This window comes from Quercus lobata, chromosome 1 (assembly GCF_001633185.2).
Source record: "Quercus lobata isolate SW786 chromosome 1, ValleyOak3.0 Primary Assembly, whole genome shotgun sequence".
Lineage (NCBI taxonomy): Eukaryota > Viridiplantae > Streptophyta > Magnoliopsida > Fagales > Fagaceae > Quercus > Quercus lobata.
Genome location: NC_044904.1, coordinates 8,751,509 through 8,823,597, shown reverse-complemented (window position 1 = coordinate 8,823,597; position 72,089 = coordinate 8,751,509). Strand labels below are relative to the sequence as shown.

Genomic DNA, 72,089 nt, shown 5'->3' with positions numbered 1-72,089 from the left:
CATAGTGAACGCTATATTAATAGTAATATAGTTCAACTAATATTTTTTTATATTTTCAACTAAAAGTCCAAAATTCAGATGCCCCTACCTTTATCTCTCAAATTATCTTGAAGAAATTATTTGACTTTCTGAGGACGTCTCATGTCCCAAACAAATAGGATTTGGCGGTACTGTCAATTTCCCTCTCCCAAAAACTAAAAACAAATATATATATATATATATAAAATAATAATAATAATAATAATTTTTTAAAAAAAGAAAAAGTAAAGAGCACTACCGGCTTTGTTGTACGTATCAGTATTTATTTAAGTTACGCATCATCAAGTTCATACCAAGGAAAAGCCTAAATAACCTTCTCGAGAATGGGTGATAGAATTCAAAGGTTGAATCAAGTTGCTCAAGATGGAGATATTGTTGCGAAAATTCAGAGGTTGAATGGGATTGCTCAACAGGGAGATATTGATGCCTTTTACAATATAATTCGGGAGGATGTAAAACTTTTGGAGCACATCGATGAGTTCCCATTTATTGATACTCCTTTACACATATCTGCATCTGCTGGACATTTCCCATTTTCCCGTGAGATGATGATATTAAAGCCCTCTTTTGTCAGCAAGCGAAATCTAGACGGGTATACCCCTATTTACCTTGCTCTATTGAATGGGCATACAGAGATGGTGCGTCAACTTCTACAACACAATGCAGACCTCGTTCGTGTCAAAGGGAGGGAGTGTATGACTCCTTTGCATTACACAGCAACAACAAATGATAACCTTGCTTTATTAGAAAATTTTTTATCAGTCTGTCCTGATTCTATTACAGATGTGACAACACGAAATGAAACCGCTCTTCATATTGCCCTCAAATACGACAATTTGGAGGCTTTTAAATTCTTGGTGGGATGGCTCCTAAGGAAGTGGCCTTATTGGAGGAAAATCCTGGAGCAGAAGGATGTGGAAGGCAATACTGTATTGCACATTGCAGTATCTAGAAATCAAACACAGGCAAGCTCTCTCATTTCCTTAGTTATGATTTTTAATTCCAAACCAACATCTACTTCAAATAGAAAAACCAACAAACATCTACTTTGTATTAAAAATATATGAATAAATAAATAAATAAAATACAAAATAACAATTTCTTAATACATTTCAACTCAACTTTTTGTTAAAAGTCTTGTAACTCAATTATTGGTTGGCACCTTTTTATGTTTTATACTAAGATATTCAAGGTTGAAAATATCTTTCTTCCAACCATTGAAGAAAAAAAAAAAAACCAAAACAAAACAAGACCTCAATTTTCTATTACACTAAAATGCATAATAATTTCCTTCTTAGTGTACAAGATCAGAGTCTGGAAAAAAAACCATCTTTCATTTTATTATGAAACCTGTTTTGACAACATTTATGGTTAGAATACACAAATATTGTCATTCAAAAATCAAATAAAAATTTTATTTATTATCTTAATATATTTTATAAATTATTTTAACTAAAAAACTAATTAGTGTTACAAATTTTTAATAATAAAATAAAAATAAAAATAAAAAGAGAGAGAAAAAAGAAGAACTTCCAAATGAATTGGTTAGATGGAGTCAAACAGCAACATAACAGCAAATGGTAAAGTATCAAACATAGTCATTTATAAAATAAAAAAGGCCAAGCACAAAAATTTAAATATTAAAAAAATGATACAGTTTTGATACTAACAACATATTTAGATTTGTCACATAATATTTTTTACGGGGATCATCTACCATAAGAATTAGCTAGATGACCTTTTTTTTTTTTTTTTGAATATTTTGGAGGCCAAGATTTTTTTTTTCAAAATTTTAAATCTAAATATAGTATTTAATTTTTAAAAAAATAATTAGAGGGTCATGGCCTCCCTAGCGAGCTCCCTTGGTCTAAATATAATTCCGTCTATGGGAACATATAAAAAAGTTATCTTATCTTTTAAAGATTTATTGGCTTTGCAAATTAGAAGTAATAAAACATGATTTAAGAGAGAGGTCTTATGAATTTGGAATAAGAAAAGGGAAGACGGACGACCTTACTTAAACAGGATCTATTCTATGGTTCATACGTCAATGTCCTTGATCTCAAAGAAAAGGGATGGCGGTTGAGACTGTTCATGAGTAATAATTTACATAGATGATGAGATTTGTGACAGTATTGTATCACTACATTATGCGTGCAGGCTGTGTCTCACTTACTAGATTGGGGTGGGAGATTTGTGAACATAAACGAGAAGAATTTAGAGGGTAAAACAGCGTTGGACATCTTGGAAGGACAACGAAGACAAGGAGTAGACAACAGCGAGATGAGGGTTATACTAGAGAGTGCTGGAGCTTTAATAGCTTCATCTCTTCCTACTGTTACTTCTTCTTATGCACATTATCTAAGGATGCCCGGAATTTCTGAGGTACTAAAAATAACATTTATTGGTAATCAAGTGTCGAAGAGCATATCAGACGAAAAGCGCAATGCGTTGCTGGTTGTTGCGGCACTGCTTGTAACAGTGACCTTTCAAGCGGCAATCACCCCTCCTGGGGGACTTTGGCAAGATGATCTGTTCAAACCCAATACCACAGATGTACTCCGACGTAGCCCAGATGATCTGTACAAATTGAATATCACAGCACCACATAGAGCAGGGTCAGCCATTGCTTGGAACACAAAACGTTTTGCGATTTTCGTGGCTTGTAATTCTGCTATATTTTATTCCTCAATCGTAGTAATGGTTGTCCTCGTTCCACCAGCCGAATTCGTTGGCATCATTTTAGCCCTATTCTCTCTATTCCTCATTCTCAGCTATTCTTGTTCAATGGGGACCATAACCCAGGGTTCAGACCAGTCCGCAATAATTTTTTTTTTTTTACCAATTATTTACTTCATATTATTAGTCATTATAATCATTGCAATTATGGGGTCAAATTATTTACTGAATCTTATAAGGAAGGAAAAACTAAAAAAAAAATATAGCCGAGCTTAGAGCTATTGCATCTAGAATGTGTATCAGTTTGTATTTTTGTTTACTAAGAAATTTCGAGAATAAAATTTAGCTTATATAGGCATGGTTGGAAGTACCCAACGCCATCTATGAATATAATGTATGTATGTATGTATAATATTATTGCAATAAAGCAGTCTGATTGGATTATCATCGCTTTTTTTTTTCTTTTTTTGAGTTTGCAATGAAATTCCTCACTCTGTCACACATCCAAATGGCAAAATCCACTTGCGTTCAAAATTTATCATCTTTCAGCTAATATATAATTTTTTATAATCCTTATTTTCCTCTAGTTAAGAGTTATTTGCTTTGTAAATTTCACTAGTTAAAACGACTTTTATCAAAACAGAAAACACAGGCCACAAATCTTCACAAAAACTACTAATAATTTCGGTCTACCAATTAAGTCCATTCAAATTCAACGTACAAACATTCTCCACCCAAAAAAAAAAAAAAAACCAACGTACAATTGCCCATTACATAAACACTCATGGATGAAATATTAAAGAATTTTAGTTCTAGGTGCAGGGTGTGACGACCTCCACCTTAAATGTACACTCTAAAAAGAAAGCAAGATTTGGTTGGTTATCACAATGGATTTTGAGTAACCTTAATCAGACCAACTGGGCTTTGGCTAGGGGCCGGGCTTACACGTTACAACTGGGTGGACCTTCTTGCTTTCCCTCATCAGGGTTTGATCCCATCAAAAGAGTCAATTACATACTCTACCAACCAATATTTTTCATGCCGGTACTTAAATTAGTACAAAAACACTTCAATTTCGCTTTTATTTTTTTAATGAATTCAATTCCATGCTAGTTTAAAATACTAGCTAGCTGTTCAGGATGTCATATAGGAGAAAATATCAAATTTCGGCCAAAAAATAAAAATTCATTGATAAAATAATTTAGACTAAAATGCAAATTCTATCTTCTAAATCTGACTGAAATTCATTTCAATCCTCTAATTTTATTTTTGTTCAATTGTGTCCTCTAAGTTTCAAATTAAATAGCATTTTTTTGATGAAATTGAACAGAATGACTAAATTAATTAAATAAGAAACTTAGAGGACTCAATTGAATAAAAGCAAAATTAGAGAACTAAAAGAAATTTCAGTCAAACTTATAAAATGCAATTTGCATTTTAACCAATAACCTATCTAAAACAAATAGCTCACATCATCACTCACTTTTCTCTAATGTTAACCACCATCTTCTAATTTTGTTGTCCAAAACATCCTCAAATCTATTTCTTTTTGATTTTGCTAAGTGTGCCCCTGCATGACAAATTGACAATCCGCCACTACACCCACGTGTTCAATTGAGTGCACAATTTGTCTATTCAATTTTTTCTATTATTTCCATTTATCAAAGATAAAAAACAACATGCTGTGATTGTTATATCATCCAAGTATATCAATTTATTATTATTAATGAGCTAATATGTTAGATAGAAAATAGCATATTAAGTGAGATATGTGCTAATTAATTTTGAATATTTTTACCAAATTATATGAATTTTAACCAATAAACACACATACATATATGACATAAATAGAAATAGACAAATAGTTGTATTTTTTTAAAAAAATGCTAACGGATGCCCTTAGGACATTGGTTAATAATCTATTTAAAAAAAAATTATGGGAAAGAAAAAAAAAAAGTAATTAATGTTTAGACAATTTTGACAGCTTTTTTGAAAATTTTCCTAAAATAAATTGTTAATCAATGCCCTAAAGATACTCATTAGCATGACCTATTTTTTTATTATAATATATATAGTTGGATGTTAAAGTGGAATTGGTGTAGTAACTTTTGGTAGTAGATTGTCTTACTTTATTTTATTGTTTTGGGTGACAGTACATGGTGCCTTTTAAAATGGAATTGGTTTGAACTTTGAATGGTTAGTTGCTAAAATTTCATAAAGTCAGTTGATTGTAGTGTGAAATGTAGTGCTGAGCTATCTACATAGTATGTATTTTGTCTGAATTGCCTCTTTTTGTTCGTTCAAGTATTTGTTTATTTGTTGATAATACAAACATAATAATTGATGATTTTCGAGATTTAAAAGCAGGTTGTGTTTTCTTTAATAGATAAATTGTATTGTAATGTATTAAGAAATAATTATTTTGTGCTTATTTTATGTATTGTAATATATATATATATATATATATATTCAAATACATTTACCAAACACGCCTTTAATTTATATGAGATCTAACACTTAAAAATAGTCAACGGCCAATTTACCAAACACGCCTTTAATTTATATGAGATCTAACACTTAAAAATAGTCAACGGCCACATATATATATATATATATATATATATATTCAAATACATTTACCAAACACGCCTTTAATTTATATGAGATCTAACACTTAAAAATAGTCAACGGCCACACCAGGAAAATTTAATTAAGGGCATTTTTTCTCTCACCTCATTTATTACAACCTTTTTAAATGTTATTTATTTTTTTGATAGATCTCTTTCAACGTTTAAAAATTCTACCAAAATGATCCAAGGAAATTTTTCTCATTTTGACTTCTGGAATGAATAAGTAAAGTGAGAGAAATCAATGGTTGAAATAAATAAGGTGAAAAAAAAAAAAAAAAAACCACCCTTAAATAAATTTTGTTGATGTGACCGTTGACTATTTTTAACTATTAAATCTCATTTAACCCATCTTTTATTTTTAACAGTGGTTTTAGGGTAATTATTTGTGGGGATCATTCGGTTGATAGGCCCATAGGATTCAGAACTGGTTGAGGATTGTTGGGCCAGTGGCCCATCCGAGGTCGTGCACCCTTCCGAGGACGCCATGCTCCTCGGCAGTATGCGTCCGAGGACGATCGCGCCCGAAGACGATCAGGACGTGGTCTCACCACGATCAGATCTCAGAAGTAGGTCATCTCAAGGGATAGAGTAGCCGACTAAAGATGAAAGAGATAAGGCAAACAAATATCTGAAACTATAGCTGCCTCCGCATTAATGACCTTTCAACCAACTCTCTGGCCGCATTAATGTGGAGGTGATACCTGAGCAGTAGGGAAGCAGCCTTACAGCTGCCCGTAGGAAGTTCCAGAAGGCACCAGATGGGACAGAAAGAAATCCCCCAGACACAATCTACACGTGTTCGGTGAAGATGGATCGCGAAGGGGAGTATATAAACTAAAAGAGGAACATGAAGAAGGGGATCGGAAAGAAAAAAAAGAAGAACACACATAAAACTGAAGAGAAAGAAGTAAGAAGGAGAGGGAGAGAGAGTAACACTAGGGACTTAAGAAAAGACGTTGATTATACCAACCAAAAAAGAAGGAATACATTGTATGGGCTTGAGAGAAAATCTTGGAGGTAGATACCACAGTTAACCTAGCTCTTTACACCAACGCTCTACAAATCATATTGTCTGGGCCTTTTACGTACGAATCCAATACTGTTTAGGTTCGTCACCAAATTGTGTCCTTACATTATTAATAAACTATTTTAAGAAAGTTTTGATACTACTCGCATGTGAAATATAAAAAATTGCTTTATCATTTTTCCACAAAATATTTCTAAAAATAGTTCATAAACTAATGCTCTTGAGAATTTGGTAACTTTTCCTATTTTATATACGGAAATGTTAACAAATGCCCTAAGAGCATTGGTTTAAGTACTTTTAGAAAATTTTACAGAAAAAAAATAATAATAATGGATTTTTTTGACAATTTTTTATATTTCTAATAAAAGTGATATTAAAATTTTCTTAAAATAATCTATTAACAAATGTCCAAGATGCCATTAGGAATCATTATTGGATTCTAATAAATGTATGGTATTATTGCACATTTATTGATTACTAAATTATTTAATTCTAGAGCATTTTTCTCTCTCTTATTCATTACAATTATCTAAGAAAGAAAAAAAAATTATGCAAAAAGAAAAGCCTTTAAAGAACCTAAACTTAAACAATAGTCCAACCATAGAAATAGTAGCCATTATATTCTCAAATCTCACACCATCTCCATCTAAATAGTCCCCCCTTGTTCAAGCCAACATGCAACCTCACATACTTGCGTAGTTTTTTTAACACACAATAGTTTTTCCTACATCACCAAACAAAAAACATTAATCTGTTCTTTCTCTCATTACATTGGGTTCCAACCATCTTTCTTGTACTCATTCTCATCCTCTCGTTGTCATTTCTTTTGAAACAAAGGAAAGTGAAGAAAGCAGCCAACCTTCCCCCAGGCCCTTCAAAGCTTCCCATCATTGGCAACCTCCATCAAATTGGAAACGGCAATCACCATTCCCTATGGAATCTCTCTAAAAAATACGGACCTGCCATGCACTTACAACTAGGTCAAAACCAAGTTCTTGTCGATTGTCATCTCATCCCCACAAATGGCCAAAGAGGTGTTAAAGAACCATGATGTTGAGTGTTGCACGAGCCTAAATTACACGCCCAAAAGAAGCTCACTTACAATTTTTTAACCATTGCATTTTCTGCCTACAAAGATTCATGGAGACAAATGCGTAAACTTTTCATGATGGAGCTTTTCGCTAAAAGTCTAAAAGTAAGATGCAATCCTTTGAGTGCACAAGAAAAGTCAATGTCACTCGATTGACTCCATCGCTCAGAATTCGCCAAACTTAATTGATCTCAGTGAGAAAGCACTTACTTTAACATACTCCATCATATATCACACAGCATTCAGTAGAGAACTAGAGATTATGAAGAAATTGAGGGAGGTAAGCTTAAAGAGCTCAATGAAGAAGCCATGCAAATATTAGCCACGATTTCGACTGTGGACATTCTTCCATGGCTCGGGGGGGATTGTAGATGCAATAATGGGACTTCCACGGCGGATTGAAAAATGTTATCATAGATTTGATTCATTATACGAAAGGTTGCTTGATAAACAGAGACGGAACTAGTAAGGAGCAGAGGGGGGCCATTGCCCCACACCCCCCCCCCCTTTTTTTTTAATAGTAATAATATACACATTTAATGAATAGTTTAACAATTGAGCCCAAAATAATTATTTTTGGCCCCCCTCCTCCCAATAAGTTACAAATTGGCCCAAGAAAATGATAAAACCCTAGTGGCAAACAACTATACTACAACATTTGTGTTACTGTGTTGGCTGTTTCTTACTCTTTCTTCTTAGATCCAAGCTATTTTTTTTTATGAGTGTTAAGATTGACTATTTGAATTTTCTTGAAAAAGATATGACAATTTTTGTTGAAAAGAAAAAAAAAATGCACAAAGAAAAAAAGAAGAAAGATAGAAGAATACAAATTACAAACCAAGTTAATGTACTTATAGTGAATGAGAGTGGGGTGTGTGGGTGGCCATTAATCAATGTGTGGGATGGGATGGTAGGTGTGTTTGGCTATTAATTTTTAACTTAAAATATTTATTTATTTATTTTTAACTTACTACTTACTAGTTGGTTGTTTATTAGTAAATTAGTTTAATTTTATGTGGGGTATTATAGAATTGAATAGTTGCATTAATAAATTGGTGCTAATGTGTAGTGTACAGTCATTAGTATTACAAATTTTATTATATAAATTCATGTATCATTAATCAAAAGAAATTAGGATTGAAAGGGAAATTGTTGCAAAATTTAGTACAAAATCAACTATAGATGATTTTTGTTATTTAAAAGAATGTTGAATTCTATTTTTAAATTATTAATTTAAAATATATTAATAAACGGTTATTTTGTTTCTCCTCTATTTTGTTGATATTTTCTTAACATTAAATATATGCTAATTTGTATTTCAAAGAATTTTTTTTTATTGAGGTTTTGACCCCCCCTAAATTTTGATCCTAGTTTCGTCCCTGTTGATGAACATCTTGATCCAGCTAGGCCAAAGTTAGAGCAAGAAGACATTGTTGATGTTATGCTAAAGATTTTAAAGGATGAAAAAACTCATTTCATTCCAACAAAATAACACATCAAAGCAGTTCTCCTGGTTAGCCATGGGTCTTGTTTCCCTCTATTTTTTTAAAGGAATATTATAATCAATTAAAATTTAGGGTTAGGGCCACTTTAATTTTTTTTTTTTTAATTTCCATAATTGCTTTTTTTAAATGTACCATACCAACTTAACATAGAGTATTACTATCCATTCCTGTTTGATCTATCAATAAGAAAATCACTATTTATCATATAACAAATAAAGTTTGACAACTACTTAGCAATAATGACCTCCTTGTTAAATTTTTTGCTAAAATGCAAATTATATCCTTAATTGCCTAAAATTCAATTTAGTTCTCTAATTTTACTTTTTGTTCAATTCAGTCCTCTAACTTTTAAGATTCAATTTAGGTCTTCCTTTAAGTTCTGTCAAGTAGTTGGAGCTAGTTGCCATTAATGATAAATTTTGTCAATTTTTTTAATTAAAAAAATAAAAAATAAAAACATATTTTAAGAGAGAGAGAGATCCCTACCTATGAACAGGGACAAAACCACATAAGAGCCATAACCACCCCCCCCCCGGCGCGGGCTGCGGCGGCTGGGGGTTTGAAAAAAAAAATCCTATATATTTTTGGGCTTAATTGAAGTTTGGGTTTAAGAAAATAGAATCTGGCCCCATTACCTCCAAAATCTTGGCGCCCCTTCCTTCAAAATCTTGACCCTTGTACCAAAATCTAGCCCAAATGACATCACAAATCAAACCCAACCCAAAAAAACTGAATGAGCCCAAACAACCACAAATCATAAGCCCACAAAATTTACTAAAAACTTCACAAAAATAAGTTTGAAAATTTGACACCCACTGCGCACACAGGTCTACGCATTAGCCCATTTTATGTTGAGAAATTGACCCCAAAAAAAAAAACCCAGTAAAGACAAGAGAGAGAGTCTAAAACGAAGAAAACAAAGAGAGAGATATATGAAGAGAATTTTACAAACTGACCCATGAAGCCAAAAAAATAAAACTCCACAGATTTGGTTGGAAGAGGGGATAGGAGAAGTAGAATAGAGTTAAACAGAAATTAGACCTCCATCCAAATTGGCCCCTACTAAATCATTGAGTTTCCTCACGTGATGAAAAGAAATGGAAGGATACGGTATATTTGATGCCGTTTGTTGAGATGGTTAAGTAGACCAAAAGCTGAAATTTAGATAGGGTATTTAAAGAATAGACTGTTATATGATATTAGCTTTTTTTTAACTTCTTTTTTGTAAAAAATATATATATGTTTTTTTTATTAGTTTTCTGAATTTTTTAATTAGAAAAAATTGAAAAATAAATAAATTAAAACTAACGATTACTACTTTGACAAAATTTATAGAAGATAATGAATAACTTTGAAAGTTAGAGAACATAATTGAACTAAAGTAAAATTATAAGAATTAATGAAGAAATTTTCATTTTAACCTAATCTATTATATATATATAAAAACCTCTGCTGACACCATAATTTTCCACGTCAGCACAATATTTAAAAAATAAAAAATAAAAATAAAAACATTATAACACCTCAAAACCCTAGCAACCTTACCCCTCTCTCAAGTTAAGAAATATAAAGCCACAGTTTCTGCAAACTCTCTCTCTCCAAACGTAAATATCAAATTCAACCCCTTTAATTTCTCTTTATATTTTTGAGGGTTCTATAGAGTTATAGTGAGTTATGCTGATTATGTTTTTTGTGTGTGTGTATAGATGGTCATAATACTCCGGTATTCCAAGAGAAGTTTGTGTTTTCGTTAATTGAAGGCCTTAGAGAGATAAGTGTTGCAGTTTGAAACAGCAATATAAAAGACGATTTCATTGGCAGCGGAAAGTAATTACTTTGTCTCATATTTTTGTTTTTTGAATTGATTTTGTGTGCTTTTTAGACCCTTTTGGATCAATTTTGTTAATTGGGTGTTTTTTTTTTTTTTTTTTTTTTTTTTTTTTTAATAGCGTCCGATTGGGGAAGGTTCTTTCAAAGGGTTACGACGACCGCACTTGGTGTCTGTATACTAATAGTAGGGGGTAAGTGCTATAAATTACTAACCCTTTTAAGTGTATAATCTGTTTCTAAAATTATCTATAATATTTTGTCCTCCGAAAATTTTATCTCTTTAATTTTAGTATATTGTGTTTCTTAAGCTATAGACAAATTTTCTTTGTTTCTTATTTTCAATAATAAATCATTTTATTGCAATACCGATAATTGTTTGAGAAATCCAATATGTTTATATCTCTATAAAATAGAGAATAGTAGAAGCCAATTTTATTACAACTACTTAAATTGAGTTGACTTAATTCCGTACAATTACAAAGTATAGCATGAAAGATAATGGAATTAATTGTTGTAATTTTTATTTTCTTTCCATGTTTTTATTGTTGATGAGAAATTAAGGCTCAGTTGCACAATATGTGTAAATTCTTCAGAATGCTACTTTAAATAGTAAGTCAATGTGTCTCTTACATTTGGGTATTGGTTAGAATTATTTTCAAATGATTATACCAATAAAAATGAATGTGTATAAATTTTGTTTAACTATCCCGTGCATCGCACGGGTTAGCGACTAGTTTTTTCTATTCCCAACACTTTTTTTCTATCCTGTCCTTTGATATTAAAAAAAAAAAAAATGTATACATATATAAGTTGCATATGCCATGCAAATCTAATTCAGTAATTTGTGTTTTTGTGTGTGTGTGTATATATATATAGGACATTCTTCTCGGTGGAACAAACACAACTTATGTTGCTCAGGGCCAGCCCTAGGCTTAGGCCAATTAGGCCATTGCCTAGGGCCCCCTTACTAGAGAAGGCTCCAAATTTGGGGGCAAATTTTTTATTTATTTTTATTTTTTATATATAAATATTTTTGGGAGATATTAAAACATCTTAGTTTACATTTTTTTCACTATTAAAAAGGCTCAAAGAATTAAGTAATGCTAAAGATAAAAATAAGACAAATTTAAATAAATAGGTCTTACAAATAGATATGTTACTAATCACAAGTAATTCAAATAGAAAAATGTTAAAAATTCTATAAATTTTACTACATAACTTTTATTTATTTAATTATTTTTATACAAGATAAAAAATCTACTCTAACATAATTTAAGTGCATATGTGTATAAAACTCTCTTCTAGAAACTTAAATCTCGGTTATTGCTCCCTACACCTCACAAGAACTTATACTTGTGAAGTGATCACTGCACTAAGGGTGCATGGTGGTTTCCATAACTTTTATAATTTGATGTAACAATGAATATGATAGATAGATTTCAACAAACTATTTGTAGGGGTATTGGGCCTAGGAGCTCACTATCAATGTTGTTTATATTGGGCCTGAGGCCCAAGCCGAGAATAAGGGGTCATCCAAGGAAGGGTGAACAACGTCAAGGGAGCTCATGTTAGTAAATGAAGAAGTTAATTTTGATCATAATGGCCCAGGAAGTTGAGCCGAGGAAGAATGCCTCCTTGGCCAACCAAAGTCGAAGTCCGTAAAGGTGGTCTATCATCCAGAGGAATGTTCCAAGAAGTTCCAATGGTATGGGTAAACATTGTAGAAACATGGGACAGGGGGGAAGTCCTAAAATATCTAAGGAAAAAACTGCTACCACTGCATTGAATGCTCTACAGCTAACATTCTGGCTGCATTAATATGGAGAAGATCCCTGAACAGTGCTGCATTGGCTACCTCAACGCACTAAGGACCTGAGTGGGTATCTGATGGTACAAGTACTCAAGCAAAAACTTGGATGGTCAACAAGTGGAGGGCCAAGATCATCTAAAGAGAACTATATAATGGAAAAGACCTTTCATGAAAAATGGATCGAGAAATCAAGATAGAAACACTGTAGCAATCAGGAACCAAATTTGTAATCAAATTTAAGAGAAATATACAAGAATCGATCTCCTCGGACTGTACCGAGGACGATTTTCTTCAATTTAAATCAATCTATCTTTCTGTTCTTGTCATTTGGACCCACTCTATCTGTCATCCAACTCATTCTAACCCAGTTTTCCAACTCACTCTCTACAAATTCGTTGTTTTGGGTTTTTTGAGCCTGAGTTCATCCGTCACTTGGGCTAAGAACCAAATCTGATCCTTATGCTATTGAATGCATTTTGAATGAATATCTGTGATTGATGATATATCTTTGTAATTCTCATATTATAAATTTTATAATATTTCTAGTATTTTTGTAAGCCTCATGTCATTAATAACATTCATTACAACACCAGTTTGTAGTAAAATTTATTATAACTTTAGCATTTTCTCTAAAAAAAAATCATATTAAAATGTAAAGAGAATGGATTTTAAAAAAATTATTATATAAAATGCAAGTTAAATATTATTTAAGTGATAACATAAAAGCCTCATTTGAAGATTTCGTCTAAGAACTCCAAAACGCTTGGGCCTCCGAAATGCTTGGGCCGGGCCTGATGTTGCTATTGTGTGGGCAATGACAGAGCTTGTTAAAAATCCAAGAGTGATGAAGAAAGTCCAAAAAGAAATTAGAAGTTGTGTTGGAAGGAAGCCAAACGTCAATGAAAGTGAGTTAGAAAAGCTTGGGTACTTGAAAATGGTGGTGAAGGAAACTCTACGATTGCACCCTCCAATTGGTTTACTTCCTTGTGACTTGTGAGGCAATGTCACATTTTAAGTTAGGTGATTATGACATCAACCCAAAAGCATGAAACTTGATTAATGCTTGGGCTATTGGGAGAAATCCAAACAGTTGGAAGAAAACAAATGAGTTTTATCCCGAGAGGTTTGCGGACAATGTCATCAACTTTATGGGTCACAATTTTGAACTCATACCATTTGGGTCTGGTAGGAGGATGTGTCCTGGAATTTCAATGAGATCTACTACTGTCATGGTTACATTGGCGAACCTTTTGTACTTTTGATTGGGAAGTGCCGAATGGGATGAAGAGGGAAGATATTAGCTTGGAAGAGAATGTCGGTATTCCAATTTCTAGGAAGTCACCTCTTTACCTTGTGCCTATTATTTATGATTTTAAAAAAGGTGAAAGTTCTAATGTGGGGTGAGTGTAAAAACACATTGCCAACAGAACTGAGTCTCAGATGGTTTGGATTGAGGAAACACCCAATGGCCTGGAATACATTCTTGAGCAGGATGTATCTCATTAAGAATTAATTAAATTGGCAATCTTTTCTTTATATAGATAAAATCAAATTTAAAAACTAAATAAAATAAAATAAAAAAATCCGAAGAAACAATATTCTTGATTAATCATCAATTAGAAAAGGTTGAATAGTACAATGCAATATATGAATGTATTCCATTTCTCCCCATAAGAACTTGGTGCACTGTAAAATAGCTATAAAGTTGTCTCAAGAAGTGACAACTTCATTCATATTTCGGTAAGATTTTGGAAATTGTCAAGTCATTAACATCAGAATTGACAACAATTTGAGCATAATTTGGTAGTCCTAAGGAATGTCCAGTATGGGTGTAAAATTCTTTTCTTTTTTTTTTAGAAGGGGGTGTAAAACTCCATTGTCTTAAATTGTATTTCTATTCATAACAAGAAAAATAAGTCAAACAATAACAACAACAACGACAACAAAAAACAAAAAACAAAAAAACCTGTACGTATGGGTTTTGACTTACATTTGGTGTAGATGATGCAACATTAGGTTAGTGAATACTCGGATTTTGTGATGGGACTCAAAGACACATCATTCTCAATCATAATATCGCAACAACTGACTCAAATTATTATATCCTTAATAATGGACCAATATTATGGTGATGGTTTAGATTTTTTTGTAGCCCGCCATTTACATGGAGGAACAGAGAAATGTTCCACAGTAAAAAAATGGCCCCAAGTTATTAATTTGCTATCTCAAAAAAAAAAAAAAAAAAAAAACAAGAGCTAAGGGAGTAACAAGGACTCCTGACAAAGCCTGTTAAAATACAATTCATATTAGTCAAAATGAAAAACACCAGCCAACTGGGGTGGAGGAGCACTAAAGGACACAAAATCAGTAATTTGGGAGGCTCCAATTTTTGCTAAGACATCAACACAACAATTTGCCTCCCTGAAACATTGAGACGGTCTCCAACAGAAAATTTGAGAAACCAATAGCCTGCAATCATCAAGAAGAGAAGAGATAGGACCATTAGTGTCCTTCACACTATAAACAAAATCTACAACAGCTTTAGCATCCAATTCAATTTCTAACAGCTGAACTCTAAAGGTTTAATAACTCATTTCTAAGAGCCCAGAACTTAGTAAGGAAGTTAGAAGTCAACCCAGTATTTGTAGAAAATCCTTGGATCCAGTTACCCACATCATCTCTGATAACCCTGCCACTATAAACCAATCCAAGATAACCCAAGGCAGATTCATCAGTATTAAGCTTGAACCAGCCAACTGAAGGTTCATCCCATTAGTACTTCGAGGAGCCGAAACCCCTTTCATATAGGCACAATGCATAAACTCTATTGTCATTCTCCTCCAAAAAATGTAGCCAGGATTTTTACAGGACTTTAGGATTGAAGCTGGCCTGAGACTCAGAAAAATGGACTATGGAAACAATTTTTGTTGCCCTGGGGTTTTGAACCCGCATTGCACCATACCATCTTTAATCAGACCAAAATCCCATACATCATTAACAATAACCCTCAATGGCATTTTCTGCCAAGTAGGTTCCTTTTTTCTTTTCTAAGCAGGCAATAATTAACTCAGAGACTTCAACCTGCAATCTCACATATCACCTAAAGGAGGACTAGAGGTGTCAACTTCTAAAGCCATTCACTGCATTTTTCTGATTATTGGTTTTACAGACGAGGTTTTATTTTATAACATTATTATGCAAGTAATGGCTTGCAACTCAGGTGCATTAACATTTTGAAAGAGATAAATTTTGAGGCTGCTACTTATGGCTAATTTGGATGGAGGGAGAGTAGAGTAAAATTGGCCAAAAATTTGTCTAATTTCCGACTAGTCCTACTCTACTCTCCCTCCCTCTCCCTCCATCCAAATTGGTCATTAAGTATACATATATAATAACTACTCCTTTAATATATTGAACTTGAAGTAATTCCATAAGTTGTTTTTGTTCCAAAACTTTTATACTTCCATTTCAACCTTTGTGCCTATACTGACTTAAAACTCTTTCTTTTAAAATTAAATGGAAGCCTCCTATCCGTTACAATCCAATCCCTTAGTCATATAAATATGATGAACATCTTATTACAATTGAAACGCCCATTGTTTGTCCTTTGCAAAATCTATCACACATTAAAAAGAAAAAACAAGAAGTGATGAAGCTATTGAATATTATCTACAATATCCAAAACCAACGGCCATGACAATATCAATATTCACAAATTCTCAGATAATATTTTTTGCCCACAAATTTTCAAAATCCTATTTTGATCCAAAAATTTAGTAGACTTGTTGATAATTCTCTTAAAAACTAATGGCATAAAAGGCTATGAAGGGTCCTGACAAAAATGACATAATAAATAAATAACACCAGCAATTTCCAAAAAATAATCCGTCCCTACCTGAAGGATCCCCCAGCTCTTGCCATTCATTCATTTAATCATGTAAATGCTGTAATAAATAGATAAGAAAATGCAGAAAACAAAATTGGGGTTTTATCTACCACCATCACCATGTGCACTTTTATGGATCTTATTTATGCAATGAGCTTTCAACCACATCCTCATGCCACCAAACCAAAGAGAAAAATGAAGAACAGAACGTAGAAATTCATATTCCATTCATCATTGCTCGGTCGTAAGAAAAATTTCTTAAGAACATATGGAAGCAAAATACAAAACTTGCCGCAAATACTGTTCATTGAATTAGACCTCCATCCAAATTGGCCCCTACTAAATCATTGAGTTTCCTCACGTGATGAAAAGAAATGGAAGGATACGGTATATTTGATGCCGTTTGTTGAGATGGTTAAGTAGACCAAAAGCTGAAATTTAGATAGGGTATTTAAAGAATAGACTGTTATATGATATTAGCTTTTTTTTAACTTCTTTTTTGTAAAAAATATATATATGTTTTTTTTATTAGTTTTCTGAATTTTTTAATTAGAAAAAATTGAAAAATAAATAAATTAAAACTAACGATTACTACTTTGACAAAATTTAATAGAAGATTTGAAATGAATAACTTTGAAAGTTAGAGAACATAATTGAACTAAAGTAAAATTATAAGAATTAATTGAATGAAATTTTCATTTTAACCTAATTTTTTCTATTCCCAACACTTTTTTTCTATCATGTCCTTTGATATTAAAAAAAAAAAAATGTATACACATATAAGTTGCATATGCCATGCGAATCTAATTCAGTAATTTGTGTTTTTGTGTGTGTGTGTATATATATATATGACATTCTTCTCGGTGGAATAGACACAACTTATGTTGCTCAGGGCTGGCCCTAAGCTTAGGCCAATTAGGTCATTGCCTAGGGCCCCCTTACTAGAGAAAGCTCCAAATTTGGGGGCAAATTTTTTATTTTTTTTATTTTTTATATAAAAATATTTTTGGGAGATATTAAAACATTTTAGTTTACATTTTTTTCACTATTAAAAAGGTCAAAGAATTAAGTAATACTAGAGATAGAAATAAGACAAATTTAAATAAATAGGTCTTACAAATATATATGTTACTAATCACAAGTAATTCAAATGGAAAAATGTTAAAATTTCTATAAATTTTACTACATAACTTTTATTTATTTAATTATTTTTATACAAGATAAAAATCTATTCTAGCATAATCTAAGTGTATATGTGTATAAAACTCTCTTCTAAAAACTTAAATCTCGGTCATTGTCCCACACACCCCACAAGAACTTATACTTGTAGAGTGATCACTGCATTAAAGATGCATGATGGTTTCCATAACTTTTATAATTTGATATGACAATGAATATGATAAGTAGATTTCAACAAACTATTTGTAGGGGTAGAAATAAGTAATGCTAGAAATAGAAATAAGACAAATTTAAATAATAGGTCTTACAAATAGATACGTTACTAATCACAAGTAATTCAAATAGAAAAATGTTAAAATTTCTATAAATTTTACTACATAACTTTATTTATTTAATTATTTTTATACAAGATAAAAAATCCATTTTAGCATAATCTAAGTGTATATGTGTATGAAACTCTCTTCTAGAAACTAAAATCTCAGTCATTGCCCCCCACACCCCACAAGAACTTATACTTGTGGAGTGATCACTGCGTTAAGGGTGCATGGTGGTTTCCATAACTTTTATAATTTGATATGACAATGAATATGATAGGTAAATTTCAACAAACTATTTGTAGTGGTATTGGGCCCAGGAGCTCACTATCAATGTTTATATTGGGCCTAAGGCTCAAGCCGAGGATAAAGGGTCACCCAAGGAGGGGTGAACAGCGTCAAGGGAGCTCATGTTAATAAATGAAGAAGTTAATTTTGATCATAATGGCCCAAGAGATTGAGCCGAGGAAGAATGCCTCCTCGGCCAACCAAAGTCGAGGTCCATAAAGGTGATCTACCGTCCGGGGGAATGTTCCAGGAAGTTCCAATGGTATGGGTAAACATTGCAGAAACATGGGACAAGGGGGAGTCCTAAAATATCTAAGGAGAAAGCTGTAACCACCGCATTGAATGCTCTGCAGCTAACATTCTAGCTGCATTGATGTGGAGAAGACCCCTAAACAGTGCTGCATTAGCTACCCCAACGCACTGAGGACTTGAGAGGGTATCTGATGGGACAAGCACTCAAGTAAAAACTTTGATGGTCAACAAGTGGAAGGCCAAGATCATCTAAAGAGAACTATATAACGGAAGAGATCCTTCATGAAGAATGGATCAAGAAATCAAGAGAGAAACACTGTAACAATTAGGAACCAAATTTGTAATCAAACTTAAGAGAAATATACAAGAACTGATCTCCTCGGACTGTGCCGAAGATGATTTTCTTCTGTTTAAATCAATCTATCTTTCTATTCTTGTCATTTTGACCCACTTTATCTATCATCCAACTCATTCTAGCCCAGTTTTCCAACTCACTCTCTACTAATTCGTTGTTTTGGGCTTTTTGGGTCTGAGTTCATCCATCACTTGGGCTAAGAACCAAATCTGGTCCTTACGCTATTGAATGTATTTTTGAATGAATATTTGTGTTTAATGATATATCTTTGTAATTCTCATATTATAAATTTTATAATATTTCTAGTATTTTTATAAGCCTCATGTCATTAATAAGATTCATTACAACACCAATTTGTAGTAAAATTTGTTATAACTTTAGCATTTTCTCTAAAAAATATCATATTAAAATGTAAAGAGAATGGATTTTTAAAAAACTATTATATAAAATGCAAATAAAATATTATTTAAGTGATAACATAAAGGCCTCATTTGAAAATTTCGCCTTAGAACTCCGAAACACTTGGGCCTCCGAAATGCTTGGGCCGGCCCTGATGTTGCTATTGTGTGGGCAATGACAGAGCTTGTTAAAAATCCAAGAGTGATGAAGAAAGTCCAAAAAGAAATTAGAAGTTGTGTTGGAAGGAAGCCAAACGTCAATGAAAGTGAGTTAGAAAAGCTTGGGTACTTGAAAATGGTGGTGAAGGAAACTCTACGATTGCACCCTCCAATTGGTTTACTTCCTTGTGACTTGTGAGGCAATGTCACATTTTAAGTTAGGTGATTATGACATCAACCCAAAAGCATGAAACTTGATTAATGCTTGGGCTATTGGGAGAAATCCAAACAGTTGGAAGAAAACAAATGAGTTTTATCCCGAGAGGTTTGCGGACAATGTCATCAACTTTATGGGTCACAATTTTGAACTCATACCATTTGGGTCTGGTAGGAGGATGTGTCCTGGAATTTCAATGAGATCTACTACTGTCATGGTTACATTGGCGAACCTTTTGTACTTTTGATTGGGAAGTGCCGAATGGGATGAAGAGGGAAGATATTAGCTTGGAAGAGAATGTCGGTATTCCAATTTCTAGGAAGTCACCTCTTTACCTTGTGCCTATTATTTATGATTTTAAAAAAGGTGAAAGTTCTAATGTGGGGTGAGTGTAAAAACACATTGCCAACAGAACTGAGTCTCAGATGGTTTGGATTGAGGAAACACCCAATGGCCTGGAATACATTCTTGAGCAGGATGTATCTCATTAAGAATTAATTAAATTGGCAATCTTTTCTTTATATAGATAAAATCAAATTTAAAAACTAAATAAAATAAAATAAAAAAATCCGAAGAAACAATATTCTTGATTAATCATCAATTAGAAAAGGTTGAATAGTACAATGCAATATATGAATGTATTCCATTTCTCCCCATAAGAACTTGGTGCACTGTAAAATAGCTATAAAGTTGTCTCAAGAAGTGACAACTTCATTCATATTTCAGTAAGATTTTGGAAATTGTCAAGTCATTAACATCAGAATTGACAACAATTTGAGCATAATTTGGTAGTCCTAAGGAATGTCCAGTATGGGTGTAAAATTCTTTTCTTTTTTTTTTAGAAGGGGGTGTAAAACTCCATTGTCTTAAATTGTATTTCTATTCATAACAAGAAAAAGAAGTCAAACAATAACAACAACAACGACAACAAAAAACAAAAAACAAAAAAACCTGTACCTATGGGTTTTGACTTACATTTTGTGTAGATGATGCAACATTAGGTTAGTGAATACTCGGATTTTGTGATGGGACTCAAAGACACATCATTCTCAATCATAATATCGCAACAACTGACTCAAATTATTATATCCTTAATAATGGACCAATATTATGGTGATGGTTTAGATTTTTTTGTAGCCTGTTATTTACATGGAGGAACAGAGAACATTTTATTTAGAGTTCATTAAGGCTTGGATGGCCATGTTTATAAACATGTCCTCTATAAGCAACGACTTTGCACCTGAACGTCTTGACAATAAACAATTTGCACCACCAATTCACCCTAGGTTTGAAATGTTCCACAGTAAAAAAATGGCCCCAAGTTATTAATTTGCTATCTCAAAAAAAAAAAAAAAAAAAAAAAAAAAAAAAAAAAAAAAGGAGCTAAGGGAGTAACAAGGACTCCGGACAAAGCCTGTTAAAATACAATTCATATAAGTCAAAATGAAAAACACCAGCCAACTGGGGTGGAGGAGCGCTAAAGGACACAAAATCAGTAATTTGTGTTAGGACATATGTGTTTCACTTGTTTAGAACATATTTCATGATTTTATGTAATTAGCTTATCATTTGACAAAACGCATTTTACTTGTATTTTGGTAGATTTAGGATGTTTTAAATACTTCAAGAAACATTGTTTAAAGATCAAGTATTGAAGCTTTCAAGTCTGTTCAAGAAAACAATTTAAGAGTGCAAAATCATTAAAGCTCGACAGCTGTATCTATCGAGCTTAAGGAAGCTGTTCTTCATTCGGTATGCTCGACACCTGCTATCTGTCGAGGTTTAAGATTTTCATAATTTCAATCTGATTTTCTTGGGATCCGTGAATGAGTCTTTGGGCCTTCTTTTCTCCTAAACCTAGACATATAAAAGGATCAGTTTAAGGGCCGTCAAAATGTTCACAAGTTGCACAAGTTTTGAGCAAACTATGTTCAAGCAAATTGTGACCGGAGACGAAGTTCTTGCCCTCGTTCATCTCTTTCTCTTGAAGAAGTTGCTGTGTATGTACATCGTAAGGTTTTGTGACCAAGCATCTTCTTGATCTTCATCGTGTGGATGAACTGAAGAACTTTGCAACCAACAACCTTCTTAGTTGGTGATTGAAGTCGCGTATTGGGATCCGCGCAATTGGTTAGTCACATACTGGGAGTCGTGCATCTAAAAAGAGAACTGTCACTACAGAACAAGTCCAATTGGGTATTTTTGGGGTAAGGGTTCAACTATAAATTGGTAACGTACTTAGATTCATTTACTTGTAACCGCTTGTTATGATAATAGTGGAGTTTCGAGAGTAGTGACCTGAAAATCACCCGGTGGGGTTTTTGCCGTTAGGTTTTTCCCATTCATAAACAGATCACCGTGTCTTTTATTTTCCGCTGTATATTTAGTTTATTGGTAATTTGTTTGTGCTATCACGCTTTGCATGATAAATTGATTAATTAATAACTTGGCTAATTAATTAATTAATTTCTATCACAAGAGGTCATTCAGTTTGTGGCCTATCAATTTGGGAGGCCCCAATTTTTGCTAAGACATTAGCACAACGATTTGCCTCCCTGAAACATTGAGACAGTCTCCAATGGAAAATTTGAGAAACCAATAGCCTGCAATCATCAAGAAGAGAAGAGATAGGACCATTAGTGTCCTTCACACTATAAACAAAATCTACAACAGCTTTAGCATCCAATTCAATTTCTAACAGCTGAACTCTAAAGGTTTTTGCAAAGCAATAACTCATTTCTAAGAGCCCAGAACTTAGTGAGGAAGTTAGAAGTCAACCTAGTATTTGTAGTAAATCCTTGGATCCAGATACCCACATCATCTCTGATAACCCTGCCAATATAAACCAATCCAAGATAACCCAAGGCAAATTCATCAGTATTAAGCTTGAACCAGCCAACTGAAGGTTTATCCCATTAGTACTTTGAGGAGCCGAAACCCCTTTCATATACGCACAATGCATAAACTGTATTGGTTGTCAAAATCGCGACCTAGATCGTAAAATCGCACGATTTTACAATCCCATCTCATCAAAAAGTTTAAAATCGTAGCAGAAACTCAAAAATGGTAGGATCGTATGTAGGATCGTGTAGGATCGCATAGGATCGTAGGATCGTATGAGATTCTACCGATCTTACTGATCCTACCATTTGGATTGAATTTTTTTTTTTTTTTTTTTAAAGTGGGATTCATTTGGGTTAAGATAATCCACCAAAACCCACAAGCCCAACGGGTTATCAAAAACCCAATAATGAATTGAAGTCCCAAATTTACCCCTATGTCAACATAAAATCTCAAAAAAACCTATAGTACTTAAGTTTAACGTTTTCAAAAACAAAACCTAAAATATTTAGATGATGAAATGGGATATGACAATAACAGTGATTAGATTAGAAGAACCTTAGAATGAGAATTCTCTTTTGGATTTTATATTTGTAATTACCTAGTTTACCTTAAATTGAGAATTCTCTTTTAGATTACATATTGTAAATTTGTAATTAGCTAGTTTTTATATGCTAACTAGCCTAACTTATTTTGGATTTAGAACTTAGAATTTGGAAAACATTTTCCATATGTGTAGATAATATTTTGGTACTTAGTTGCTACTTAAACATGTACTAAATTTTTTAGATACATTATGTTAAAAGTTAAATATATTTTGTTTCGTTATAATAACATAAGAACGATGTAGTGCGTGCAAATTACATTTTATGATGCAATTTTTTTTTTAATGGATGGATTCATATTTTAAGTAATTATATAACATACAAAGACACTATCAATAAGTTTTTTGCTTAAAATCTGAAAATAGGTAGGATCTTACGATCCACGATCCAATCCTTCGATCCACGATCCTACCTACCTCCCACGATCCTACGTAAAATCCCGACTTTGACAACCTCTCATTCTCCTCCAAAAAATGTAGCCAGGATTTTTACAGGACTCTAGGATTGGAGCTGGTCTGAGACTCAGATAAATGGACTATGGAAACCAATTTTTGTTGCCCTGGGGTTTTGAACCTGCATTGCACCATACCATCTTTAATCAGACCAAAATCCCATACATCATTAACAATAACCCTCAATGGCATTTTCTGCCAAGTAGGCTCCTTTTTTCTTTTCTAAGCAGGCAATAATTAACTCAGAGACTTGAACCTGCAATCTCACATATCACCTTATAGGAGTGGAGGACTGGAGATGTCAACTTCTAAAGCCATTCACTGCATTTTTCTATTTATTGGTTTTACAGACAAGGTTATATTTTATAACATTATTATGCAAGTAATGGCCTGCAACTCAGGTGCATTCACATTTTGAAAGAGATGATTTTTGAGGCTGCTACTTATGGCTAATTTGGATGGAAGGAGAGTAGAGTAAAATTGGCCGAAAATTTGTCTAATTTCCGACTAGTCCTACTCTACTCTCCCTCCCTCTCCCTTCATCCAAACTGGTCATTAAGCATATATATAATAACTACTACTTTAATATATTGAACTTGAAGTAATTCCATAAGTTGTTTTTGTTCCAAAACTTTTATACTTCCATTTCAACCTTTGTGCCCATACTGACTTAAAACTCTTTCTTTTAAAATTAAATGGAAGCCTCCTATCCGTTCCAATCCAATCCCTTGTCATATAAATATGATGAACATCTAATTACAATTGAAACGCCCATTGTTTGTCCTTTGCAAAATCTATCACACATTAAAAGGAAAAAACAAGAAGTGATGAAGCTATTGAATATTATCTACAATATCCAAAACCAATGGCCATGACAATATCAATATTCACAAATTCTCAGATAATATTTTTTGCCCACAAATTTTCGAAATCCTATTTCGATCCAAAAAATTTAGTAGACTTGTTGATAATTCTCTTAAAAACTCATGGCATAAAAGGCTATGAAGGGTCCTGACAAAAATGACATAATTAATAAATAAATAACACCAGCAATTACCAAAAAATAATCCGTCCCTACCAGAAGGATCCCCCAGCTCTTGCCATTCATTCATTTAATCATTTAAATGCTGTAATAAATAGATAAGAAAATGCAGAAAACAAAATAAGGGGTTTTATCTACCACCATCACCATGTGCACTCATGGATCTTATTTATGCAATGAGCTTTCAACCACATCCACATGCCACCAAACCAAAGAGAAAAATGAAGAACAGAACATAGAAATTCATATTCCATTCATCATCGCTTGGTTGTAAGAAAATTTTCTTTAAGAACATATGGAAGCAAAATACAAAACTTGCCGCAAAACTGTTCATAGAGTACAAAAATTCATTTTATTAAGACATTTCTCCTCAAGAATATTCGCATGAGAGACTCTCCAGGTTCAAAAGGGTAGTAATATCCTCTGTTTCAATCACACCCTAAAAATAACTAATACAACTTAGAAAATTGTAGATCCCTACTTCAACTGCAATGAAATTATCTGAATAAATGGTTTTACTTTGAGGGTGTGAATCTGTCAAATCAGCAAAAACTGAGACAGTGAAAAATAACATTATTAAAGTTTCACCAGTACAGAAATCCCCATCCCTGCAGAGAAACTATAAACCAACACTTTTCTCCAGCTTTTGAATCTGGTTGAGGAAAATCCATGTCATCTGCATAAAAAAACAAACATCCAAAAATCAGAAAATACGTGAAAAAAATCCAAGAACAGTGGACAATCGAGGGAAAGTAAATTTTCAGCAAATGGTTCAGTATCGTGCCAGGACCCAAAAAAAACATCTGAGTATAAAACTCAACACCAATATGTAAATGCACACACATAGAGAGAAAGAGAGAGAGAGAGAGAGAGTACCATGACATGGGGGGCAATTCTAACACAATATACTGGAAATCCAGTGTAAAATTTAAAAGGTCCTCCACTTTTCAGGGTTTTGAGCGCACAATCTAAAGAGCCAGAGTAAGGAAGCTTCCCCTCAGCATCAGGTTGCATCTTCTGAATCTGGGTTTTGACATAATCAAATGGCAAACTGCAAGCTGCAGCAAAGAACCCTGAAATGGTACTAGCACCTGAGGAGAAAAAAAAAATAAGACATTTATCAAAACAAAGACAAGATAAACATTTTCTGGGAATGAAAGCCAATGCCTTTTTTTCATAAGTAATGAGAGCAAAATACTTGTTGAAATAGAGTTTGAATTGGACTAAATCAAAACTCCTATTTGCACACTCCTTAATGGAAGACAGAGCAAATGATTTATTCTTTGCATACTTTTTACCACACACACAGCATCTAGAAGGCTCCTTGGATGCATATACATCTTCGCCTAGGAACCTCAAAAATCATAGGCTGAATACTCATAATACCCAACTGAATTTCACTGTGGTTTTTGCGTATTAAGAGGGACCAAAAAAAGAGGCATGGCTCTCACCTTAGCACCATTTACATGGTTTAAGGCGAGCTCCTCACTAAAGGCACCTTCAAAAGTGTTGCCTACCTTTGCCTACTATGTGTGACAGTCCCAAAAAATGAATGTCAATACTACCAATTGAATAAATATTTTATTTATTATTATGTCTTTAGTATTCTAAAAAGTCATGTGACTAGCATGTGACCTTTAATGAAGTTGGATGGTTAGGATTTAATTGTTTTATGTAAGATGAAGGGCTAGGATTCTAGGGTTACTATTTGAATATTTCTAGAGCTCTTTGAGCTTAGAAATTGATATGTGATTGTTCCTACTTCAATCCTATTATCTTTTTCTTTGCCTTAAATGGTTGTTGTTGGAATTTCTTCTTAAACCCTTCTCCAACACTAGATCTATGTTCTCACCACCACAACCCCGCCCCTACCCCCCACCCCTGCCCTTTCCCCACCTTTGACAAATTAAATAGCAACAAAACAAGCTTATTCCATTAGTGCCCCCACACCTGCCCTCTAAAAGATCTCCAAGATCCATTCCTACTTGGAAGAGAGGGTGAAATGGAAACTGTCTTTGCTGCATGATAATAATCATCTTTATTAGCCAAAAGGAAAATGGAAAGCCATTTAACAAGCAAATGCAATGCAACATAAAATATATGTTCAAACCCAAGCCTTCATATACAAGAGCTCTCTATCAAAGAAGAATGCTAAATGAATGCAAAGAATAAATCTGCTTCAAAAATCTTTCCTAAGGTTAAACAAAACTCCTGCTAACATTTGAACCCCAAATCTTTTACAATGTCATATATTTACCTCCTGAAGAAAAGGATTTGTTAAAATAAGCAAAGTCCATAATACTATTATAGACTAAATTTCAACTATAAAGTATTCTGCTGCCAAACTCATGCAAAATAGTAATACTAAACTTTTTAACATGAACCAATATCTATACTTCTTGCAAAGAATCTTACCTATCACTGTAGCACCTTCACCAAAACCAAGATTATCCTTGAAAAGCTCCACACTTTGATCATAAGAGGCAAGCATTCCCATGTTCAGTGCCATTGCTCTCACTACAGTAGGTCCAGCACCTTTCCAGAGTGCCAAAACTCCCTCATCTTTAACAATACGAGAGAGTGCATGGAAGGCATTTTTGTAATGCCGTTTCTGGGCTTCTGGCAAAGTGGCATCAGCCTGCATACGGATAAGTGCTAGATCTGCTGGACTACCAACAGATGCTCCAATAGCACCAGCAGTAAGCCCACACAAAGCTTTCTGATAAAGAGGTAGCGGCTTTCCATCATTGGCTTCAATTGCTTTGTTCGTCAAAATCCTAAGGAAAACAAAGGCAACCATTTGGATACATGAAAATGGTAATAGCATATAATACAAAGTTTTTTGTTTTATTTTTAAGTATTACATCCACCCACTAGGAGTCTAGGGCTTGAGCCCATGACCTCACCCTCTACCTTGCTCTTGCAAGGAGAGGAGGTGTCATTTGAACTAGAGCTTACTGCGAAAATAAATAATTTAGGTGTGATTTCAAAAGTTGAACCCACTTGAAAAGATCTAGATTCACAAAACCAAATGTTCAAAAAAACCAAGTACCCTAAGAATTTTTTATCTTTTAACAAGAATTAGGTAATACTTACGTTGGTAAGATGTTTTTTAAGTTAAATAGACAATGCTGCCAAAAACTTACTTGAATGATCCAAGTCGTGCTGTGGTATATGTTGCTTGTCTGAGTAGTCCAGCAGATAGCCCCTGCTCAAAATAATGCAATTAGACCAACTAATGTGCTTTTGTGTGTGCAATGTGTGTGTTCCCAGACGGGGGAGGGAAGGACCAAATATCAAGACACAACACATAGGTACAATTTGAATCAAACAAATCACAATAATTACGGCCAAATTAAATTACACCATTAAGCATGTAACCCCTCATTAGCCTCTTATTCTGACATTTAAACAAGCACCCTCTACATAAATTCATACACCAAACTAAACAACGGGCAAATACTTAACACAATCCAAACCATATAGCTCATTTGAAAATAATGAGGATATCACCCTAATGTACACACTATATGATAAATTTAAATCCTCAACTAAGTCATTGTAAAGATCCATTTTTTTAATACAGATCTCGAATAACAAAAACCAAGTTCGATACTTGAAAACACATACATGTCTTTATAGCTGAGATAAACAAATCATATTGTATAAAAATCCGAACTTTTTATTATTTTGTAGAACCAAACCTTGTAAAAGGCACCAAAGCCCTCCTCCTTAAGCATGTTCCTCGCTACCGAGCCTGCTGATCCCTGACCCAATTGAATCCTCACCTATACCAATCCAAAAAACGAGAAACAATAACAAACCCAACATAAATTAGTACCCATTAAACCATACTACACAATTTAGCAAATAAAAAAAAAAATCCCTTTAAATCACAGATCTAGAACCCATCAGAGAAAACAAATATGCAGCACAAAAAGATCAAATTTTTTTAAAGGGTGTCAATGAAAACAGAGAAACAGAAACATGGGTATTGATCTAAACATGAAAAGGACTCACCTTGATCATATCGATGGGTTGGATGACACAGGTGGCGAGCATACCAGAAGTTCCACCATTAACAAAAGGCTTCACTGTTGGCCACACACCAATGGACTTGGCTTTCTTCTCATCACCCATTCTTGGATTTGAAAGATGAGTGGTTTGGGAGCTCAAAAGGGAGAGAGAGAGAGAGCAAGAGAAGAAAGGTGGTTTTTTTTTTCAGAGAGTACGGGAGAGAAAGAGGAGGCAATATATTGCTATATAGAAAGAAATAAAAACCCTCTCTCTCTCTCGCTCTCGCTCACACTCTGTTTCTTTCTCTCCCCCAAGTGTGAAGGAAAATTAGTGTACTTTTAATTTTTGTTAGTTGTATTTTTTTGAGTGAGTAATGTATGTTAATTATTTGACCCTTGATTTCCGATGAATTACAATCTTACCACCACAACACCACTTTAGATTGACTTGATGGTTATAAAAGTTTTTGATGAACTCATGGTTATAAAAGTTATAACGTGTGACTTGTTGTGCCTTGTGAGTACAGAGTACTGCAGCTGGCTTTGTTACTGTTAGTTTGTTACCAAGATAAATAAATAAATAAATAGAAGGTAGGCCTATATATAAATGAAACTAAAAAGTTGCAATGAGATTCATAAATAATAACAAAAAATAAGTTATAAAATCTAATAAATTTAAGCTTTCATCACTTTTCAAACACACCCTTAGTGTGAGTTGACTTTGTTATAATTTGCTTCACAAACTTTCTTCTTTTTTTTTTTTTTTGAGAAATATTTGCTTCACAAACTTTCAATTATTGCATTTGACTTCATAAATGTTGGGATAAAATAAAATCATTAAGAGATTCATCCAAAATATTTGTAACAATTTTATTTAAATTCAAACAGGATGGAATCAAAATGTAACAATTGAAAAGGCTTGTGAACTAAATTGCGGTGCTTCCAGTTAGTAAGACTTTGTAGTTATATTATTCTCTACTTTTGAGATATAGTGATATGGTACTTTAACCTCTCATGCAAATAATATATTTCACTATGAATTTAATTAGTAGTATGATTTACTATTATATGAGACAAGGGAATACCATGTCACTATACACTTAAAGTATTAAATAATTACTTTTACATCAAAATTTTAATTAATTACGAGGTAAATGTATTTATTATCTATAGCTATTGTATTAATTATTTATGATAATGAATTTATATAATTATTTTTCTTTAATTTTATACCATAAACCATTCATTTAAAATCTGAAATTATTGCTCAAATTTAATTGCTTTTCCATTAAATAAAACAAAAAACAACAAAAGGCATATGCAATTTCGATAACCCACACAATCAAGAATATAAAAAATGATTGTGCCCTTCAAGTTAGTTGAAATAATTGAATATTCGTCAATTTATTCAAGTAGTATATTTATATTCTTAATTATATTAATCTTAACAATCTAAATTTCCTCCATTCTATTTTTTAATGACACATAAAAGTAGGAACCAAGGCTACAATAACCAAAATTTGTGCCATGTGTCACTTTCTTTTTAAAGAAAAATGTAATATTCTTTATTTATCTAAATTACCTGTCCTTCCACCATTATTTACCTTTAAAAAATCAAATAATAATTAAGAAATTTTTACCAAGTTCAATAACTAATTAATTATTCAAACCCAAAAATAATGTGAGTCTACTATGCTTTTTGTGTATATATATTGATAATTATGATAAGATTTAAAACTCGCAATATCAACTCTATAATGATTACTCTTTCATGCAACCAAATAAAGACAACAATTGATTTTTTCTTTTTCTTTTTCTTTTTTAGGTGTAAGCAAGATTGAAACTCGAATTTTTTATTTTAACATTAATAAAATTCATCATTTGAACTAATGGAAATCCACCAATAATTTTCTTTTCTTTTATTTTCTTTCTTTACTAATAAGTGTGTTCAGAACTCTTCGAATACCTGATTATTTCTCATATATACAGTCTTCCATCCCAATGTACCAGGAAATTACAAGAAGAATTTTCACCTACAATTCTTGTTTCACTTCTTTCATTTCACTGCAAATTTATATGATTGTGAACCAGTTAAAAACCGCACCAAAAGGGATTAAACAGTCAATTTGCTAGATTTGGTTGTTCTTTTTTTGACTTCAAAGCAACCCCATTGACCTTCTGTTGAGCAAAGACTGATGTGCAAGTAAACACCTATGCTTTGCTTGTGGTAGACTACACTACAGTGACTTTTTAATGTAATTGAAGAGAACAACAAGGGCCAAACGTTACTTCAATTTGCAGACATTGGACTTAACTATTAGGCATGAGATTGCGGAGTTTTTTTTTTTAATTCCGGCATGAGTTTTGAATGTGTGATTGATTTGCTAAGTAATGGCTTGAAAGTAAATATAGCAATGTCAAGAGGTAATTTGGTAAATCCAAAATTTGAGATACCAATGTTGGTCCAGTTGGCCACTTCATGAGGGCCTCAATTTCCAACCTATCCATCCAGTGCTAGCGTCTTTGGACCAATGCCTGGTTTTACAAAATTGTTGTTCCAACTTTGTTGAAATAACGACAATATCCCTCCTGAAAGTGTCGATAATTTAGCTTATAATATAATAATAATAATTACGAAAAAAAATAGGATTTTTTTTTTTTTGATACGAAAATAGGATATTACTATTAGATCAACACCACAAAATATATTAATGAAACTAAACCCTTTTTGTCTGTTAGCCTTCCACCAATGTTACTTTTGGGTTTAGAACAGCTTTTAATGGCCGGAAAAGTCACTAATTTTTTCAAAAGTTTTCAATTGAAAAACTATTCAATATTGTTGGTTCTTTTCACATGAATACTGGATTATTATATTGTAAATTTAATTAATAAAATATATTGTTTAAAAGGATGGAGCTTTACTTTGTAATTTAAGAACAAATAGTATTACCTTTTTCAGAGACAATTACACCTATTATAATTATATATTTAAATTTAATTAAAAAACCTAGTGTACCAATCACAAAGGCTCTTAATTCGGCTTCTCTATATTTAAGTTCCTTTGTTCGCATTGTTGATAATTCCAAAGCTATTGCTTTGAATTTTGTTTCCTTCTCTTTCTCACATGTAAAACGACAAGGAAATGTTATTGCCGATAAATTGGCTAAGTTCACAAATAGTAATGTTCAACAACTTATACTTGCTGATAGAGTTCTCTATTGATTTATAAAAATCACTATTTTGTTTCTCAAAAAAATTATATATATATACACACACATACATATTGTACCTAAAATTTGCCATGAGTTCAATTGTTGAATGAAGCCTTGTGAGGAAGCTTTACTTCTGGATTAATGAATAATGAGTGGCTATAATGGTTATTAGAATTGAGGGAGAGAGTTTGACTTTGAAATGCTGACTTGGGTTGTCTACAAATTAATGTATGAGGCCATAAAGAAACCAACCATGGAGGCAAGGCAACAAGACAACTTGAAGATTCTATGAGGAAGAGGAGAATCAATGGTCCATCCCCTTTTATCTCCTGGTATCAAACCTTCTTTTTTTTCATTGAGAAGATTCTGGCATCAATCCTAGTTGGCAAATTTCATCCATTATATTGGGCATTTATAATCAGATGTCAAAAATCTTTCCCTCTTTGTACTTTTTTATCAGAAAAAATCTAATACTACAAATTATTACACAATTTCTTTACCATAGCTATAATGTGGTAAAGTGTGAGTGGTGAAAAAAAAGGGTAAGTAGAATTATATATATGTAAGTGATAGATAACTACTTACAATTCTCCGTGTTAAAGTGGTAGCAAAAACAAATTATAGAATAATTTATGATTTTAGAACCACTCTTTCTATTGGGACCAATTTTGATGCAGACAATGCAGCACATGTATTAGGAGTTAGGAGTTAGGACAGTGGGCTCTTAACAGCCAACTTTGAAAGTTTGCTGCTACCTTCCAATCCCCAGTTGTGATGCAGTATTATGGATCGTTGGGTTTGTGTATTATTTTATTTTATTTTTTCTATTTGATATTATTTCTTGTAATGTTTTTTGCTAAGGAGATAATGATGTTGTTAACCAACCAAATAAGGATTAATGTTTTTAGATACTTTGTTTTGAGGTTTTCCTTTTCAAAAATAAAAAATAAAAATCTAGGATTGTGCTGATAGGCATCTAGTATTTTTAAGAAAATGGTATCCAAAATACTCAAACTGATCTTATTTTTTTCAGTGTAAGAGTGTCAAGGCAAGATGTTAGTTTTTGTTTTGGTTTTTTTTTTTTTTTAGAAGCAAGATGTTAGTTTTTAAGTTAACTATATCACATTAAGAATATGAACAAACCATTTCCAAAGGAAGAAATATAACAAAAGTTTTGTGAACCGTGATAAACTACTGAATATAAAAGACAGTTAGTTCAAGATGACATTTTTTTAGTTAATTTTCTGCCTGCCTCTTATTAATGCATTCAAGTTATAGATGAGATAGCTTCATCAACAAATCTTAAAATATAAGAATCAATTTTTTTTTAAGAAAAATACTAATCTACTATGCTATCTTATTCAGATAAATATCTATCACTAAACTTGAATTTAAACGCTTCTAATTCAAATAACAATTTATCTAGCACATCATCTTAATTCATAACAAAAAGGGGTAAAAAATTTGGACATTTTTTTTTTATGGGAAGACCGTAAATTCTTTTATTGAAATTGAGAAACAACCGTTACATCATGGAGAATAGCTTGTTCTATAAAATAAGAATTCTCTTCGATCCAAATAGAAAAATCATCAATGCCTACAGCATGCTTTGCTAGTAAATGGGCTGGCCTATAACCTTGCCTACGAACATGGGAAAAATCCACCCGACGAAAATCATGAGTAGCAGACAGGGAGTTGTACACAACAGCAGCCACTGAGGAGAGGGGAGCTAGGCGAAATTTCCTTCAAGGCATTCCACTAATACCAGCGAGTCTCCTTCGAGGATGAAGTATTGGATGAGCAGATCCCTTGGGAAATGTAGCCCAAACTCAAAGGCCTTTGCCTCAATCTCAACCGCACCAAGAGGAGCCATAATCTTCTTGCTACATGCCCCCACCACCCTACCCTCTGCATCTCTAACAAGTACACCCAGACCGGCCTCCTTCTGAGATGCAAAAACCGCGCCATCGACATTAATCTTATAATGCTCATGAGGAGGAGGAGTCCAGTTCGAAGCTACAACATCAGAATTTACTTTAGCAGGAACCTCACGGCATGCTTGGTACTCACCCAACTTTGATGGTTAAAGAATCTTAACTTAGACATTATGGAACATATGTCATAGATTTAAATTATGTTGTATAAAAAAAAATCAAAATCAAAATCAAAATCCCTCTCCTGTACTAGTCTAGTAAATGTATATATAATGTAGACGTAAATAAGAAAGCCGGATATAAATGTGACTCAAAACATTCTAATTTTTTTTTTTTTTTGGAGACTACAAATTTTCAATTGAAGTGAAACAGGCATGGGGCTTATTTGTGGAAGTCCAGATCTTATTTTCCTATGGTTAATTTAAACTCTCCCAAAGTGGCAGCTTTCATGTGGGATACCCATTAACCAATAAGACAGTTTTGAGAGGGGAGAGATCTCAAACTCAAAAGTGTAATTTAAATGGGTGTTTCTATTTGGACTTTGGACTTTGGACTTTGGACATCTGTTTTTTTTATTGGCAAATAATCTTTGATTGAACAAGATGAGTCATAAGAGGGAAAAGGAACTTTAGCCCATACATTCCATCAGTAGATAAAACCTTTTTAGGAGGGAGAAGATATTGAAACGGAAGCCCAATGGGCTATGTTTCGAGAAGCTTGATTAGCCTCCCTGTGAAGAAAGCTAATGGGCCAATAAAGGAAAATAAGGCCTTTGATATGTGATTTGATAAAGACCAATCTGATAGGGAAGAGATAAGAGTTTTATTGAATTGCTGGAAACACATTTTAGCCTCACCTGCTGCAAAGTTCATATATAGAAGACAAAGTTAACTTGATTGCTTCCAAAATAGCAAGCTAGCAAGACTGCCCAAGTAGCATCAAGCATAGATGAACAAACACTAAACAAAATTTTGTTGTGGATACCAATGACTAATAAGTGGTCTTAATCTCCCATATCTTGGGTTGGTAGAATCAGTGTTGAATATCTTTGCAGACTTGCAGTGTTGTGTCTTAAATTTGTCTATCTTTGATTACATATGGTAATAATAGGACCGTGATAATCTAGCTAGGATGAACTTAACAAACTTCCTCTATTATGTTGTTAAAATATAAACAAGAAAATAAAATGATGTAAAGAAAGAAAAAACTAGAGAATTGATCTGATGGTCTACATTCATAGTAGAAACCCAATATATGAGTACATATAATAATATTTTATGATAATTTTAAAACCACAGTAACTCACGGTATTACAAATCCATAATAATCCATGGTATTCTGTAAAACCACAGTCTACTCATTTATGGAAATATCCTAATATATTATAATATTGACCTTACTTGCATTCAAAATATACAAATTTGTGGGAGAAATGATTATATATGATCATAATGTTTACCATTTGCCAAGTTCAACCATATTAATTTATTATATTTCTTCTCCTTTGGGAGGTGGTTGAGGATGTAGTTGAAATATCAAAGTTTACTCATTGTGCAGCCAGAGAGAAGGAATATTAGCATGTGAATGCCAACTTACTAAGCTGACTAATATAAGGTGCTAAGTGATAACTAACCAATAACCATGTTAGTCCAACCGCCGGCAATAGGTGGAAGGATACAAATATAAGAATTAGATTTGGAGGTTCATCACCAGCTTTTCATTTTGGTTTTATTAGCGTGGCTCTCTCTCTCTCTCTCTAAACACACACATTCCCAAAGCTTCAATTATTTTGTTTTTATTTTTATTTTTTGAGAGAATTATTTTGTTTTTATTAAAATGGCATACGCGTACATGAAAGGAAGCTAGAACTTTTTTTTTTTTTTTTTTTTGAGAAGAAAGGAAGCTAGAACTTAGAAAAAGGCAAGATTGAACTTGAGAATTAAAAAAAATAAAATTGAAAGGTGAAGACAATAATAATAATGATCTATACCATTATTATTATTATTATTATTTTGCTATGTGAGTAAGCCTGCAGCAGGGATATCAAATAATTAATTAATCTCATGGAGTAAGTAGTATGACATCATGCTATTAGCCCATTGGCACAATTTTTTTTTTTTTTTAATAAGTAAAAATGCACTTTTATTAAGATCATTAATAATTTTGTTTCATGCAACAGCTATGTAATAAACAGGTCATTGCATATATATATATATATATATATAATTGTTATTAATTTTGTGTATTAATTTCACTCCTAGGATTAGGAGTATAATTAAAACTCAAAAGAAAATATGAGTTCCGGTTAACTTAATTAATAAAATCTCTAATAGCTAAATAAGAGACCTAAAGTTTAATCTTCGCTTGTACAAAAAATCAATTGGTTTCTTAATCTGATGATAATGAGTAGATGTTATAGGTTGAAACTTAAAAAAATAAATAAATAAATAGGTGTTGTATAATTTTTTTTTTCCTGTGCTGAATAAAGTTGAGAAATAGACAACGAAGCATGATATGGATATCCTTTTTTTTTTAAAATCAAATATCACGTATTCTTTTAGCTAAATAGCATTTCAATTTTCTAAAAAAAAAAATAGCATTTCAATTATTATTTAAAAATTATTTAAGTTCGTTTCACATGGCCAAGCTGGCCATCCTTTTCTATTTTGCCCTTTTTTTTCTTTTTTCTTTTTGAGAAACTATTTTGCCCATTCTACCCCTGCCGAATCCAACATATTCCTTTTTAGACCATGCCTAAGGTGTGTGGATCCAATGAGGCTGCCCCCACTCCCCAATAAAACTCTTGACAATAATTAGTGCATTTATATTAATTTTCTTTTTATTTTTTTTGAAAAGTTTACCCCTTAGTCCTTACCGACTTTTCCATTTTTTCAAAGTTTGCTCCTTACTCCTTAGTCCGTAGCGACTTTTCCTTTATAAAGTCAAAATGATTTTTTTTTTTTTTTTTCCTTTTCAAAGAGACGTTTTTCCAAGCTAAACTTATCAAATAATCATTGAAAATTTGAAATAAATCTTTAAACTAGTTACCAAAAGAATTGATAATATATTTATATATTTTAATCTGGGTGAGGCTTTCTTGGGACACCTGAAGGAGTAACTTAATCCAACACTTGAAATTAATTTAATTATTTTAATCTCTTTTGTAATTTTGAATCCTAAAAAAACATATTTATTTCTTTTTTTTTTTAAAAGTATTTACTAAAAAAAATAACCAAAATTGCCTAGTTGAGCTTGGCCCAAAATCATTGAACTTGGACGATCCAAAGGCGTCCTATAGAGCTCTGAGCCAATTGAGTGAACAAGTTTTAGGCATATCCTTCGGTTAAAGCAATTAAATAGAAATGAATAGTGCCCTAGAGTAATCAAACTACAAGACATCCAATGATAGGTCAAGCTCAAAAGAGCCCAGGTAAGGCAACAACCAAATACTTCTACCTGAAAATGAGTGTTGATGTGGAATCATCACCCTTCGTATTTGCATCTAGAATGCCTAATATGTCTTCAATTGCATATAATGTAGCATGATAGAGCTCTCTACAACATTGAGGAAAGTGCTCTAGGATCACATTTCCTCATGTGACCTTGGAGGATGGTGTTAATAGAACTCTTTATTGACAACATGGAGGAAGTGTTTACCAATCTCCACTCATATAATATTATAAATTCCCTCTCAAATCTGAATGGAAGTTTTATTTCTCTTGACGATTGTTGCTCTGTAATTTTTCTCTAGACTTACACTATGATTTCCTTCCCTAACTTAACACTAAGAGTGCTTCCAACCAATCCCACCTATTGGTATTTGGCCCAAATAAAAGGCTCGTTCTCATTTGCATGCCCCTAATTAGTGAGTCCTTGTGGGTCTAAACTATGTTTTAGACAAAGTCTTTATTGTGGTGCGGTTTTGTTTCCTAACCTACCCACCTACACTAGATTTGATGAAAATTCACCATTACATATGTAATTCTATTAACTTCATGGTAAGAATGCCAATCTTGTAATGAGATAACTGTGACATGAACCACCTACATTATGATAGAATTGGAGTTCTTATGAGAAGTTTAATTTTTAAGCATATGAAGGATTACTTTAGTATATAGTATCAACTCTGATATAAATTTTTTATTGTATTTGCTTGTGACAGACATTAAGGATATGTTTGATAGACTGTAATAGGCTGTGCAATATTATAATTATTCTATAGTTTGGTTATGTGTTTTATTACATGGGATAGTTATTCCATATAAATAGCTATTATTTCAAATGAGAAATAATTATTCCTCTTTAAAAGGATTGTAATAACTATTTCTTTGTAGATGTAATAATTTCTAAAATTAATATATTTTCAAATAAACAAACTTTCCATATGCACATAACATTTATAAAAATAAAAAATCATCAAAAAATATCTCATTTCTCTCTCAAATTTAAAATAATATTATTTTTTTATGAAATATAATTGTATAAATAAGATATTTCATAAAATAGATCTTAAGTCTTATTATAATGTTATAACTTACAACGAAACTTATGAATATATTTAATTATTACATTACAACATATTTTTTTTCCCAATAATAAAAATTATCATTTATGTCATAATCTCCATTCAGTATACTAAATGACACTAAAAAAAATTCAAAAACTAAAATAAAATGGTTGATAATATCATAATATACTATTAGTTTATAAAATTTGTATCTAGTTTTTTATTCTCTAAATTTGAAAAGTTCTTTTATAATTCTTCTAAAAAAAAGAGTAAGAATTATAATAACAAGACAAGAATGATACAACTTGATGACACGTTTTATAATTTTCTATTAGGACTAAAAACAAAATTTTCAAGTTTAAAAGTCTAAAATAATAAAATAAGTATGGCTCAAAATTTAAGGACATTTTGAATAACGATCAAAATAAAAAGTAGAGGGGGAGGCAATATGGTCATTTGGGAGATATAGAAGGGGCCCAATGAAAGGCTGGCGCCAAATGGTGGGCCCCCCAATGTGACCATTTGAAGTAGAAGACAAGTCTTAAAAAAAATATCTTCTCAAATTTTATTTGATTTTAAATTATTTTTTATTTTAATTTTAAAAGGAAAAAAAAGGTAGTGGGTAGTAAAGAGAAATTATAGAAAGCACTAAATAGATGTTTTGAGAGAGAAAAACACAACACAAAAAAAAGTCACAAACACAGAGCACAAAACAGAGAAACCACAAAGGTTGTGTGTGCTGTGCGTTTCCTTATTCCATTTTGCATTTAGGTCAAATCTCAGAAGCGCCACTTTTCTTTTCTTTTTCTCTTTCAGTCTCTCTCTCTCTCTCTCTCTCACACACACAAACAAACCCAGAAAGACAAAGAAGAAGAAGAAGAAGAAGCAAAAGAAGAAGAAAGAGAAGCAAGATGAGAGAGATAATAAGCATACATATTGGTCAGGCTGGGATTCAGGTGGGAAATTCTTGTTGGGAACTCTATTGCCTTGAGCATGACATTCACCCTGATGGTACAATGCCCAGGTATTTCTTTTTCTTTTTCTTTTTCTTTTTGTTTATGTGTGTGGACTTGAATCTGAAGCGATCTACCAGTGGCTGATTATTACTATTTTATTTGTTTGTCATTTCCATTTCCTACTCTTTTTGTTTTCCAATGCGTTTTGTAATGTGTTTTTGCGTTCTGGGTTTACATATATTTATGTGTGTATGTTGCTAGATTTGGTTTTTATTAAATTCCCAGAAATGAAATTCATCTGGGTCTTTGTAATTTTGGATGAATCTGAGAGTTGGGACTTTTCTGTTGTATCATTGTATTTGTATTTGGAGATTGTTTTGAAGATGTGGTTATATATTGCATATGATGTTTTTTGTAATTGGAGAGGGCTTTTGGGTTTGTTGAAGTTTTCAGATCTGAGCAATGTTAGTGAAAATAAAGAGAAAAGAGAAGGGAAATGAATAAATAACACACAGATTTATGTGGTTCAGCAATGTGCCATACCCAATAGTTGAGAATTCCACTACATGAAAAATCAGGGTTTACAATGAATAAATACTGCCCCAAGAAACCCTAACCCAGTACGTTAAATTTGCCAATATATGCTTGTCAGTTGTCATACTAGTCTTACTCTCTCATTCAGAATATGAGCCACTATCTAACAGGCATAGTAAGAGAGGATTTTAAGGTTTTCAGTTGGATTTGGTGAGTTCAGAAATGGGCATTGCTCAATTTTTCCTGGATTTGGAACAATAACATATTGCATTGTTGTCAAATTCTCACAATGTTTGTTAACTATTTTAGGCCTTGCACTTGTTGGGTTAGATTTGGCTGACCCTAATTATTTTGTTGAGGAACCATTGTTGGCCCTGAAATTTAGGGACTAAGGTTTTTGTAATTGTAGTTCTGTTGTGCTTGCTGGGTTAGATTTGTACTGAGCTGCTTATGAACCTCTATGTCTTTGCAGTGACCTTTCTGTGGGTGTTGCACACGATGCTTTCAATACCTTCTTCAGTGAGACTGGTTCAGGTAAGCATGTGCCTAGGGCCATATTTGTTGACTTGGAACCAACTGTTATTGATGAAGTTAGGACTGGAGCTTACCGGCAACTATTCCATCCCGAGCAGCTAATTTCTGGCAAGGAAGATGCTGCTAATAATTTTGCAAGAGGGCACTATACAGGTAAGTGATAAGTGACATTGTTTGCAAATTGCATAAAGTGGAAAATTTTAACATGTTAATCATGTTGCTTTAACCTTATTCTGGATTGTTGTGCAGTTGGGAAGGAAATTGTAGATCTCTGCCTTGATCGAGTAAGGAAATTAGCTGATAACTGTACTGGCTTGCAAGGGTTTTTGGTGTTTAGTGCTGTTGGTGGTGGTACTGGTTCTGGTCTAGGGTCATTGTTGTTAGAACGCCTGTCAGTAGACTATGGGAAGAAGTCGAAGCTTGGATTCACCATCTATCCTTCTCCCCAGGTACAGATGGTTACTAATATCTTGATCCTTTACTCTTTGCTAAAAGATTGTATATAGCATTGTTGTTGGAGGTGTATTTTTAATAATGGTTAGTTGGGAACATTTCTGGAAGGTTCTATCACATATGGGCATAAAAGGAAAGAAATTCAGGGTTGTTTTTGAACTGTATATGATGGAAACACTTTTTTTGCATGGATTGTGGTTTTTGTTGCGCTTACTGATGCTCATTTTAGTACAATTTATGTAAGAAATATCATTTCAAAAGAAACACTTTGCTTCACTATTCAATTAAAGCTAATACAGGGTTCAACTCTGGTGAACTCTTTTTTTTGGTAGGTTTCAACGGCAGTTGTGGAGCCTTATAACAGTGTCCTTTCCACTCATTCTTTGCTTGAACACACAGACGTGTCTGTGCTCTTGGACAATGAAGCTATCTATGACATTTGCCGAAGATCCCTTGATATTGAGAGGCCAACTTATACCAATTTGAACCGATTGATATCTCAAATCATTTCGTCCTTGACAACTTCATTGAGATTTGATGGGGCTATTAATGTGGATATTACTGAGTTCCAGACCAACCTTGTACCATATCCCCGGATCCATTTCATGCTTTCTTCATATGCCCCAGTCATTTCAGCTGAAAAGGCATATCATGAGCAGCTTTCAATTCCTGAAATCACAAATGCAGTGTTTGAGCCCTCAAGCATGATGGCTAAGTGTGATCCAAGGCATGGGAAATACATGGCCTGCTGCTTAATGTACCGGGGAGATGTTGTTCCCAAGGATGTTAATGCTGCCGTTGGCACCATCAAAACCAAAAGAACTGTTCAGTTTGTTGACTGGTAAGAGGGAAAAAATGCATTCAACAAGGCAAAGACTAAGGCATACTTGAGTAAAGTTGGATGAAATATAACTATGAACTTAATCTTGGGAAAATGTTGTCTAAGATTGTTTATCAAACTTCTTTGGTTAAGCTATCCTTGGCGTCGTTTTTTTTGGATTATATTATTTGTAGTTGTGTATTTAAACCCATTTGACCTAATTAGTCTCACCATCTAGACTCATCAAATGCATACCTCATATAACTCTAGATTACTCTGCTAGAGTTCAGGGGTAAATTCTTTCTTGTTTTGCTCTACTGTCTCCTTTTAGAGAAAATTGTTTGGCCTGAAACTTTTTTTTTCCTGGTTTGGAGATTGGCTTGGTTTATCAACTCTATAGAGGTAATGTTGGCTTGGTTCAATATTTAATGAGTGGGATTGCCTAGAGTCAAGATTGGATAGAGATCAATGTGGTGACTGTAGATTAAGGGTTGGTGACATTGACTGTGTTTCTTTGTTCCCAGCTTCCAATGTTTCTTTTTTCCTTTTTTTTTTTTTGGTGTGTGCGGGGGGATGGGATTGCATGATCTTACAATATCTGGATGTTAAAACTTTGATGAGGACAACTTTTGGAAGTATGACTGGAGCATCAGCTTTATACCTGTTTATATGTTAGATCTGCCTGCCAACTTAAGATTTAGATGAATTTGCTATTGCTTTTCTTTTTGAAGTAGTTTGTTAAAGCACAATATATTATTGGTTTTTATGTTCTCTCCCAGTTGGACAACTTGCAATGCAAACTTTTAAACAGCATCCTTATTGTCCTATATTCCAATGAGATCTGAAAATTTTGTTGTGTTGGATTTCATAGGTGCCCAACTGGCTTCAAATGTGGCATCAACTATCAGCCTCCAACAGTTGTACCCGGTGGTGATCTTGCCAAGGTGCAGCGAGCTGTCTGCATGATCAGCAATAACACAGCAGTAGCTGAGGTTTTCTCACGTATTGACCACAAATTTGATCTCATGTATTCCAAAAGAGCATTTGTTCACTGGTATGTTGGTGAGGGCATGGAAGAAGGGGAGTTCTCAGAAGCCCGTGAAGATCTGGCTGCTCTTGAGAAAGATTATGAAGAAGTTGGTGCTGAAGGTGTTGATGATGAAGAGGAAGCTGAAGATTACTAATGTAGTTCTGTGAGGGTGTTCGTATGAAGTTTGCATCTGTATATGAGCATTTGCCTTTGCCCCTATGCTTTATTTTCATGTTCTTCTATTTCTTGTATCAATGTTTTGTGCATGCCATGAAATTATCAGAGTTTGTCTGTTCTGAATAATTGTTCTTTTTGTGATAGTAATGAATTGATATTTCAGGATCATGGTATTAATGAAATGATATTTCAGGATGAGTTACAGTTTCTCTTTGAATTTCTTTGTTTAATTTTTGTGACCATTCAGAGAATGTAATTTCTGGATGCCTATATATATATATATATGTATATATTGGTAGTCACCTCATTGATAAATATGCCTATTAGCCCTGATGTGGGGTGTAATTATTGATGAAGAATGATGGCTCAAGTCATTTGATCTACAGTCCAACAGTTAACAACCAAATTATCTTTGAGACAATCTGCTTTGTATCTTATACTTTGTTTAATTCTTTCTCAGATCTCGTTTCATTAGACCAAATCTCTCTCTTCTTTTCTCATTGCTCTTAGATCTATTTAATCTTCTCTCTTTATTCTTTTTCAGTTTTTCTTCCTCGCTATATCAAGGCTGACCTTTGTTTAGACTTTGAGCTGGCGTTCGAAGATGTGGTGAGTATGTTATGATTTATTTGATTGGGTTTGTTGAGCTTGGTGATGGGTGTTTACAAGGTGTATGGTTGCCATGAAAGCTGGTTTTGTGAGTTTGAGATATTATTTTTAGACTTGTGGTGACAGATAGATTATGGGTAAGGTACTTTTGGCAAGATTGACCCCTTAAAACACTATTATGTATGGGTGATGGTTCTGGGGCTAAGGATTTCAGACCCCCAATTTCACTCCCTACACGCTGTATATATTTTTTTCGTTAACAGGTTGTGGTTTTACACTCTTTTTTAGTGCATTATTATTCATTTTTCATCTTGGGCCTTTTCCATTCGCAATAACCTTTTTGACATAACACATAAAAACTAAAGTTTAAAAACTAAAACATTACACTTGAAAGAGTATGGACCATTTTGGAACACAAGACAAAAGAGGATCAAAATGGTAATAAATCGTTATAATTTCTTTATTTTGAGAGGAAGACTAAGAAAAAGGAATGAAAGTATGCTACGTTATTCTAGTGGTGGCATGCAAAGGTCTTTCCTCACCTAAGAAAGTGTGGTATACATTATACTTTTACTCCAAAAATTCTATAACCACAATAAAAATTGATGTCAGATTGTAACTAATATAACATCTATGGGAGTATTATTGATATCACTTTTATTGCATACAATCGCAACGTACCAATCACTTAGCTTGTTTGTGGTCAAACTATCATGACTAGGTACCATTTGCAAATTTCACTTAGCTTATTTTCTTTTTAAAAAGCCACAATCATATACTATTTGCGAGTCTCACTCTATGTTTTTTGCTTATTGTGAGACTCACTTTTTTACTTATTTATTACTTTCAACAAACCACAAAAAATAAATAGCTAAATAAATTGTTTCCATAGGACACTTAAGATACTTATTGATACATGCCAGTCAAGGCTAGGTTCAAAAACATCTAGGAGTGCTTTCTTTCTGAGTCTAAACAAAAAAAACCCATCTATGCCTTTTCATTCTTGACAGCCTAAATTGATTTCCTTTGAAACTACATAATTAGTTAACATTTGTTAGTGAGTTCACTAACGTACTGAAGTTCTAGATTGGCGCAGACGAGTCTGTTTGTGGTGGGAATTTTTGAGCCGTCGTGGTAGTAGGTGAACGGATCGTTTGCTAGGTAATACATAGCATTTGTCTGCTAAGGTTTTGTGAGTATAGGTCATTGTAACAAAACTCTTTCTATAGTGAATTTTCAGTAGGGTAGGCTACTTCTGGAGTGAGGTTTTTTTTCGTTGCTTAGAGGGAAATTAGGGAGGATAGAGAGGAGAGAAAATAGGAGAAAAAACGAGGTAAATGAGTGTTTGTTTGGTTGGTTGGGAAGGGAAGGAGGGGAGAAAATGGTGGGATCCTGCAATTTTCTCTCTGGGCTCACCAAATTCCAACACCCCAATTTGGAGAGAAAATATAGGAGAATATAGATGGTTGATAGTAATTACAATTAGGATAAAATTTTGTTACAAAATTGGTTGTAAATTAAAACTACAACCTTACTCAATATCATTAGCATTACTATATTTTTTGAAAATCTAACTATTAGATTGCATGTTTTTTACATTCCTAATACACGTCAAATTTTGTGGTAATTAGATATTATTTACTATATAATCTATAAAATTATATTTTATGTATAATTTTAAACTACAAAAACTTGTAATTTAAACAATTTACTGATAATATTGCTATTTTTCTTAAATTTTCTAGAAAATTTTACGAGCATGGAGATATAAGAAGAAAATGTAATCCAATGGTGTATTTGTCAAAATTCACTTCCAATAAAAAGATATTATATAAAGTTGTAACTTTAGGCTACAACTAATTTTATAACTAAATTTTTTCCTTACAATTATGCCTCCCAATTGCTTAGGAGTCACACTCTGTCCCGCCACTTGGTGGACGAAATCTTCTCTCTCCCCCTGTTTAGACATTGGTTTTCCCTCTCTCTTTTTCCTTCTATTTCTCCCCCCCCCCCACCCGGGGCGCCGCCACCGCCGCTGCCGCTTGAAGTTAACATTTGGTATAATTTTTTATACCCAACTCCATTTTTTTTTACTAATATAATATTTTAAAATATATATTATTTAATAGAGGTGTGAGAGTAAATTTCTACAAATATTTTTTATCAAAACTGAAGATGATAAAATATAGAGCCTGATGGGCCTACCTTAATGGGCCTGACGGATTGGAACTGTTGGGCCTGTGTAAAGATAGTCCCACGCGCTTTGAAGGCCCATCGCTGACAGACATAGTGAGGGCCCATGATCCGAAATCTCTATCGCCTAGAAAAGCCCTAAGATCAAAAAAGGGAAATCCTTGCTCACCACGCTTTGGTGAATTTGTATTAGAGTCCCACATGGAAAAGATTTGGAGATCAAGAAGAAAAGCCAACTCTCCACCACTATAAAAGGACTAACACTTTCGCAAATCAAGGTACAATTAATTAACCCTCTCTAACGCTCTAGAGTGAAGAAACGAATTCTGACTTGACCTTCGGAGAGCATTTGGCCGGCACCACACCGGTGCTCTCTAAAGGTTTTCTTTCGATCGTTCTTATTGTGCAAGTTCGCTTTGAGTCGCGAGTACGGTGTGACCTATTGGTGACAATTTTCAACGTCATCAAAAACAAAAGAATTTTTTATCCCTCCTCTTTCTCTCAATCAAAAGTCAAACCATACACCATAAAGGAAAACTAAAATCTCTTCTATCCCTCTACTTTTCTATCCCCTCCCCCCATTGTCTCACTTTTCCATCCTTTTAATCAAATGGACCTAAAGAGTATTTCAAAAGTTTTCCACTTTGTCACCAAATTTTTGTGTTAATTTTATGCTTTATTTTACTACTTTTGAATTGTGGTGATATTCTTGTGATTATTTTATCATTGTGCTTGGTAAATCATTGTTGATTAAATTGGTTAAAGTGATAATCAATTTGATGGGTAAAAGTTAGATCAACTGGAAAAATTTCTTGTCGTCAAATAAAAAATGTAAAGTTTAAATTTTACCATATTTATAATTAAAAAAAATAGTGATAATAAGGTAATTAGGCTCTAGATTTTAGAAGTCTCAATACTTAAATTAACTTTGACAGATGGGACTCTATCAACTTTTATCTGAGCAATTGAGTAAATATGAACTATTTTTGAACTGAACTTTTACAAGTTGAGTAGACTGATGGTGCTAGATTTGCTAGTAGAGCGTGTGCAGGATCTTGAGGTTTTCAAAATCTTTCATTCAAGGCGAGAGCTGTTGAGAAAAGTCCATGGGGCCAATTTCATGATAGCCTTCCATGTAATTATTACTATAGGCCATTCCTTGTTCCTAAAAAATGATGAGAAATAATTAATAGGACTATGTTCAATCTTAGGCCATTCGTTGTCCCAAAAATTGGTGACACTTGAATGAGCAAAAAAAAAATTGATTTATTATCTTATGCACAGTAGCCAAAAGCCAATAGGATTACTTGAGAGGAAGACCTTACAGAGCTCACAAGTTGTGTAATACAGTCTTGATCTTCCTACATGAATGCTACAACATCCTCATTGCACCACCAAAAATAGTACCTCTTCTTGAAAGTAGAACAAAGCAGACTTTCAGTATCATTGCATTAATCAAATACAGCATTACAGCTTCCAATCTCTTCTTACCTTCATGCTTTGATAGTTCAATGTATTAAGAGAGGAGAGGGCATCAACTTGTGCAGAACAAGTGACACAAAGTAGAAAGATCCCAGAGAGAATCACTAGCATCATATGCATTCTCCATGCACTCGTTCACTCCGTTCATAGCGTATAATGATGCTGACATTTGTCTTTCTACCTTCATGTGCTCAAATTCTGTGAAGTCCAGCCCTGTTGTACCAGGCAATAAACCACCATGTTTTGGGAACTCCAGCTTCTCTTGGACTAACGGAAGCTGATCAAACTCGGGCGGTAATGGCCACAAGTGACCAGAATAAGACCTAGTTGCTTCAAGTTCAGCAATGCAGTTGCTCAAGTCTGGTCTATATGCATCTCCAGACATTTGGGTGTCTTGGACTTTGACACTAGAGGGAGCACTAAAATTCAAACAGTAGCTAGAACTATCATTGGTAATATAATTGGAACAATCATCAGGGAAGGTATTAGTGACAAAACAGCCAGAACTAATTCTAGTACATGGTTTAACAGTACTGGGGGTTGCTGAAGGGTGTTGTTTCATATTCTTTTTCTGATTGAGGAGGTTTTTGACTTTCAAAGAGATGGGTGAATTGGGGGAGACATTAGTGGCAAAGTTGGTTCGAGTATTCGAACCGCGAAGCAGGTAAGCAGCTTCATCATAAGCTCGAGCAGCTTCTTCAGCAGTCTCAAAGGTCCCCAGCCACATCCTTATCTTCTGTGTTGTGTCTTTGATCTCTGCAACCCATTTCCCAGAAGGCCTTTGCCTCACCCCAACAAACTTGCTTCTACTATTTTTGGTAGTCCTCTCTTTAAATTTGCTTTGTTTGTAGACTGAAACTCCTTTCTGCTGCTTTTGAAGTAGATGTTCCATTGCTAACTTCGAATGGAACATGAATCAGAGAAATGAGAGAAAGGGACTTACTTATACAAGGGAGTCAAGGAGGTTTGCAAGTTCTTATCTTAGTGGGTCGCTCGTTTTTTGTTTCTTGTCAGCATGTCAACTCAAATTTGTTCCTTTTAAATTTTGAATGATATCTCAATGTTTAGTTAAAGACTAGATCATATCAAGTACCTTGGAAATGTTCTCTCTCAGAGAGACATGCAAGCCATTCCACAAGAAAAACCAAAACTAGAAAAGGGAAAATATAAATATGTTTCTCCCTACAAGATACATGGAAGCGATTTCCACAAGAGGATGGAAAGAATAAAAAAGCAAAAGGAAAGAATTAATTATTAAAGACAAGTTAAGATTATTATTTGTATTTTCTTAATATTAACAGGTTTGGCAGGCCGGACTTCTTGTCCTCACCTTCACTTTGTCAACGACAACGATACACTAGAAAAATTCGTGAAGGCACGAAGGCTGGACACTTGGAGCCTTGACAATCAAACTAGAAAATTAAGATTATTGAACCCTTCAAAGTGTATATGTGTGTGAAACCCAAAGACCAAGACTTGGCTGGCCATGCAATCACCAAGCTCCACCTCACTTCTTCCTTGACTTTTCTCAAGACAAACATCCAAGAAGCCTCTCTATTCCCACGAGTAAACACAAATCTGAATTCTCACCTCTAACTTTAATCTATTTTCTCTTAAGGAAAGAGAGTCAGAAATTTTTTTAAAATAGGAACTAGTTACTGCCTCAGCAATTTCCACCTCACTTCTTCCTTGACTTTTCTCAAGACAAACATTCAAGAAGCCTCTCTATTCCCACGGATAAACACAAATCTGAATTCTCACCTCTAACTTTAATCTCTTTTCTCTTAAGGAAAGAGAGTTAGAAATTTTTTTTTAAATAAAAACTGATTACTGACTCAGTAATTTTAAACAAATGGAAGTTTTTTAGTGAAATGGTGGATAAATAACATAATCCACCGTGAGGACCGTATAATTTCTCTAGTCTCATGATCACCCTTTCTCTAGTCTCATGATCACCCAAAACTGTTGGCATGAATTTTACAAGATGGATCTTTGGCATGCTAAAAGATCTGACCAGTTCTGAACAATATGACATTTTTTAATTGGTTTTTTATTTTTTTATTATTTTTTATTTGGTGCAAATAGGAATTTTATTTAAAAGAAAACAAATTATAGGATAGCATGTCCAGCTGTAGGCACTTCTCTACGAGTGCCTATTTGAAAACTGTCCCTAATATACTGCTCATAAACAAAAATAGGGCAGGTTTCACAATACAAGCAATTCTCTATGAATTGTTCACTTTAGTAAAATAAACCTAGGTGAACTAAATACGCTTTTAAAAAAAACCAAATCAAATTTTCATTTGTTCAGCTTGTCTGTCCGTGGTTGGTTTGGCAAAAACCCCTTAGAGGAAAACAAAAGGAGTTCTTATTAGGTTGTTTTATTGAATAACTCAAATAACACTTAACACTTAACACCCGATCCAATTCAGTCTTGAGATTGGATGCTCTATTGGTAATGAATTCGGAGTCCAGTGTTACTTTCATCTATTTCAATTGGTAATCTACAATCTATATCACCATTTTCAGTCACTTGCATTGTATAAACTGTCCACAGGTATAACAGATCCAGATTTAATAGTCACCTTTAAGCGCCATAAACAACAAAATCATCTTCACAACACCTGTTCTTATTAAGGCTCCTTTAGTATCACTGTTTTAAGTCAGTGATATAATCCATCTCTTTTCCTGGTAATTCACTTCGTACAATTGAAACAAGCTCTGTATTTTCAAGGTTCTAACCAAACTAGAGGGAGCATTCTCATCAGGTGTGCCAAATGCCAAATATTTGACATTTGGCACACCAAACACCAAAAACAGACAATCATGAGGTGTGTTTGCTACAGTAAAATCTCATCTTTGAAACGGTATAGAAGGAAATACCATTTATTTTTTATTCATCTTTCTCTCTCATCTCAAATAAAATATCTCTTCTTATCTTCACTTTGAGCCACACATTCACTACTTCACTCTCTCCACTCTCATAGACTCTTTTATTCTCCCCTCTTCTCTTCCCATTCATGAGCCACCACCAATTTCCTTTTTACTATCTCACAAATTCCATCATCACTAATCTATAAAATCTCCTTCACTATTTTTTTTTTTTTTTTTCACCCTCTCCTCTCTGTTCTATCTCATACATTGAAGCTACTTGGTTCGGTTTAGTTCATCTCAGAGCAAAGCATTACTGTTTCGTCTAGCGTCTCAACTTATTGGGTTTGTATTTCAGTGTTATTAATTCGTTGAAGGTATTGCCGATTCACCACTAAGGCAATAGTTTTTATTTTGAGTTGTGGTGTTCTAATGTTGTGGGTTTGATTTTGGGTGTTTGATGGGGTGGTTTTGGTGTCTTTGATGGTGGGTTGTGAGGTGATGGATGATAGTGATTGGTGAGGTGGGGTGTGGGGGTGGTGGGTTATTTATTTTGTATTTTTACATATTGTTGGTTTTTTTAACGTGTTGTATATATTATTTTAATATATGAAATTGAAGAATAGAACATGTGATGTAAAACATATTATAAAACGATGTGCTAAAATAATAAAATATATTTTTTGGTGTGTCAAAATAGAATATTTATAGTAAATCTTATGAGAATACTCTAAGTAAGCCAAATTATTAAACAAACCCAGCGCACAGTGCTTCAGAAATGAATGCACGAATGGTCATTGACTCATTGCAATTTCAGTCAATTTGTATTGCAAAAAGATTTAACATTTAGCACTCCAAAAAAATATATCTATTTTAGCATACTACTTAACAATACACCTTACATATATTCTATTTTTTTACCAATTCATTTAAATATTCTTCCCTTGTTATTATTATTATTTTATTCAATTCAAGAGAGAATTGAATAAAAAAACTTTTTTTTTTTTTGTTTAACTTGTTACTATAGCATTATTTTGGATATTTTGGCACGCACGCCCAATGTGACAGAAACTAGAGCTTATCACCCAACAGAGAATATTAATCATGGTACTGTCCACAGTGTCTCCGCGAATCAAAGAAAGAATCAATTCATTTAATTGGACATGGGTTTCAAAAACTGCAAGCGTCAAAAAAGAATTCACCATTAATAATTCAGAAGAATATTCCAAGTGTGTTTGAAATGAAAAACACAATGGGGCCAAAACTGCTACAAGAATTGCCTCACTTGACAACCCTCAAATCTCACGCACCAACCACCAATAAAATTGGCAAAAGGGTGAAAAAAAAAATATCTCAAAATCACCATAGCTACCCTTCTCTTATGAGAACCACACTATAAATAAAACTTGTAATATACACATCCTACATTCATTTTCAATCGCAACGATGACTTACACACTCAAATTGATGCCGCCTTGTTGTATAGCATCATGCAAAAAGGGAATGACGGGAACCATCTTATGGAAAAGAATGGGTAATAAATATATTTGACACAAACAGACCAGAAAATGCAGTCTCCAAAAACAGCACGGTGCCACCTTTCATCAAAGATACTATTGAGAGAGGATAGATTGCAAGGCAAGCTGCTGCTGGGGTTGCAAAGAGGACCAAGTAGAGGCCAGGGTGGATGGTGGTAAAGTCTGCTGAAGCTGCCTCAGCAGATTAATCATTCGGCTTGCAGTTTGTTCTGTTGCTAGATCCTTACCAGCACATAGAACCTAAGAAAATTGCAGGCAGTGTTAACAAGTACAATTATTTTCTGTAGTGTATCAAAAATCTTTAACAGTGAGTGGCAATAATTCAAGCAACACGCTTAATAAGTACACTAAATATTTAGGTGCATCATGCAAATCAAAGCAGACTCTCCACAGGGACTAAAGATTGGCATTGGATAAGACCAAAAGTACACTTTAGAATACAAGGAAATTACTAGTAACAAACATATTCCCTAAAATAAAAAATTAATACAAGTCTGTCATGGGTACAAAGATTAGTGCCCAATCAATCTTTATCTCAAGATTTTGCAATATGGGTGTGCCTAAAAAGAATCAAAGTGTACAAATTCTTTCTTTCACATCCTATGCTAGATGAAGGAAATTTACAACATAGGCACTTCAGTCTTATCACAAAGACTATGTAAGAGAATAATAGAATATTATAGGCACCAGCTAGTTCAAGTTACAAAGCCTCTTGGTATCGTACAGATTTGGGATCAAATCCCACCCCTCTATTAGAAATTAGGGGGATTTGAGGATGGAGAAGAACCTCATGTTGAAAAAATAAATGAGTATATAAGACCTAATAACTTATGGCTAGTCGGATAACTTTTTCTTTTATCTTGAGCATGGTTTATTAGTTAGATGTTTGTAAGATGGACATGAGTGTAAGGTTTTGGACTCAAATTCCACACCAAACTCTACTGTTTTCGGAATGCACGAAGCGGGCTTGGGTGTGACGTGGTGTTTCTAAAGGTATTAGTTTCCTATAAAATCTAGTTTTGAGGACTGGTGAATACGTTCTGTATTCTCTGGAGATGGTGTGTCATTGTAACACACACGCAAACAGAAGCCTAGCCTTTACCTCAGATCACTACTTATTGTTGCATACTACAAAGTTAACTAGTAGATGCATAAACCAGATATAGTGGAGAAAAGATGATTTCAGACGTTTACAATACAGTACTGGAAGATAAAACAGATTGCCTAAGCACACATCTTTTGAGGTCACCAAAACATTTTCATTATTAGATAATCAGGCACTGAAATTAAGGGTGCTTAATCAATACAACCATGAGAAACTAACCTCAGCAAATACTGCCACAATTTTAGGAAGGTATTGATTGTTGGGACCCAAAATTTCACTGTCTGACCTGTAGATTGAAAGAAACTCCTTAATTAATATGATGGAAGTTAATGATAAGAGGAGCACAACTCAACCCAGATTGAAGTTTACCTCTCCACCATTGAACAAAGCTGCTCATGAACAACTTTCGCCTCAATCAAATCACTTTTTATTGGCAAGCAGTTTAACCATGCAGGAACAACCTGCGAAACCAGAAGGAGCTGCAATCTGAGGAAAGGCCAATGCAAAGGATAGCTACCAAAATCTTCTTTTGTAGCGCTTTGAATGTTAGTAAGAAATATATTTATAAACATCATCAGACCTATGTAATTTCAATGGAGACAAAATACTGACAGACGTACAGTATCACATCCAATGATCCAATAGCTTTTTTCTCTTCTTTTTTTTTTCTTTTTTTTTTTGGGGGGGGGGGGGGTGTTTCAAATAGAGATGTGGAAGTACCTGAGATGAATCTATGCTGTCACGATGGAACTGGCATATTTTTCCCAGTGCAGAAACAGCATTATCATAGGCCATAATATTATCAGGTTCCAGGGCATTGGGATGCCGTATCACAGCATTTAGCCTCGAAAGAGCCTCTGGATAAAGAAGTAAATATTTTAACCATTATACAACTCCTTAGATATTAAAATCCTCCAAAAGATGCAAGCAAAAATACCTCCAACCAGAGGTTTGACTACTGATCCACCAAACTCTGCACAAACCCCAAGTCCATATACAGCTGCCTGAAAAAAATAGAAGTACAAGTCAAATGACAACTACAAATTTAAAGCATTGTAACCACAAAGTTTTACCAAGTGCAGACCTGTCGAACATCAGGATTGTCATCATTGCAAGCCTCCAACAGGAAGGGAAGAAACGTGTCATAGTACCTGTTCCATCCACAACAGGGGGAAAATGATGGGATTATATTAATTTCTTTATGACGTTCATTATTCAAAATAAACACTAAGCTAGAGCATACTTAAGTGCTGCTTCACGACACTGTTCTGCCACATCATCAAAGATGCAAATTGCAATCCTCCTCTCTTCAGGTGTCTTATCCTTACCCTATAATCAGAACAAAACACAGTATTCAAGGGGGCAAAAATAACTGATCACAAAACACAAACAGTGAAAAATAGGTGTTCACAAAACAAAATATCATCACAGCAAATCAAAGAGTTAGCAAGAATCTTGTAAAGGTCCAAGACATCCCACAAGAAAATAAGCTGAAATCTGCCAAATTAAATTTAGATACATTGTACAGTATTTTTGAAACGAAGAGGATGAAAGAGCTGGTTACAAAAGATTTATACACACACACACACACACACACACACACACACAAACATGGAATTGTCTCTAGATTTACCACACATGATGTGATTTTCAAAATAAACCAGAAGAGATAACAAGCAGTGGCCAAGTCATACAAAAAGAAAGCAAGAGAGTGTTATTGAAACCTTGGGTAGGAGATTCCACAAAAATCATAAAGAACTATCATGTAGATGCAACCTTCCATGAGCAATGATGTTAACTACACTCAAGAAAACCTTGAACCAGACATTCAAGTCAACTACAAAATTGTTTGCTCACGACAACACTCTATTTCAGGCCATATCTACAATTATTTCATAAGTCATGGGACCTTCCTCTAGTGTCCATGCACTTCATCCACTTGAGTCTTCTCCTCCTACGGATTATTGATCAACCCACAGTATCAAAGTTACACTACCAGGGTCCTAATTAGTCTATTCCTTTGTTACCTGTCTCAAAAATAGTGTTTCATAAATTTTCTCCTAGAAAAAAAAAAAAAACTTAAAAATGCCACCAACAATATACCTATACATTATTGTATCACATTCTAAATATTTCCTACCAAATATTTGTCTTGAAATAGAGAGAGAGAGTAGTTGAAACCCACTGTTGCTGATGATTGTATTCTCACTGCTTATAGCTTCTTAAAAAAGCAATTGAAGATCCTGCGTTTGACTATGATCTTTGGAGAAGGTGCTTACCAAACCAAAATCACATTTTGGCGAGGTCACAACTTTCACCATTACAATTAACCAATAGACTTATGTCATGCCCACTAGATGATTACAAAATAATCAGCAAATGGCAACAGGCTATGCAGCTAAAGCCAAGGACGATATAAAGAATATTTTCCAAACAACAAAAAATAAATAATAGTAATAATAAAAAATAAAAACAAAAACAAAAACAAAACAAACAAAAAAAAAAACCAATTTGGTGAGGGCATCAGTTCAACACGATAAACCGCGCGAAAGCAAGCACAAACATTACATGCACCTCATGGGTCTTGAACCCACGACCTCAGCCTCCACCTAGCACTTGCAAGGGGAGGAAGGGCCAATTGAGCTAGAGCTCATTGGCAAAAGAAAGAACAAAACCTATCAACAGTGAGCCCTTAATGAAAGATTCCATACAGATTAAACACTCCAATTTTCCACAAGAATGAGTATTAGAGGAACAAAACATATCAAAATCAAAACTGAGAGTGAACCAAAAAAGTGGCAGAACTTACCCACATAGGTGTGAGATACGTTGACAGCTCATCAAAGAAGGGCAAGAAAGAGGCTTTGAATGTTTTGATCAAAGTTCCCAAGATTTCACCCACCTAAAGTGAGAAACAAGGAATAAGGCAAGAAACAGGATATTTTATGTATTGTCAAAATATTAACTATGGTTAAAGGATAGAATGTGACAAATCTAACTTGGTCAAAAACTTCTTCTTCTTGCTCATTTTCTTCTTTAATCAATTCACTCTCCTCGGCATCAAAATCTTCAGCTTTGGTCCTCTCAGCCCTCTCTCTTTTTCTACTCGAACTGGCTGTGATAACCTGTTTTATCTCATCCACGATGGACCTGACTTGGATTTCGTCCAAAAGCGTTCCAGATATCTGAAAGACAACAAAAATTTTAGCAATGTAGCTTCAGTGATTTTCTATGCTATTCAGCATGCAGAAAATTGGAAAAGGAAATTTTTAAGGAGCGAACTGCCACCAAGAGATTCAAAATGAAGTTTTAACTACAAGTGCAGAAGTAGAACAGATAATGGAACAAGCAACACATCCAAAATTTGGAGTGTTCATAATGCCCAAGGCTGTGAGCACATACACCCACAACCCTTCTTTTTTCTTTTTTTTTGTGGGGGGGAGGGTGTACTGGAGAACACTCTGTTATAAGGAATAATAGTGTATTAGTAAAAAGAGACTGCTACTAAAAGAAACAAGTTTTTTGTTAAACCAACCAAACATTCTGGCACACTTATAATATAATTAGTAAATTACTTTGTTACACATCCATCTCATATTTGGGAAAATACATCCTCTACCAAAGGTACAACACAAGTAAGGAGAGATATACATAGACACAATTATCCAACAGAATAAATAATAAAATTTGCAGGCGACAGGATTGCTTTACATTGTGCACTCCTGATTTTTTTCTTATGTAACTAGATATAATTGCCAAACCCTTTATTTCCACCTCTAAAAGAAAAACATTTTGATGGAAGATAAGTAGTTAGCTTAAGCATCCAGTAAGATCTCAACCAATATAGAATATTCCGAATCCTAATTAATTTGTCAGTCTCTAGCAGAAAATAACAAAGGGATATATAATTCTAATGCAATTCTACACTGATAATGTGATTTCAAGATAGTTAATTGTATCTGATGAAGAATAATTCCAAAACATGACAATTGGATGCCAATGGAGGTTGTGTAATTAAACATCATAGAGTTTGGCAAACCTGTATGCATTCGTTTATTGCATCCAACATACTTGCACAGATCTCTGTATCAGGTTCCTGCAAAATAAATAAATAAATACTTCACCACCCTCAAGAAGAATCATATAAACAAAAATTCCACACCATCAGAAAATGAATATCAGGCAAAATAGGGAAAGGGGGCTGGGGGCCACGTGCTTGGGGGAGGGAGGGGGGGGGGGGGGGGGGGGGTGGTGCCCATCCACAACAAATCTTGAACAAAACAACAATCACCTTATGTAATGCTTCCACTAGAGCCGGAACAACGTAGTCAGACAATTGCTTAACATAGGACTCATTACGACCTTGAGCTTGCCCCTTCTCCACAGCTAATTTTGCAGAACGCAGTAGCTCCGGCATGGCTTAAAAAAAAAAAAAAAAAATGTTCTCCATCAAGAGATTTAACAAGAAATGGAATGTCGGGAAAAGAAAAGGAGAGTAATATAAAGTCAATTGTATACCCGAAACAGCTGCTTTCCTAACTTCTTCATGGAAATAAAATTTGAGAAGTGGAACCAAAGTTGGGGCCACCTGCATAACAGATGCATCAATCTGTAAGTATCAGAGTTGTTCAAAATCCCAATAAGAAAAATCCAAAAAATATGCATTTTGGCTAACCTGATCAATCCATGGGAAGAATCCTTCTTTCAACTCATCAGCATAGCAACATAGCATATTACAAGCTGTAGCTTTTTCCTCTAGGACACTAGTCTTGATCCCTATCCTTTTATCCCCAAGAGTAATGGTCTCCATACTGCAACAGAACCACAACTCTTAGCATGATAACCAATACAATTTAGCAAGACAAACACCAGCATTGAGACACAGCTTGCCTAAAATGCAATGATCACAGCATCAAATAAAGGACTTCAAATGCAATAATATCATGTGCATTTAAATATGCAAGTGCAGTATTGTTTGCATTTGGGTGCACACAAGCATGGACATGTGTGTGTGTGTGTGTGTGTGTGTTCATTAATAGAGAGAGATTAAGAACATTAGAGAAAAGAGATCTAAAACAATACCTGTCAAAGTTGCAAAAATAAGGAAACCTTGCATTGCTTAGATAATTAGAAAAACAAAAAAAAAAATGTAGGAAAAAAATAATGCCAGAAGGGAACACAAAGACAGACATTATATACTGCATACTCATAACTCTAATTTTGTAGGTATTAAATGAACTTAAAGGTATAAAAAATGTGCAGACCTTTCATCATCAGAGTCTTCAATATCATTATCTGAATCCGCAGATGTAATGGTTACATCAGGTTTAAGTTGAGCAGACTGAAGCAGTGGGGGCATGACAACACTCATATAAGGAAGAAAATCTTGTCCCAAACACTTGCAGAGTCTAGCCCATGCCTACAACATAATAGTGTAGGTGTCATAAAAAGAATATAACAATAATAATTGTTAGATAATACAATGCTGTTTTTTGTACATATTAAATGATGACAACATACTTGTAGCATGTAACTTGTGGTTGGATCATCTGTCTCCATCTGAGATCCTTGCAAAGACATAAGCACTTCCATAACCTTGCGTTACCCCAAAAAAAAACATTAGATACAGTTGCCTATAATAAAGTAAATATAATGAGAGAAAAAAAAAATTTTGATGGGGAAGAAAGAGACAGCATCAAGTAAACTGGTTGCAAGGCTCAAATTACATCATCTTTCACCATATGGAAGAACACTTTACTACACACTTGTAATGTTAAGTTATACGGTATTATATTTAAAGAAGAAAAATACCCATTAGGAGGTCCATATAAGTGAAAGGAAAAGGGGAGAGAGTGGAAGGGAGAAAATGTAAGACTTTGAGAATGAAAGAAAGAGAGAAAACAGTAAAGGTTCTGGCTTTAGTCTCAATGAATAAAACAAACTAAGCAAATGGTAATGCTTACGAAAAACCATAGAAAATATTTTATCAATCCATGACCCTTGGGATGAAACAAACTGAATTTAAAATGCATATTCTAAAAGAGAGTGAAGGGGTTGGAGAGAAAAGTGGTAGATAAGGGAGTGTTCTACTTATATAATGCTACTTACCTGCTTAGCATCATCCCTAAACTTCTCCTTTCCAACAGCCATTCCAACTAAACTAATGCACTCCATGGATTTTGCTCGGAGCATGCGGTTTGATTTGTCAGTGGCATTCACCAAGATTGCTTTCAGGTAAGGCATAACCGCATCATAGTATTTTTGGAAGTGCTCCTACGTATACCCTCAGTGTTAGACAGTCATTTGCTAGCAACAAAATTAATGACCAGATTATTTCATGAAGTACCTGAGATGAATCGGCAACTGATGCCAAAGCAGTCAGGGCACCCTCTTGCACCATTTGTTTCCCATTCTGCAAGATGCATATAAGACAATAAGGTATAGAAGAAATTATTTAATTTCATACAGATGTACTGATGGTAAAGTTTTTTGTTTGTTTGTTTGTTTGTTTCGGATACCTGCAGTAGTACAAGCAATTTGCTCACTATTCCATCTAAGTAAGGTGTTAAGATATCTGGAGTGCAGTTTTCACTGAAGTTGAGCACTGCTGAAGCAGCATGTGCCTGTAGATAAACAAAATTTGGAGAAAACAAAAATCACCCAGTAGACCTCAAGAACCAACAAACAATAATGTAGTAAATATACCAAGAGTCCAAAGATTTCAGTATAAATGCAAAAATAATTCAACCACTTAATAGGTAGCATGGTAAGCAAAATAAGGTCTTGTTATGTCATTCACAAAGAACTCTTAAATTTGTTATGTCATACTCAAAGAAAAACATATACTATTTCCCTAAGATTGAATTTATAGACTCCATCCATCTAACATGCCAACCAAATGGATTTAGACAATAAAAAGGGACCAAGAGGGTGTTAATAGTCAAATTAAATTTATGTCTTGCTATTTGTTGTGTAATTTAAAGGCCCCCTCTTGCACCATTTATTTCAAACAAATTACCAAAGGTGAGTATAAATCCGTTGCTTCAGAGAACTGTGTAGAAGATGCTAGATGCAGTTTAGATTCCAAATACACTGGATTAAGTTAGAGGCCATGTGCAGAAAGGATGCCATCAGAAACACAGTTAGAGGAAGGCATAGTCCAATTTTCTTACTAAAACGATTGTTGGGGGTGGGGGATTTGAACCCTGGATTGCCAACGGAAACACTAGGAGGGGAACATCTTGTCAGTGTGGCTTGCACTTGAAGCATTACTCCAATTTTCTATCCAAGCATAAATTAAAAAGCTTGATTTCATCATTTTGATTTAAAATTACACCTAGATCAAGACTAAATTTTCAAATAGAAAACATATAAAGAGATGTTGAATAGAAAGTTATTAGAATGTCAAACAATTATAAGAAAAAATATACATCTTTTAAACTAAACAGGAAGTTTATACAGAGTAATGCTCCAAAAGCAAGCCACACTAACAAGATATTGGTATAATTACATTCCAATCCATTGACCACAAAACCTCATATTTACTAGGTGTGTAAGTATAAATTTCCTATTCAAGAGAATTTCACAAATTATCTATCACTGTTCACAGGTATAATTAGGTGCAAAACACCACTATTTAACAATTAATATTGGCTAATTTCTGAACTCATTTAAGTTAGAAAGTAGCTAAAATCACTTCAAGAATTCAGTAGGTACTAGAAAACAGACATGGAACTTTTTAAATTAATTATTTTTATATCTTAACAGCAAAAGTGAAGGCTGCAACCAAAGAAAGTCCCTAGTAATAAAAATTCCAGAATGCCAGATCATTTTATTCAACAAATTTTATTCCTGAAGTTTCTATTGGCTCTAGCATGACCACTACTCACATACCAGCTAAGGTTTATTCCATTAATGACTGATGATCACCAAAAGTAAATAAGTGGGAAAAATTTTATTCTAACACACATTAATCTGATCAGCGTCTAAAAGCAGGTGCAATCTATGCTAATACATTAGATTAAGCATTATCTACTTCTTGTTATATCTCATTGCTTTTTTTTTTTTTTTTTTGATAGGTAAGACGCTAGTTTATCTTTTTTGCAAGGTAACATAAGAACAGTTTGTAGAGAAATCTAGACACCATAACGCACGGAAACAGTAATTCAGAAAAAAGCACAAAATGCCAACAGAAGCAACTAACCTGTACTCTAGGATTCTGGAAATCATCCATAGATGCAGCAAGTGCTGGCAGCACCTGCCCATGATACTGAACTTGCAAGTCTGGACCCAAATCTGTGGACAATTGCCCAATTGCATTGATAGCTGCCCACCTCACACGGGGGTGTGGGTGTTGGAAAGAATTTAAAACCATTGCCAAAACATGGTCCAAGTTTTTTATCATCACCTGTATAAATAGGAACAGATAATAAAAAATCACTAAAACAACAAAGGAATATAATCCATATAACTAACAGAGAAAGTTTGATCTACAAAACACTCTGCCAAGTAGAACATAATCATCATAAAAGCAAACCCCAATAAACTTCATCAGGTGAACATAAGGTACAGAATAAAAATCACAACAAAGAAAAGTACTTCCAGTAGAGGTGTGTTTGCAAACAATGATAAGAATATTTCCATTTTCCATTAATCTATTTCATGTGGCATTATCAAATAATGCAAAGTAACTGACCAAAAACTCGACTTTAATATCCCCATTCAAGTTACCCTTTTAGTGACAGTGAATAACTAACGAAACACAATGGAGAACTCATTGCCAGAGTGGAATTCACTGCCAGTGTCATATCAAGCATGTGAAGATTCTAACTAAAATCCATACTCAAATAGTATTCTAAAATGAACTAATATCACCATTTCCATTACTGAATATTGATTATCAAAAGCCCAACATCTATTATATGACAACAAATCAAAAAATCATAGTTAACATTCTCTAAATTCACATTTCAAATATACTAGAACTAAATAGAATCACATTTCATTATCAGAAATAAGCAAACAGTATTAACATTTCAATACCTTGGCGCAACCCTCTGCAATTTGCGCAAGAGCAATCAAAGCAGCATGGTGTTTCTGCCACTCAGGAGCTGCCAAATACACGGGAAGCTGCTCAGACGCCACGGGAACAATCGTATTGCCTCCCAAAGAAATCGACAACCGGTCCAAACACTCCTGTGCAACACTGTAATTGCTCGTCTCGCCAGCGTCCTCGTCCTCAGTCTCGGCGCTATGCCACGCAGGATCGTCCTCGATATCGAGGAGCAACTTCATCAGGATAGCAAAGAGTCTGCTTATGAATTGTGGCAACTTCCTCATCATCCCTGGAGCTCGCTCCCTTGCCTCCGCGAGGGTTATCACGAACTCGATCGCCAAATGCCTTGTTCCCTCCTCTAACCCGTCGGCTTCCGCTATCTGCAACATCGATCCCACCACGTCCACCAGCTGCCGCCGTAGAAACCTTGGCTCGGTTCCGGCGAGCTCGATCAAAAGCTCCAAGGCCTCCTGCGCCGTCACCTCGTTACCGTTATTCAACGCCTCGGTCAGCGTCGTCATCATCGCCGGCAGGAGGTCCTGGAACCGGTCGCGATCAGCCGAACTCGACAAGCACTGAATGAAATTGATCACGGCATTCAACGCGGCGATCTTCACGTCGGAGCTCGACGAAGACGTCAAGCACTGCAAGAACACGGCGTGCAGGTTCTTGATATGTGGAGCGAGCGTGTCGCCGATGTACTGCGACAGCTGCGCGAAGATCAAGAAAGCCGATTCCTGCAGCTTCGGAGAATCGGACGAGACGCATTGGAACATGAACGGCAACAGCTCCGGCCAGCCGTTATCTGGCAAGATCCCGGAGGCGAGCTCCGACACGGTGTCGCAAAGCTTCTTGGAGATCGACTTGGACTCCTCCCGCTGCAGCGAGGACAGCAGAATCGATTTGAGCGAGGCCTGAGTGGAAACGTTGAGGCGCGGCCAGAGGTAGGAGTCGTCGCGCGTGAGCTGCTTGCGGAGGAGGATGGCGGACATGGCGCGCGCCTCGAGGTGGGCGGAGAACTGGAGGAGGTGGGCGAGCTTGAGGGAGAGCGAGTCGGGATCGGTCTGCTTGCAGAGGTTGAAGAGCGACTCGGCCTGGGAACGGAGCTCGTTGGAGGAGGACATGAGGTGAGAGATCAAGGTCTCGAAGGGACCCGAGTCGGGACCGAGTATGACGGCGAGTTGCGCTTGCTGCAACTGAGTCGACTCGGGATCCATTATTATTATTTTTTGTTTGTTTGTTTGTTTTGTGTTTTTGGTGAACGAGTTAGGGTTTTTGGTTGTACACGCACGCCTCTCTCTTATTTTGTGAGAGCGAGATAAAGAGAGTGAATGTGTTGTGTTGTGTTGTGTTGTATTGGGAGAGAGAGAGGAGAGGTTAGGGATTATGAAGAAAGTGAAGGGAGTGAGTGGGGTAGGATATTTTAGGCAAAAGAGGAAGGCTATGAATGGATGATTAGCTGTATTTTTATGATTAATAAAAAAAAACCCTTTCCACACTTATTTTTGGAGGGAAATCAATTAACAATATCTACCATTCAAGACAAGCCCTACTTTTTCGTTTTTCTTATTCTTATTTTTTATTATTAGCACGATCATTTTTTTTTTTATAAATAAAACCATCAAATTTAAAGTTTTTTTTATAAGCATAGTTTGATTTAAATTGTTGAAAAATTATTAGGTATTCTTGGAGTATCATAAATATGTATTCCCTCATCTCACATAAATGGTGGATTCTACCATAAATTTAATTAGTGAGACCCACCATTCATGTGAGAAAAGGGAGTACGTATTTATAGTACTCTGGGAGTACACAATAATTTTCCTAAATTGTTTATTTGATGATAAAATATTTTACTAATTGATTTGGAGTTGATAACCAATTCTCTCAAATGAATATTTTTTCATGGTTTCCTTTGATTTTTTGATATGAGACAGCAAAATTTTAATAGTCTTTCTGCAATCGAATTGATTTGAGGGAAATTATGTTGTTCACAATCTTACAAAGCATGTTATTCCAACTTTTTTATATAAAATAAAAATAAAAAATTTTGAGCTTAGCAAAATATTTAGTGTGTTTGGTCCAATTTATTTGCTTTTTGCTTTTTACTTTTTGTATTAGTTTCTTATGCTAATACTTTCTCCAAAAAACAAAAAAAAAGTTTCTTATTCTAATAGTTTAACTTTTAGTTTTTTCATAATAAACTAATTTTTAGCTTTTTATTAATATATTTAATACATAAATTATCAAAAATTCTATCTTTTAGTATATAAATAAGATTCCACAAAAGCACAAATAGGCTTTTACTAAAAGATTATTGAGTTTTGGAATTCAGTGTTTCCTTCCACTATTGGATTTTTAATCTATTCTTGGATTAATGATTATTTTTTTATATTGATTTCTGTGTTTGATTTTCTGCTAGATTAGTAATAATAACTGTCACTATCTTTTACTCAAAAAAAAAAAAAAAAAAACTGTCACTATCTTATGTGCTATGACTTTTTGACCAAAATGAATGATTTTCTACCAAAATTGTTAAGAGATAAGAGATTTTAATTTCATTAGCTTTCCGCATCTTGTACAGTCTGTAGTTTACCCAATGTTTTTCCGACTAGACCATAAAAAAAATAAAATAAAAAATAAAAAACCAATTGTATTTCCAACTAGATGACAGATTTTCTTATCCAACAAAAAAAAAAAAAAAACTAGATGGCAGATTTTATGTAAACATCCATTTTAGTAAATGTCACTAATTTTATCGAGCTTCATAGCACTGTTACAACCAGCTGGATTTGTAAAAAAAGCATTATAATCAAAATTTAATACAATTTTAGCTAAATTGATCCAAAAACTTTACTTTTACTGTTTCAACAAACTTATATTTAGATACACCTGCATATAACTTCACTTTTTTCTATTTTAACAAACTTATATTTAGATACATTTACATATAATTTCCCTTTTTTCTATTATAGCAAAGACTAACGTTTTGTTTGTTCGCTTTAAAATATATTCAAATAATGAAAACGTTCTATGTTGAAACACATTTTCAATAAAATATTTTCAGGTGTTTGGTGTGAGACGTAAAATTTTTCAAGCACAAATCACAAAAATCGTCAATCGGTCCGATAACTATTGTTAGCATTTTGATGTTTAAGACTACTAGTCCAATCTATATAGTCAGTAATCCGGCAACCAGACCAACAATCTGGCCACCAAATAGGGAGGGAGAGACACTACGTGTTTAGTGAAATATTTTACAAATAGTTTTATGGTGAACGGAATATATTTTCAAGTTTGGCCAAAATTTATAGTGAAACAATCATGGTGTTTAAAATGTTTCCTTGACCAAATTTTACAATGAAACATTTTACACCCCTAAAGTTTTTGGTCATTTTAATTTTACCCTAACATTTAAAATTGTTTACACACACCCTTTACATTAGGGGTTAGTTTTGAGTAGCAGGCCTCTATTATGTCGTGCTCATTAAATGCCAACCAAGCATGTCAATATATGCTAATTGGCCTAATCAAATCATGTCATGTGGATTTACAATTACATGTACTTAAATAACTTAAAAATTATAATTAAAACTATAAATTAAAGTAAATACCTTAAATTTGAAAAATGGCATAAACAAACAGATATATCATAATTTGCTTTTTACAATATTTATGAACTTTTTTCCAATAAAATTAAAATTTTATTTCTAAACAAACTTAAATAAAAAATAATCTCCCCTCCTAAATCTCATCCACACACAAAATAAACAAGATATTACAATAAGTTCTTGAGCAAATTTTCTCACTTTCTTGTCTCACCCTCTCTAACTATTTCTCTCTCACCAATGCCTCATTGGCTAACTCTCTCATAACTTTCCTGCCGCTCACCGTCATCATCAATAGACAATTGTTGTGGCTCCAAATTTTCACGCTTCATTTTTTCTCTACAACATCAAACTTTATGCGATTATATGTGGTTTTGCTATGATTCATTTGATAGAATTGTTTTGTTTCTTTTAAACTTTCATTATAAGTGCAATCCAACGACCCAAAACCATGGGTTTTTACTTGAACTTTTGAAACCAACTTTATTTATAAAATACTTATAAATCATACATAATCTACTCATAATCCCAATTTATTTCTAAAATACTTTTAAATCACATATAACTGACTCATTTTTCTAGGAAATAAAGTGACAATGAATCTAATCCCAAAAAAATAAAAACATGATGGACAAAAGATCGTATATGCTACACATTTTCATTTTCATTTTCAATTAACTTAATATATTAAAATTTGAGCTAAAAAACAAAACAACTTCAATAGGTTCTAAATAAATTACAAATAAGAAAGACAAAACAAGACAAATCAAAACAACACATCACTGTTGATCTTATTCTAAATAAGGGTTTTTTGGTCTCCTCCAAAATCTCAAAATCTTATGATGGGCTTTTTCATTAGCTGCAAGTTTGATAAATAATAAATAAACAAATCAAAAGATATGTAAATATATTATCAACAACTTCATGGTCTAAAGGAATAAAGATTTGAGGATTATCCTAAACTCATGTTTTTATAGCCTGTAAAAATACAAACATGATGCTATGGGTTGTGCTCCTCATGATCATTAATATTGTATGTTCCTTAAGAACCCATGTTAATTAAGCATAGGAAAATTCACAATGGTAATTGCCACAAGAAAACCCTTATTTGCATGTTTTGTTCTATTTGATTATTAATTTATCGTGGACTTGCCATCTTGACCTTGGAATTAGACAACGTCGAGGACCAATTCTGAAGCCTAATCATCAAAACAGCCTAAACAAGATAAAACCCATACATTTATTTTCTTACGTTATCTTATTCTTATCCCATGTTGTTTAAAGCCAACTTGAAGGGATCTCTTATGGGAAAACGTTTTTTTAGGTGTTTATCGGAGGGCCAAATAGATTTTTTTTTTTTTTTTTTAATTTCATTTTTTAGTCCAATGGAATAGTAATCATTTGGGCTTGAAGCACATGCACTTAAATGTTTTAAATATTGCTTTAAATGTCTTGTTGATATAATCCCTTACAGGGAAGCCAAAAAATAAAATAAATAAATACAGGGAAGCCAACCAAGTAGCCTACAATGATCTAATTACCCAAAATCAACACTGAACAAAACTAATTTCATTTTTCCATAAACACATGACTTAATTACAAAAACTCGATTCTCAAAAAAACAAATTACAAAAACTCTTTAAAAAAAAAGAAAAAAGAAGTAAATAGAAAATTCTACGGATTTTCGACATTCTTAGAGATCTCTATAAAAGCCAAGTAGGTGGGATCATTGAAGCAATATTTAACGACCTTAAACCGCTATCATTTATTATTGTACCACAAAGCAATGTTTTTGGGCCAAATAAATTAAAAGCCAAAACAAGTTTATTAGGTTATTATCACACGTTCATTCTCCAAAAAAAAAGGGTTATTATCACACGTGGATAACCTCTCTCAATCTCCCTTATCTTATTGCTCTAAATTTTCCTATTTTGAAGCCCATTACCATTGCCAAGCGTCTTTTAATTCAATTGATACATCTTAGTGTTTCAAATAAAGATATACATATACACTTAAATTAGATTAAATTAAAATTTATATATTGTATATAAAAAAAAATAGAGACATACATGATTTAAATCTCTCGTCTTCCATTATAACTATTGAATTTATTTTTTATTTTTAAAGTTCATTTCCTTTGCTTCTTGTAATTATGCTAACTCCTTTTATTCAAAGGTTAATGCTTTTGTGTTCAATTTTTTAGACAAAGTCGCTTCCCTTTGTAACTAATTGAACAATTTTATTTATTTATTTATTTCTAATTGATGTTTTGATTTGATGATGAAAAGTTATTATTAAGAACAGACGTCATAGGTTGAAACTATTTCAAAAAAAAAATTTGAACGTTTTTATTCTTCATTTTTTTAATTTTATAGTGTAATGACCCCATAGCTCAACCAATTGAACTATAGTCCCAATTAAATTAAAAAAAAAAAAAAAAAAGTAATAAACTATACATCTTACATGCATAAAAATTATTCACACATAACAATTAACATGTAAGATAATAAAACAAAAAAAGGGCAGGGGTAAGACTTTAATGAGTAGTATTCTTTATAATGTTTTGGATGGGCATGTAAGCCAATTATTCATCATCAATTCATTATCTCCTTAATTTATTATTATTATTTTATAAATAGCTCCTTAATTCTAGATAGATAACAACCAAGAACGAGTTTTAGAATAATTTGCATTTCTTTCTTCACAACTAGTGTGCGTTTGGATTGTGATGAAAAATTAAAATTATTTTACCATTTAGTTTATTTTTACTACTATTTATGAGCTCCACTACAATTTTTGTTACTGTTCATAGGTTTCACTGTACTATTTCAACTAACTTTTATCTTTATCTACAGTACTTTTAACAATAAGTTTTCAATTTCAGCAAAATAAATAGTATCTAAACACACCCCTAATGCCAAAATTCTCACCATCACTAGAGTTTTTTTTTTTTTTTTTTTTTATACGACTAGAGCTTCCTTTTATTCAGCTATCAATGTATCATAACAACACATTATATAGGGTCCAAGCCCATATAACCAAGGTGTACAAAGCCCTCGAATAAATATGATAAAAAATTATAATAGGCCTTCTAATTCCATAACCGAGTTTAAGCTAACTCGTCTCTAGAAGCCCAACATAACCTAAAATTCAAATTTTTTCCCACCATGACAATGGAAACAATTTATTTTTATTTTTTTGTTTACAACAAGTAGGGAAAGAGCAATAACCTAAATAAATCATTTTATTTTAACGAGTTTATACAAACTACTAATAAGCTTTAAATTAAATAAACATTATTTCCGAGAGAAAATTACCACTCTATAGAAAACTCACCACCAGGAACAAGAAAAGTTATAACCAACTTGACAAAATGAATTATTTGACATTTTATTTTATAAGGTCTATATTCTCTATGAATTTAAAAGAATATTACTCTTTTTTAGATTCACTTTTAGTACGTTTCAAAAATACTTAGAAAAATATTCTTTAACATTTCTCATTCAGCGAAAGCTAAAACAAGACTCTCCAAATAAATAAATAAAACTAAAACTAAAACAAGCACGCCTATGCAATTAAAAATAAATACAAATACAAAAATGGTGATCCACCCTTTTACTCCAACTTTTCATTGTCCCTTGCGAAAGATGGGGGAGAGGGGAGCCTAGGTTTTTAAAAATTCCTTCCACTTTTTTGCAATTTCTATGAAAAATAAAAAATATATATTAAGGGCACGTTTGGTAGATTGTAATAGGCATTGTAATGTAATAGTTATTCCTATGATTTAGCTATTCAATAGTTTGGTTATATTTTTATTACAGGAAATAGTCATTCCTTATGAATAGTTATTCTTTAAAATAAGGAATAACTATTCCTCTCTAAAAGGGTTGTGTGGGGCCGGAGAATTTGTGGTCCCGGCCCACTTTATATTAGGACCCAAGACCTAAGCCGAGGAAACCTATTGCCAAGAACACATAATGAAAGCCCCAAAAAGGCCCAAGGATGTGGCTGAGAACGATCTCACGCTCAGCATCCCATAAGACACCTAAAAAAAAAGGACGAGCTTAGTGCAAAGGCAGGACAAGTGAAAAAGTTGCCAATGTTGTGATAAAGAACTCTACGTCTGACAGGTTCATGCTCTTGACCATGCTATTCAACCTGTACGTCTATTTCCCAACCACTTTAGGTATGGGTTGATAGGACAAGTCTCCATCCCAGAAAGTGAAACTTACACGTGGACATTAAAAGGAAAGTAACTACTAGTATAAAAGGGGAGAAGAACCTAAGGGAAGAGAGGGGGAGGGGGGGAGGACACTAAGCTCCTCGGACGGGGTCAGAGGACAAAAACCCCATAGGTCGCATTGAAGGAAGGTTTTGTCAGTCATGCCAGGTCCACCCTCATATGAGCTTCCATAAAAACCACGACTAGACCGCTGTCCAGTGACCAAGATCAAGCCTTTCAAGTCCACACTCTACAAATTATATTGTTCGGGCCCTCTACGAATGAGCCCAATGTCCTTCTTGGGTCGTTAATAATCGTGTCCTTACAATTGGTGCCGTCTGTGGGAAGGCTTGCGCGTTGGCACAGGTGGTGGCGGAGTCAAGCCTCTGTCAAACAAGGGTCTGCGAAAGCTCCCACATTTCTAGCAACACGCTGTTGTTATCCCGACATAAATTTCCACTAGGGGCTACACCTCGCAGTGTCAATGGCACGGCAGCTCTAGGGGCTTCCAATATCAAGCTAACGCCCCCCACCTTGGTCGAGGGGCTAATCCTCGAAAAAAATAATATAAAAGAAAAACTACAAGTTTTGAGGTCTTGTATGGTCCTCGGACTCAAGCCTATGAGGAAACCAACTACTTAAAAGAAAAGCTACAAGTTTTGGACAAATCCAAGGCCTTGTATGGTCCTCGGACTCAAGCCTATGGGGAAATTAACTACTTAAAAGAAAAACTACAAGTTTTGGACAGATCCAAGGCCTTGTATGGTCCTCAGACTCAAGCCTATGGGGAAACCAATTACTTAAAAGAAAAGTTACAAGTTTTGGACAGATCCAAGGCCTTGTATGGTCCTCGGACTCAAGCCTATGAGGAAACCAACTACTTAAAAGAAAAGTTACAAGTTTTGGACAGAACCAATAACTTGTATGATCCTCAGACTCAAGCCTATGGGGAAACCAACTACTTAAAAGAAAAACTACAAGTTTTGGACAAATCCAAGGCTTTGTATGGTCCTCGGACTCAAGCCTATGGGGAAACTAACTACTTAAAAGAAAAACTACAAGTTTTGGACAGATCTAAGGCCTTGTATGGTCCTCAGACTCAAGCTTATAGGGAAATCAACTACTTAAAAGAAAAGCTACAAGTTTTGGACAGATCCAAGACCTTGTATGGTCCTCGGATTTAAGCCTATGGGGAAACCAACTACTTAAAAGAAAAATTACAAGTTTTGGACAGATCCAAGACTTTGTATGGTCCTCGGACTCAAGCCTATGGGGAAACCAACTACTTAAAAGAAAAGCTTAAGTTTTTGACAGATCCAAGGTCTTGTATAGTCCTCGGACTCAAGCTTATGGGGAAACCAACTACTTAAAATAAAAGTTACAAGTTTTTGACAGATCCAAGGTCTTGTATGGTCATCGGATTTAAGCCTATGGGGAAACCAACTACTTAAAAGAAAAACTACAAGTTTTGGACAGATCCAAGGCCTTGTATGGTCCTCGGACTCAAGCCTATGGGGAAACCAACTACTTAAAAGAAAAGCTACAAGTTTTGGACAGATCCAAGGCCTTGTATGGTCCTCGGACTCAAGCCTATGGGGAAACCAATTACTTAAAAGAAAAGCTACAAGTTTTGGACAGAACCAAGGCCTTGTATGGTCCTCGGACTCAAGCCTATAGGGAAACCAACTACTTAAAAGAAAAACTACAAGTTTTGGACAGATCCAAGGCCTTGTATGGTCCTCGGACTCAAGTCTATGAGGAAACCAACTACTTAAAAGAAAAACTACAAGTTTTGGACAAATCCAAGGCCTTGTATGGTCCTCGAATTCAAGCCTATGGGGAAACCAACTACTTAAAAGAAAAGCTAAAAGTTTTGGACAAAACCAAGGCCTTGTATGGTCCTCGGACTCAAGCCTATGGGGAAACCAACTACTTAAAAGAAAAATTACAAGTTTTGGGACAGAACCAAGGCCTTGTATGGTTCTCGGACTCAAGTCTATGGGGAAACCAACTACTTAAAAGAAAAACTACAAGTTTTGGGACAGAACCAAGGCCTTGTATGGTCCTCGGACTCAAGCCTATGGGGAAACCAACTATTTAAAAGAAAAACTACAAGTTTTGAGATAGAACCAAGGTCTTGTATGGTCCTCGGACTCAAACCTATGGAAAAACCAACTACTTAGAAGAAAAATACTGAGTTTTGGACACAACCCGAACGATATATGGTCCCCGGACTCTGTCCTATGGAGGGGTTACCCATTAATAATTGGGTTAATCCCTAGACCGAATGAAAGTCCCGGTCTGCCCTCGGATCCTCAATACCAAGGGAACTAATGCAAATGTGTTGGGGCCCGGTACAACCATACCTCAGTCCTCGGATCAGAGGCCAGATGTTATCAAAAACACGGCCAAAGTTCCTCACTACTCAGCAACCCTCTCGGATGGTTTATTTTGGGTTTCTCATTCTCGGATGACTACCTCACGCGCATTGCGGAGTACTCAGCTGTTATCTCGGTTAGTCTCATAAGTTTAATCTACTGTGGGTTGGTATTATTATATTTGATAGTCCCAATAGGTTCAAATTAATAGCTTTTTGTTACAAGGTTTCCTGCCCCAAGTGTCGTTAAATAAAAAT

At 34.0% G+C, this 72,089-nt stretch overlaps 5 protein-coding genes across 5 annotated transcripts; 2 read left to right on the top strand and 3 right to left on the bottom strand.

The window, feature by feature from the left end:
* Positions 1-347: 347 nt before the first annotated feature.
* Positions 348-3,140, top strand: LOC115975812 (ankyrin repeat-containing protein BDA1-like). The gene is made up of 2 exons (XM_031096848.1): positions 348-1,004; positions 2,200-3,140. Exons 1-2 carry the CDS (start codon positions 363-365, stop codon positions 2,992-2,994), a joined length of 1,437 nt encoding a protein of 478 aa, XP_030952708.1. The 5' UTR covers positions 348-362; the 3' UTR covers positions 2,995-3,140.
* Positions 3,141-24,913: 21,773 nt separating this feature from the next.
* Positions 24,914-28,939, bottom strand: LOC115977461 (mitochondrial dicarboxylate/tricarboxylate transporter DTC). Its single transcript, XM_031099321.1, has 6 exons — positions 28,619-28,939; positions 28,303-28,386; positions 27,745-27,806; positions 27,014-27,375; positions 25,475-25,689; positions 24,914-25,274 (listed from the first exon to the last, which is right to left on the bottom strand). The coding sequence occupies exons 1-6, from the start codon at positions 28,736-28,738 to the stop codon at positions 25,218-25,220; spliced, it is 900 nt and encodes a 299-aa protein (XP_030955181.1). The 5' UTR covers positions 28,739-28,939; the 3' UTR covers positions 24,914-25,217.
* A 9,999-nt stretch (positions 28,940-38,938) lies between these two features.
* On the top strand, positions 38,939-42,979 carry LOC115977455 (tubulin alpha-3 chain-like). The gene is made up of 5 exons (XM_031099308.1): positions 38,939-39,291; positions 40,230-40,444; positions 40,541-40,740; positions 41,077-41,585; positions 42,436-42,979. The coding sequence occupies exons 1-5, from the start codon at positions 39,179-39,181 to the stop codon at positions 42,746-42,748; spliced, it is 1,350 nt and encodes a 449-aa protein (XP_030955168.1). The 5' UTR covers positions 38,939-39,178; the 3' UTR covers positions 42,749-42,979.
* A 3,978-nt stretch (positions 42,980-46,957) lies between these two features.
* Positions 46,958-47,947, bottom strand: LOC115962887 (ethylene-responsive transcription factor ERN1). Its single transcript, XM_031081800.1, has one exon. It carries the CDS (start codon positions 47,945-47,947, stop codon positions 47,108-47,110), a length of 840 nt encoding a protein of 279 aa, XP_030937660.1. The 3' UTR covers positions 46,958-47,107.
* A 3,147-nt stretch (positions 47,948-51,094) lies between these two features.
* LOC115977447 (importin-5) lies at positions 51,095-62,969 on the bottom strand. Its single transcript, XM_031099295.1, has 20 exons — positions 61,612-62,969; positions 60,773-60,976; positions 59,088-59,192; positions 58,916-58,981; positions 58,678-58,842; positions 58,090-58,164; positions 57,834-57,988; positions 57,245-57,380; positions 57,088-57,157; positions 56,861-56,988; positions 56,609-56,665; positions 55,569-55,754; positions 55,379-55,471; positions 53,813-53,898; positions 53,654-53,720; positions 53,507-53,573; positions 53,290-53,426; positions 52,939-53,030; positions 52,789-52,855; positions 51,095-51,704 (listed from the first exon to the last, which is right to left on the bottom strand). The coding sequence occupies exons 1-20, from the start codon at positions 62,839-62,841 to the stop codon at positions 51,540-51,542; spliced, it is 3,351 nt and encodes a 1,116-aa protein (XP_030955155.1). The 5' UTR covers positions 62,842-62,969; the 3' UTR covers positions 51,095-51,539.
* Positions 62,970-72,089: the final 9,120 nt, after the last annotated feature.

Excerpts from the sequence above, each read along its gene's own strand:
- LOC115975812 (XM_031096848.1), top strand. The coding sequence starts at position 363 with ATGGGTGATAGAATTCAAAGGTTGAATCAAGTTGCTCAAGATGGAGAT. Across the intron at positions 1,005-2,199 it reads TATCTAGAAATCAAACACAG|GCTGTGTCTCACTTACTAGA; the intron begins GCAAGCTCTCTC and ends TTATGCGTGCAG.
- LOC115977461 (XM_031099321.1), bottom strand. The coding sequence starts at position 28,738 with ATGGGTGATGAGAAGAAAGCCAAGTCCATTGGTGTGTGGCCAACAGTG. Across the intron at positions 28,387-28,618 it reads AACCCATCGATATGATCAAG|GTGAGGATTCAATTGGGTCA; the intron begins GTGAGTCCTTTT and ends GGATTGGTATAG. Across the intron at positions 25,690-27,013 it reads TGAAGGTGCTACAGTGATAG|GTGCTAGTACCATTTCAGGG; the intron begins GTAAGATTCTTT and ends TTTTCTCCTCAG.
- LOC115977455 (XM_031099308.1), top strand. The coding sequence starts at position 39,179 with ATGAGAGAGATAATAAGCATACATATTGGTCAGGCTGGGATTCAGGTG. Across the intron at positions 39,292-40,229 it reads CCTGATGGTACAATGCCCAG|TGACCTTTCTGTGGGTGTTG; the intron begins GTATTTCTTTTT and ends ATGTCTTTGCAG. Across the intron at positions 41,586-42,435 it reads ACTGTTCAGTTTGTTGACTG|GTGCCCAACTGGCTTCAAAT; the intron begins GTAAGAGGGAAA and ends TGGATTTCATAG.
- LOC115962887 (XM_031081800.1), bottom strand. The coding sequence starts at position 47,947 with ATGGAACATCTACTTCAAAAGCAGCAGAAAGGAGTTTCAGTCTACAAA.
- LOC115977447 (XM_031099295.1), bottom strand. The coding sequence starts at position 62,841 with ATGGATCCCGAGTCGACTCAGTTGCAGCAAGCGCAACTCGCCGTCATA. Across the intron at positions 58,982-59,087 it reads AATTGCTTGTACTACTGCAG|AATGGGAAACAAATGGTGCA; the intron begins GTATCCGAAACA and ends TGCATCTTGCAG. Across the intron at positions 55,755-56,608 it reads CAATAAACGAATGCATACAG|ATATCTGGAACGCTTTTGGA; the intron begins GTTTGCCAAACT and ends GTTGTCTTTCAG.